Below are 69,310 nucleotides of genomic sequence, written 5' to 3'. Positions count from 1 at the left end.
TTAATGTTAAAGATGGTAGACTGCGAAAGTTACTTATGGTCTGTTTGGTGGGATTGAAAACATTTTCCACATGCTATATCAGGCCAATCAGCAAGATTTGAGGATTATTGTCAATCCATTAGCAAATTGGGTTATGTTCAATTGTATTACCCTCGTGTAGGGTAGGCCTCATGCATGTAATTTTACCATTTAAACTCTGTCTCACTTTTTGAAACATACGTAGCTGACTTTTTCATTCGTTTGTAAATCACAGATCATGGCCTCGTCATGGAAGCCGAAGCTGCAATATGCTCTAAACCTTCCGAGCTATATCAAGGCCCTTGTATATTTAGAAACGCTTGTAGGTATGTCTGCCAGGATGAAGGTTGGCCTGATGGCAGATGCACCAAAATTTTTGGGAAATGCAGATGCTACAAGCCGTGTATGCCTTGAAGTCCGATGAATTTCAGTGATGCTTATATAATTAAATAAAATTGCAGAGCAATGCAAAATTGTGCAAATTAGTTTTCAATTTAATTGAAAGTTCTTATGAGTAATAATTATCAGCTGTAGTTTTGGGTTATATTAACATAAACCATGGTTAATGAGTCTCAAGGTTTTGCTATCGATCTTGAATTGAAACTAGTCGTCTTCTTTGGTTCTCCTTTTATGTCAAAGGTACAAACCTACAAACGGACGATCGTCTCGACTCATTTACTGGACTCCAAGTGTTATTTCATAAAAAGGTCAGATTGAAATGGAAAAGTGACTAAAATGTCAACAGGACAAATGGGTTGCAGCAGTAAGGGCTTAATTTTACTGCAAAACTAGACCTTAACGAGTTACTTGAACGGGAAAATGTGAAATAAAAAGATAATTGAAAAATGTGTTCACAGAAAACGTAAAAATTTCGTGATAATTTGTTTTGTTGTCTAGCATATTTGTCTATATACTCAATTTGAATTTGCTATCTTCTCTATACTATATTGGTCCTACATTAACTAGCCATGTTGGTTGCCTCTAATTCACATTTTAAGTTCCATTAAACCTTTTCAACAGTTAGTTGGGTCTCTAGCAACTTGAGCTCGGATGTTCAAAGTATTCTGGGATTACGCTGCAGAAGATTATAGCAATATGACTAAAGCACGTAACGCACTTGTGAAAATTATGTACAAAGCTCCAAACGAAAAAAGAGCTTGAAAGCTCGACCAAGAGTTGAATTTAGTAACCGCTATTTTGTAGTCAAAGTTTGAACAGGTGATCAGAAAGGGATAGTGACGCATTTAATGCTTGCAGCGTTCCTCCCCCAATCGAGCTATAAATGAAGGCTCACACTTGGGAACCTGGCAAGATTACCCACAGGGAAAAAAAGAATGGCTTGTTAATTTGCGAGAACAAATTTTTGATATAAATTAGAGGTCCGAAGAAAAGGAATACCAGAATCAAAGATGGTTAAAGGGAGATGCATTGGCTCCATTGTCTTGCTCTTTCTTCTTTTAGTTTCCGGTAAGATTTAATCGCTCTCCACCATGAAATGATAATTTGGTTCAATGGCCTATCTTTTAGAAGGTGCAAAAGGGATTACATTTCATTATGATGAAGTCAAAATTTTCAATCAAATGGGATTACATTCCATTCGTCTGTTTAATTTGAATTTACAAGTAAGTAATATTAGAAATTGTATTGAGGAGACGTGAATTTTTCTGCATGAAACTTAGTTTGGCAAGTACCTCCCTTGTTTGTTCTAAATAAAATTCATGGCTATGCAGAATTTTTACAACAGTTGCTGTTCCTGTATAACAGATGTCTTCATCATGGAAGCTGAAGCTCAAAAATTATGCTCCAAACCATCCAAGTGTTTTCGTGGCCCTTGCCTGAGGCACAAAACTTGCAGGCAAAAATGCGCAGAAGAATGCTGGCCTGATGGCAGGTGCACTAAGGTGTTTGGAAAATGCGTTTGCTATAAGCCTTGTACAACTTGAATTAATTCTGCAAAATATCAACCACCAACTCCAAATATCTGAATCATCTATGTGTATGGAATGCAAATTTCTATCGACCAGTACAAAATATCTCGTTTTTCTTCAGTACTTTTCTTGAAGGTTCCTATAATTCTCTAGCTCTTCGATCATGTACATTTCCAGTTCCTTCTTAGTTGAATAGTACAACCTTAATTACTTGATTCTCTTTCTAGCTTAACTAGTGGAGTTTAATTACAAGTTCCTTGAAAATCTAGGATTATGCTGCAAAAGATCATTGTGACTCGTCGAGCTTCAAAAAATTACAAAAGCACCAAATTTAAATGATTACAAACCAAAAAAAAATCCAAATGAACCGAGCTGGAAAATAAGGTCAACAAGAACCAGCATTGAAGTAACGGATGTTTAAATTGTAGTAGTAATAGAATTTTGACACAGATGACCAAATGAAAAGAAGAAAAATGTGCATCTAATGCCGCCTTACTTGGTTCCTCGACAACTGACACGTCATGTAGCACTTGGCAAAATATACAAACAATCTCTATACCTTAGAGAGAGTTTTGTGATTAATCCTGTACTAGTTCTAAACCTGTTACTTGAACAGGAACAGTCAAATTATGTTTGCTCTTTTTTTTTTGGTAATTTGAAATAAAATATAACAAAATACAACCTTATTATTATGCATAGTATCAAAATACTACAACTTTATTTATATAATAATATATTTTGTTTACACAATTTTGCAAATCGTCTATTCTTATTTAAAAAATTAAAGTAACCATTCATATAAACAATAGGTCAATATCCAATCCATTTGAAATTTTTTTAAAAAATATAATAAATAGTTTTTGAGAATATTCTACTGTTCAAGAACTAGGAATGTAATCGAGACGAATTTGAGTATCATCGTACTCAAACTTGAGCGAGTGGTATTACTGAAACTCGAACTCGAGCTCGATGCATTGTTCACAGAACTCGAGTTCGACTCACATGAGACTCGAGTTAATGTCTTATCGAACTTAAGTCAAGAAGATTTGGAGATTTCATTTTTCTGGACAATTTTTGAGCAAAAAAACATTATTGCCCTTCAAAAAAATTCGTATGACTGAAACATTCCGTAAATTCAACCGCCACAAAGGTAATTTCATAATAATAATATATTAAAGAATTAAATTAAAAAATTCAATAAGACTCGATAAGTTTTCGAGTCTTACTATTGGATACTCGAATTCGATTTACTAGACCTATTGATCTACTCGAACTTAACTCGAATTCAGTCAATCCGAATCCGATTTAAGTTTTTGACCGAACTACTCGCCAGCTTATAACCCTATCGAGAACTTTATTTTGTTCTTCTTCTTTCTGAAGCTCCTTGCCCACATTTAACTGCAGATCGGCATGCACTTCTTTCCCATCATCACTACATATTAACAAACTAAGAGAAAAGGAAAGCGAGATAATAAAGAAAAAAATTTTAAAAGTAGGTACTAAAGTACTTAAAAATAGATATATAACTTTAGGAAAAAAAAATAAAAAGCTAAGTTGAAGCACTGTGCAGTTGAAAAGGACCGATGGCCACTTCTTCTATAAAAGAGGAATTATACCCACGATGACTGAGGTACGAGCACATTTCTTGATCAGCTTATATGGTTTTACATACAAGGCCAGGCCACTAAAGCAACCCGAAAAATGGGGACCAACCAAGTGATGATGTTGCTACTACTCTTGCCTGTCTTCTACTACCATGCCATGGCTACAGCATCCTCAGGTCGTCTTCCACAAACCGCCTTGCCTCTCGGTATTATTCCTTCTATTCAATTTATTAGTTTCTTGTTTTTCTGACCAGTCATCTCTGTGTTTCTCTTCTGGCTTAAGAACATGCAGGACATAAATCTTTTAATTAAGTCCCGAGTAATTCTATGACATTATAGAGTTCGACAAAGCTGTCTCAATTTTCTTCTTCTTCTTTTTTAATCTTTCCTTTCTTTCATTAGCATAGGTAGAAGCTATCTCAAGCTACTCAGATGAATTATTACATCTCATGTAGCAGCTTGCTTCTTTTTTTTGGGGGGGGGGGGGGGGGTGGGGTGCGGGGGTTGAGCCTTTTTTCCTTCTAAAAGCTGCTCATCTTACAGGTTATAGCCGAACTTGATGAATTTGCATATTTTATTTTCGATATTTTCAGTTATATTTGCAAAAGTGTTAAGATTATTATTTTTCCTCAAGTGTAAAGTTCCATTGATGTAGGGTACAAACCTTTCAAGTCCTTGCGTAAGTTCCCCAAGTGATCCATAATGCGGTCAGAAAGTTTCTGTAAAAGTGGATGCGAAAGTTTAATCAATTATGTGATGTGCATATAATTAAAGTTCCTGATTTCCAACTTTTGATAAAGTTCTTTGGTGCAAACTAGTTGCATATCTTGATACCATCTTATCCTTTTATCCTGCTGGCACAAATTCTGGTCTTAATGAATTATTGTACCATTTAAAGTTATTGAACTGTTTAAAGTCTTTTCATGCATGCTTTTTTCTTGAAAGATTTATTTGTCGCTACTAGAATTCCATGAGTCGAATCAATCAAAAAGTGCTAGTGGAAATTTCCTGGGAACATAGTTTGGGGGTCATTACACCATCCATACCCGTGAGCCAGCAGTTTTAAATCGTACCGGCCATCTAAATTTAACGTTATTAATTAATTAGCCACTGTATTATGCTTCATTGGCGTGGCGTACGTAACTGCTTGGCGCTTAGCATCTGAAATTCTTGAAAATGTGAATTGCAAAAATATATCTTAAGTACGTGGGATCCGACATCTTGAAAAACGTTTGCGTGGTACAGTTGAGTTGGAGCACAAGACCGTGGAAGCTAAAGGCGAGGTGAAACACCTTAGCAGCAACGAAAATGGTGAAACTGTGATTGCTCATCATGGGCATGGGAGGAAGTTACAATATGCTGCTGGCACTGGCGGCAGAGGAACGGGCGGTGGCCAACTAGCTGGCAATGGCGGCGGGGGATCAAACACCCCTTACACGCCGGGAGGCGCAGGTGCCATACCCGCTTATGGCGCTGGTGGGGGTGCCAATATCCACCGCAACAACAACCATCACAGCGCAGGAAGCTGTATCCATAGTTGCAGAAGATATCCAGCCCTTTCAGCAATTCTCTTGGCTTACCTTCTGATAAATACCTACGTGTTTGTGTATTGAGCTAGCATTGATACAGAGAAATCTAGAACCTTTGCATTGTGAAATTTCTCTAGTTTTAGCTTTCGTTTCTTTCATAGGCTGAATATTAAGCCTGGTTTTTAGTTTCCCGTTCATGTTTGGTGTGTAGAAGTTGCATTTGTCAGAATAAAGTGACCGTTTATAATTTTACCTCTCAGAACTCCAATTTTTATCAACTACGCGTTGTGAATATACGAACCCAAGTGAGGAACTTAGTTGCTTTTCAGATTTACTGGGAAAAGCTGCCAAAATTATTATTATTATTTTTCCACAAGAACAGAGAAGAGTAGTCTGTGGAATGAAAGACTTTCACGTATCACAGAAAATTATATATTTCTAGCTCCAAGCAACGTTTCATCAACATTAACTTTTGGAGCAAAATAACAAACTAAGAAATGCTTACAAATACTGCCAAACAATTTTCACAGTACCTGTCCAATAAAGATAAGCTAAAATCATCCGTAGCCAGACCACAGACTCTTACTGTAATTTAACACACTTCATTCAACATTCTTCGATACTAGGGGCAATTTTTGTTAGACTGACATTTTAAAGACAGAGTAGGATGTGATTCTAAAAAAGTGATGCTTAAATTTAGCCGCCTTAATTCGTTTCTAGGAATATGAAAGAAAACGAATACAAGTTCTATAGCCCATTCGTCCCTCTCGTGTCGATTCCAATTGAGATGGGGACGAAAATCATGGTCACTTTCCAGATAATGCTGTATTGGTAGCATCCCACAACAAATAGTAATTTTGAACACATATACAACCTTGTCCAGCAAAGGTAAAAGGGAATCCTAGTAAATCACAAAGGCAGAATTCATGTGGAGCCACATTCATGTGTTATACTACGAACCTAGTCGTCACTTTATGAGAATCGTTCCTTAGGTGATATGGACAGGTAAAAGTATCCATCATCAGAAAAAGCTATGAATACTTTCCTTTTAAGTTAGTGTTACCATATATGAGCTGTATTGATAGCTAAATGGTATTCTAAGTTTAGATGGTTTTAATGATTTCCTCCAGATACTGTGGATGCAAACATTATCATCCACTTAATACATACATTAGTATCACTTTGTGGTGTTAAGTTAGTGCATGATATCGAATGGGAACAAGATTTCCCAAGATGGCTGATAGATTTAGCACAGAAGGAAATGAGGGTAGTGGCCCCTTTTTGTAATTAATCCATGTACTATCAAGTGTTTATATAAATCTGTTAACGTTTGTTGGAAAAAAAAAAAGTATCACTTTGTGGTAGTCTAGACACACTGCTAAGAATATAGGCTGATAGCTGTTTTGAAATCAAAAAATGTAAACATTAATAAAATGCTTACAGGTGTTGCAGGGTGTCTATGGAGTGAGTAGACATCGCCATAAGTAGACCTTGTTTAACTTTTCTAAATTGAATTAGCGAAGCAGACAACTTGAACCAGGTGGCATGGACACCTCAGAAATTTCATCACTTTATGCAATAATAGTAAGGGTATCAAGATTGTTGTTAGGTGGAAAGTAAATCATGGTTACCAGATTCCATTTAAGTCTACTTTGTGCTGCACAAATTGATTTGGGAGGTGTAACAGTATTGAAAGAGGTTATAAGCGACTTCTATTCTGCTGTCACTGTCATTCAGTGCCTATTTAACTAGTTATGCTGTAACACACACTTTGATGCCTTTGCAACTACAATTTGGCCAGATTAAAAATCTACTTCGTCATTCTATTCAATTTCATAAACTGGAGTTAGTTGTAGCCAATGGAACAAAAACATCGTGAAGGAGCAAGAATAACAAAGCTATCACTAATTAGAGATACACCAACCTCAGCTTCAAAACTCAGAGAGCAGCTCAAGCTTACGAGCCTGGAAAAACTTGCAACGTCCTTTACCACTTGATTCAATTTCTTCACTTTTCCTCTTTGATGCGGTAAAACCAACATTTGTTAGCTTTAGTTGCCGCTTACGAGTCCTTTCAGATAAACCATCTTCATCAGCAGCATCAGATTCCCTAAAATAGGAACAAGAGGATATATTCTAAAGATGAGGAAACACAAAAAAACACTGCCATGTGTACATGCATCTGTTATGAACCTTTGAAATGTAAAAGGGTTACTAAGCCAACACTGACATGGTTCTGGAATCAATAACCAGGTGAAGAGCTGATGTATATAGAGAAATCATCTAAAGAAATTTCAATCAAGTCACGCTTCATAGTGCAATTATTGCATCTTCAATTATCATAAAATTGTTCAATTTTAGTGAGGTCCAAACCATGTAAGAAGAGCACAAATTACTGGATCAATGAAAAGAAAGGATGCAACATTCAAGTAGTACAAACATGGTTCTAACTCTAAGGTCAATAACCAAATGGTTGAACAGCTCCAGCTTGTTCAGAATGAACCTTTCTTGATGCTTTCTCAAAGTATTTTCGTTACATACGCACCCTGTTAATTTATATCCAGGGAACACATGAGACTTTTATTCTTATTCCAATGAGAAGAAAGACAAAAAAAAAAAATGAAATTCTCAAGACCCGGCTAGTTCCTAGAGTTTGTCCATTGCAGTCCTTATTGCTGTTTGGAGCTTCTATAATTTGTGGTACATGGCATTCATCTGAAAGTGCTACCTAATCAATTAGTTAATGCTTGGCAGCATGATGGAAATGAGGCCAGCATTCTTCACTCCTATCAAACTTGAATGACCCTACCCCAAGTTTTTCTTGTAGTTTTATTACACAATCATGGTATATGTTATGAATAGTTCGGCTAAATACTCCTTATCCAAGTTTTGACAACAAAGGACATACGTACACATACACATGTATACACGTGCATGCACACACACAGACATAGACACGTGGACAAGTATTTTAGAGCCCTGACATGCCAAAGAAGCATAAACATGCTCACTGCCATCCACCAAAAACTCAGATCAAGGTCTCACCATAATACTTCAACAAGATGTTTGGAGTATGATGTGCAAGTTCCCCAGCTGAACCGAACTAGCGTGGGGAAACCAAAAACTGAGTGTTTGTGGTCATCCAACCAGGACTTAGTCTCAGGATCTAAAAGGATGAACAAACTCTTAGCTCCCTAACCGGAAAAAGCAAGAACCAAAATATAGCGTCAATATGGATCAGAACAGTTACATTAATACCTCCAGGGTATCCTGACCCAAAGTTTCTATGCATGTTTTCAGCAGTTTCATCAAGCACCCAATCTCGCAATGCTCGATCCCTTGTAACCTGAAAGGTAGAATAATGACACAGAGAAGTATGCAGGGAGACCTCAAACTGAGGCAGAGAGAAGGATTCACCTTTGCAACTATACTTGCTCCACTTACAACAGGGTAGATACTATCAGCCTTCTTGGCAACTACAAATTTAATTGATGGAAATCTTTCAGAAAGCTTGATCCTGTATTTTTCAGCATCTCCCACTGTGTCCACATAGACCTGTGACACTTTCCAGAATTAGGTACTTCCACCTCTTGAGAAATCAAGACAGTTAATTAAGGCCACAAGGCCCAGGAGTAATTTGGCCTCTAAATATGTGGATCACATGGTGAGATTTGAAACAATCAAAGGAAACTCAATTATAGCGTAGTCCACAATCCCTTAAGCTTGAAAGTGAAGTATTCCTCCAATCTGGTATTGTTTTGATTACATAATCAGAGGTAAACACATAGCCATGATTCTACAAGCTTTGAACAGGCTCAAAAAGGAGAGAGTGGGTAGGCCTTAAGAATGGATTTGGCTGTAGCACAAGAGAAGGATTGTGACTCATGGATTATATTCCAGAAAATGAGATGGCTCAAAGGCAGTAAATCACTCCAGAGCACTGAGGTAATAATTTGAATCCAACAGATTCAAAATCATTTAAGCAATTCATTTCATCTTCCATGATAATTGAACAGTTATTGACTAATTTCAGAACATTCCAAAAGTCATTTAATTGTGCACAAATATACTCTAATTGCTGTGATTGTGCTTTTTTAATGCAAAAGCTCAAATTCCAATCTCTATTGCCTTAAATAGTGCGCTTAAAAGCATTAAAAACATACATATTCTGAAATAGAGAACTTTTACCTCAGTAAGAAGAACACCCATGTTGAGCACTCTGCTGACGAGGCCAATGGCAGAATCATGTGATATTTCGTTCAGGTTTATTTTATGTCTGTTAAAGATTAAACAGCATCAGTAGCATCAACCAAACAGCTTCAGTTAGCTAGGGTAAAACAGAAAAAGGTCAACTCTTACTTCTTTAACATTTTAGAGGAGAGCTCCCTTGGATCTATCACATCCACAGCCCAACCAATGGATTCATCAGTTTTCAGATTCTCAAATAACTCCTCCCTCTTTTCTTCTTTCACAGTTTTTGAATCTGCATGAGGAAGGAGCATATGAATGTGATAATGACAATAATATTTGCTCTGAAGCTAATAGCACTTGAAGAAACCTTTGCCAGCAAAAACGAACAGAAAATATCTCTAAGGGCAAAAACTTCTACTTCAGAAGTTATTTTCTGTTCCATTAAGATAGTACCATTTAATTTCTTCAGACACATTGCCGATTTCTAGACCCATGCTTGTGGACTTAACTGATCTCTAGGCATCGCTCCAAATTTTCCTAATTTGAGAACAATGGAGCCCTGTACTTGACAAACACCCCCCACCTCCACGCGCCTCCAACCACATATAAATTAGAAGAGCGGTATTGAGCACTAGTTTAAGATGTTGAAGTAGGAATAACTGTCACTAAGTGGTATTCTCAAACACCTGTTATGTATGTGGAAATAACAGTACCTGCAAATTCGTCTCTCTACTTTTTTCAATAATTTCATCAGCAATTTTTCTCAACTCCCTCGGGAAAGGGTCTCTTCTGGCACCCTTTCCTCCCATGACACCCATCAGTCAATACAGCTTAATTCAACTAAAATATGGTAGTCAAAATAGTAGTAAATAACCAAATGCAGCCTTTGATCAAAGGGTCACGAGCTCAAAAATGCCAACAATCTAAATATTGAGGATTTGAGCAAAATATTGAAAAGGGAATCAATTGGAAAGAAAAGGGTTTGACAGAGTAACCTGCAAAGTTCAATGTGGAAAGGGTCTTCTGATATGAGCAAGCACAGTACAAGCATCCATAAACCATAGGTCCTGTAAAGGTATTTTTGTTTGAGAAAAAGGAGGGGGGGGGGGGGGGGGGGGGGAGAGAAGGTTATTGGAGTTATCTTGTAAGCTGAAAGAGTGGAATTTGAAAGGCAGAAAATAGGGAGGGAGTTGAAAAAAGAAGCACCTAAAACAGGGCCGCGGCCAGCTTCATCGATTCCCATCATGCAAGGCTTCGATGCCCATTTCGGCAGAGCTGCCTCCGATCTCATCTGGGTGGGGGCGGCCGTTCCTTCTCCAGCTCTTCCCACTCGTCGCCGGATATCTGTTGGACTGGCTTTGCGCGCGGACAACAATTTCCGCCAGAACTCCCTATCACTTGTGCGGGAGCAATAATGTTAGTACTGTAAAACCTTCGGCAACATGTGATATGGATATGGTAGTAGTAATAAATTTACAGAACTAATTCAACCGCATTGCATTAGAGGCTTGTACCATGTTCATCCGTCATTTAGTGGTTTGTTGTACATCTTTTCATAAAATCCTTGCACAATTTTTGCACTAATTGAGTTTTAAAGGCTAAGCACATCCAAAGCATTAAAGCTTGATGAGGTGAGAGGTCAAGAGTTTAAACCTTACCTCCTATCAATTGTCACATTAAGTGGCTCTGTTTAAAAAATTCAGATGGATGCGTATAGCCCCGTTTGGTCTGGTGGTGGGCTAGTCCTTTTCAAGTTACTTTTGGATTTCTTTAAGTTCTTCCCTTCTCTTGGGAGTGAATGATTTGGATAGAAAAGAAGAGAAAGACTGATTTTCCTTTGTTTGATAGTTTTAAGTAGGAAAGAAAAGAAAGGAAATGAGAGGATGAATAGTGACAAAATGTTTCCTCCCAAATTGGAAAGAAATGGAGAGAAAGTTTGGAGAAAACTTGTTAATTTTTCTAAAATGCCTATTTTGTCCTTAAAAATGCCTTGAATAAATATTTAATGACTTCCATATCCAAAATCATTCCACTAATTCTCAAAACTCCCAAACAACATAACAATCTCTTCTCTTCTCTTCTCTTCTCTCATAACTTAAGCTTTCCCTTCTTTTCTTTTCTATCCTAAACTCCCAAACTAAGCCTAGTATAGGATAGAATAAGTTATATAACAATTATAGCTATCGTTTCGGGGAAAAAAAAAAGTTTTAAGGGCTAAGCCCGTCAGTCTTTCACTGGCCATTTGCTCTATTCGACGCATTGAACTTGGTTGATGATGTGAACAAATTGGGTTTCCACATTATTGGGCTGCTGGGATGTTTGGATTAGACGAATGCTATCAGTCCATTCGCATTATTATTAGCAGAAGTATTTTTTTTCAGAATAGTTTCTTGTAACGCTTTACAACGGAAAAGGCGAAACACGTACTTGCAAATGGAATGGGAATGGCAAAGAGTTAGGATATCAAACTTTGTCACCCAGGCCTTGGTTACAAAATGACAATGATCATAAAATCCAATACCAAGTAGGGATATGAGATTGCTACGTTGCAGTCTTGCACTTGAAGAATGTGAAAGAGAAAGCAAAAAGACGGGAGGATGAGAAAAAGGCTAAAGATGGACACCCAAGAACATCATGGATACGTGTGCCCTTTGTGAGTTGTGAGTAGAGACTTTCAAGCAATACGCTACTTTTCTGCATTCACTCGTATATTTTCTATTTCAAGACTGGTTATGCTTTCTGCGATACTTTGATAGGCATGGAAGCAAAGTCCATACCCATAGAGCATTTGAATACTGCATCAAATCTTCGCAGAAGCAAGGCAAGCACGAAAAACAGCCATAATATACATTTCCTTGCATTGTGGTCTAAGCTGGTTACAAAACTTACACTTCTGATATCTAATTTTGCCCACTACTAATCATACAAACTTGGAAAGGGCAGGCCACATGTGTAAAGCAGATCAAACTAGATAGGAGGAGAACACTTTGCTCTGGTTAAAAAGCAGAAAGCCAGAGAGGGTAGATGCTGGCTACTTTTCCATAGTATGAGGCTGCCTTCAACCACCCGAGCAATTGGATTGGGCATCATCTTTGGTTCAAACAAAGAACCAACCTTTACTCAACAATCATGTGGAGCATTAACGATACTCGATTGTTATCACTGGACTTGATTATCATGTCCAGGTAATGGATAGCATCCTGTGGTAGAAGTCCTTCCAAGAAAAAGCGAAACTGATGAGTGTGCGTCTCACGCATAGCATCCAGACACTGTTCCAGCAATTTTCCCTGCTGCACTTTTCCTATGTCTGCTGCTTCCATATATGGTAGTAACTCCCTCTCCTCCTCCTCAAAATGTTGCTGGCAGTTATTCTGTCAAACATAAGAAATCCCACATCAATACCGTGAATGCAGAATAAGTGGTGGCAAAGTGAATGTAGAAAGCGATGTCTGGATGATTTTACATCAAAATTAGATACTGCAGAACCTACCTTTAACATCTTGAACCGGTTAGCAAGGTTGAAGAGGGCCTCTTGGTAGACAGGGCTTCCCAAATCCAGAACACCAATAGACTTGATATCTTCTTTCATGCCATTCATTATAGGCAGGTCCCTTGCATGTTCTTCATTCGCAGCTTTGGACAATCCTGCATAATTACATGCCCGAGAAAATCATACTTTTGGCAGAAACCCATATTCACTAACCAGCTTGGACATTGACAGACAAGTCACCTTCATTATCTGTACACGCAGCAATCAATGTTTTAACATGTTTATAACGTTCTGCTGTATAAATCCCAAGTTTCGTTCATTTTGTCTATTTCAAACTTACTAATGGCAGTAGATCTTTTCTTCTTTCTATTACATGCACAATTTCCACAAGTCATACCTTAATATAATCCTTATTTAGTTTTTTCTTCATTTGTTTTAAAAAAAAAAAAAAAACCAGTATTCCAAAGAATTGGTTCTAAGATGTAATTGTAGTTTTGTTCATAATGCAAAAGTGAAATGCAGATCTGATACCAGTGAAGCTACCATAGATATAGAAATGTAATCTTTCTTCCCTTGTTCTCCAAACGGTAGTAAAAGCACTTGCAATTTCAGATACCCTCCATTGCAATTTCCTTCAAAATCTCAATCTCTGAGACTTTTTTCACTAGTACTTGAAAATCATCTAACAATCGACAGACATCAATCCAGTGCTGATAAACTAACTCACCACTTTTGTTAGCGAACAAGAAAGCAATTTGCAACCAGAGAGTACGACCACAGAAGTAATTTAATCTTGCATAAATGCACAACAAATAGTAATGCAGAAAATTGAAACTTAATGAGTACTATTCTGCATGCGTATTTGCCTTCATACTGCATTACTTTGAGCCTTGACCACAAATTTAAAGAGATAAACAAGAATCTGCTAGTCTTAAATTCAGTAAAAAAGCCAACTGATCTTCATTTCATCCATCTAAAATATAAACCTTCAACGACAATTCAGTAAGAATAAGTAGCGCTACAACTATCTCTTCATGAGCTGGACCAGTCGTTGGCCCTTCTCTTTCTCACTTTTCCTTAGTATGGATGGTCAAGCATTATTTCTCAAGCTCCTAAATTAACACCAAAATAGAAAGGTTTGTTCCCACAAATCCTGTTCCATCAGCTCCCAAATTTACTAAATACAGCCCCAGTCCCCTAAAAAAAAATTTTCAACCAAACTTCAAAATTACGCAAAATAATTGAAGATTAACCCATAAATAACTACTAAATCTCTACTAACCACCAATTAGTACCTCGATCAGCTTTATCCAATATGGGAAAGACAACTCTCTCCTCCATCCGAGCATGCTCCAGCATCACCTCCATCAACTGCCCATAATTCCTCCCAAACTTGTTCATCTCCATCCTCGGACTCCCCATCGCCGCGTCCCCTTTGGTCCGGCCACCGCGCGCCGCCAAGTCCTCCGCCCACCTCACCATCCTCTCCAAGTGCCACATCATACTCCTGTGCTGCAGATTCACCACCCACACCACCAACGGCGTCGTCTTATCGAACCACCCGAAAGAATTCACATGCTTCCCATCTCTCCCCACCAACAATGCCGGCTCCGGGAACTTCCCGTCCAAGTACCGAAATATCTCCTCCGCCGACCCCGATACAACGTCGGAGTCGCAGTACAAAACCGGGGACTCGACTATTTCAGAGGGAGTGTACTGCAATGACACGGGCTTGTAGAGAATGGCAAATCTTATGTAAAATGTGGCGGTGCTGTTGGGTGGTCCGTACAGCTTGACGACTGGGGGGGTCTTACTGACCAGCTCAGATGGGAAAGGGATTGGGATACTTTCAAGGGTGGATTTCTTCTGGGTCTGGGCTCCTCCTTTACTAAACAGCTCAGATGGGATGATTTCTGCGGTTGATTTCTTCTGGGTTCCAGAGCAATTTCCCATTTTCCAGTACAGCAGATTTTCTTTACAGGGGAAAAATGATGCCTTTTTTTGTGGTTGAATGGAAGGAAAGGCAATGAGGGTTAGGAAGAATTAGTAGCAACCAACGGAGGGTAGAGGAGATTTTGCTTGGGCCTTGGGGGTGCTCTTTTACTGTACTAGTACGCCATTATTGTTGCTTTAGAGCCAAGGATTATAAGAGAGACAGATGAAACAGTGATTAACAGAAGTGAAAATGACAATTCCAAAGTCTTTGGTGGAAACAAGAGAGAGAGAGAGGGCGGGGTGGTGTAAAATGTAGAAAGTACAAAGCCCAGCGAATAGAGCTTGGAGGATCTATAAGATTTCTGTGCAACAACTAACAAGTAAAAAGAAAAAGAATGATCTGAAACTGAGAGTAGGAGGGAGGAGACCGGAGAGTAGAGAGGTCATGTGACCATATAGCTATAGCCTGTAGCTCATATCGTCATGCAGAGGCGCTCTCTTTCGGTATATTATAACAATGGAGTGCTCATTTTATACTTTACGCGATACATATTGACTCGTTAACAATCATTTATTTCGTTGTTATAAAAAATCGTGTATTTTATTAGAATATACATTTACTAGTAACGGGTATATAAGAAGAACATATAATAAAGATGCTTGATTTTGAAGGGATAGAATTGAGACGAATCATTATTGTTTATTATCAAAAAGTGAGAGGTTGCATTCCTACATAATTGAAAGTTGAAAATTGAGAGGGGATAGATCAAGACTTCAAGGAAAAGAGGAAAAATTTCAGCTGCTGATTGCTAGACGACCTCAACGCTCCTCCACTGGGGCCTCTCAAATGGTTGGTGGTTTCGCCCCACTGGCGATGGTGTTGTGACATGTCTGTAAGCAATTGCCAATTGTTTAAGACATTTTGCCCGTTATATGGCTCATCATCGAGTGGAAGACTTTTTACAAATTCTGTGCTAAATTTAAGGGATTGCAAAGAAGATTTTATTTTATTTTTCTTTCATTAAAATGTGGGACTGGTTTCTAACATGAGATTATGAGAAAAGTCTGTCAGATTTAGATTGAGAATACGAGAGACTTTTATCCAAATCTCTAGCTCCATCATGAGAGATAGACAATGGCGAAGCCACTCTTTCAGGTAACGTGTTGGATTCCAAATGCCATCTTATTTTCTTTTATTGTCCTAAAGTAACATAGGTGTCTAAATAGATTTATGTTGACACAAAAAGAAGATGGTCCTACCCCAATTACATCAAGAAAGTATAACCTATGTAGCTAGAACGAAAATTGATACCCAAAATTTAGTCTTGAATTGAAAGATTGTGCATACGATCAAGCAAGAACTCATATACGATCCAACAAAGAGAATCAATTTCAAGACTATATATATATATATATGTGTGTGTGGTCTAAATTAAGGAGTAAGACGCGAATTTAGTAAATTTGGAGTTATCCCGTCTTAGCATAGTTATTAAACCCGGCCCGGCCCGGCAATTCGATCGGTCAACTCGGTGAACTCGTCATTAAACCGGACCGGTTCTCTAATTAGATCGTTTCTGTAAGTGGACCGTTGACTTTTCAACGGACCGACGGTTCAACCGGATTAAACCGAAAATCCGGCCAGTTTTGTGGGCAAACCGGTTTTGAGGAAAAAAAGCTTTTCCAAGCCTCTGCTTGGATTCGAACCCAAGACCTTTGTGCATCGCTCACCACCAAGCCACTTTATCACTTGTTAAGTAATGGCCATTCTTATGCTATATGAATGTTTTGTTAATTTTATCTTTATTTTTTTGTAATTCTCCAAAACAAATTTATTTGGAATCTTTTAATAAGACTTATGACCCCTATATTCTATAAATTATAAAATAGATTTCAAAAATAACATATTACATAATTTATTTTAAAGACAAATATTGTTTTTAATATTTTTTTGCACTTAAAATTTGTAAATAACCTAGATAATTACAGTAAACATATACACTTGAAGTTTGGTAGATTACTAATTAAATTTATGTTTTGCTGATTCTTATATGAATTAAATATTCTATAGCAAATTAAATTAAATGAATATTTGTTATGACATTATTTATTATAATTTATATCATATATCCTATATCAAAATTTAGAAGATATAATATTTAAATATATTTAGTGACCCACCGGTTTAACCACTCACCCACCGGTTGAACCAGTGACCCGTTGACCCACCTCCTTCGCCGATCTCCTCTCCGAGCCAAGTTTAATATGTATGCATCATAGGATATGACTAGATTCACTATGGTACTATCAAAGATTAATTAATACATAATAATCGACGCACTTCATCAAGAGCCAATGTATAAATGTTTATGGAATATGGAGGGAAGCCTAACAGGTTGACCAGCCATGGACGTGACCTTTGCAGCATGTGCGGTCGGTTCCTAATCTTTGGTAATAGTTGGTCTCTCCTAAGAGGGGTTAGTATCACTTTGCACCAACTGTACCCGAATTCTCATTAGATCTCTAAACTTTAATACAATACAGGACACTTTAATTTTTAAAATATAGATCTGTCTCATTTTGGTCTCAAAGTATAAAATTCATAGCACTTTAATCTCTAAAATAAAAAATTTATTCCATTTTAATCCCTAAAGTATACTCATTTAAGTATAAAATCTATCATACTTTCTTGGCTATCTTACTTAGGCTCTGTTTGATAACTCGATTTAACATTTAAATTTAATATTTTCAAATTTTAACATGTGTTAGACGCGTTTGATAACAAAAAACAAAACATTTGAATTAATTAAATGGCACAGAATTTTTTAGACAATATTTGTTTTTAAAAATAGGTAATAAACTATTCACTTATCACTTAATATGAAATACACTCTAATGTATCAAATTTAGTACAAAATTTATAATTTAGAGCCTAAAATATCCCGTTTTGAAATTTAATGATCAAAGTGAAATTTCGAGATATAGTTAAAAGGTACAAAGTGAAATTAACCCTGACAATAATAGCATCGATAGAAGTTCCTCTTTTTTTTTTTTGCCGATGTTGTATTTACAAAATAATGATGATTTATGAAGCCAAGCATTGATTCGTCTTGCTGTTCCATGCACATTAACCAAATCTACGAGACCTGAAAAACAACCAAACATGACATTGAGAATTTTACCATCTATAAGCCCAATATCCACACGTAAACCTCAAGTGATGAATCATGAAAGGACACCCGCAAACCCTATTTAAAGCAACGTTCTAAAGTGGGGACTACCAAATTTGAATCAAATGATGCTGAATGAAGTGAACGTGGGAATATTTGCTGAGCTTTGATTAAGTCATAAGCGAAGAATTTGAACCATGCATTTAAATTTTTTTTTTTTTTGCTATTCCTACTGGTTAAATCTATTCTATTTCCACGTCATATTGGTTAATGTACATTTTACATAGATGAATTGGATTAAATAAAACATTCTAAGTTGAAATTAAGCACAAAGTCGCTAATCTAAAATTACATTCTCGAGGATAATTTGAAAAAAGCTAGTAGATCTTTTTTTTTTTGGCAATACAAATTTAATACCGTGATCCCTTTTTTTTTTCTTTCCTTTTTTTTTGGTTTAAAGGAGCAAAGGACTTTCGATGTCAGCCCACAACATGTGGCGGTTAGGCCTCTAATAGTAATGGGACGATAGCATCGGGCTTAGGGGACCTCTGGCAGATGTTGAAAAGATTTTCATTTTGGGCTCAAAGTTGTTGTAGTCGAGATATTTGAAATCATTTGTGACGCATCAGTTTTGTCTAACTAGGACTCGCATGCTTCTCTCGCATAAGTACAAAAAATGTTACGTTGCCCATAGAACAGGCCGAAAAGCCCAAGACATAACAGTTGACAATTAGAGCTTTTTCTTTTTTCCTGGTAAGGGTAATCATGGCTCTAAATTTACAATTTGTGCATTTTGAGAGCTTGTATGAAGTTCGGGAAGAGTTGACTTGCAGGATAAGGTCAACGGACTTGTAAGTCAGAGCTTCTAGTTTAAGACTTTCTGCGTAAAAAAAATAAATAAAAGAACTTGTATCAAACTAATAACTTCTCAAGAAATTTATGTTTACAGCTATAATTTTTGTCCAACAAGAAGCAAGTTTGGTACAAACAAATTGGAGGATTCTTTGGCAAAAGAGTCACTTATTATTCATTTCCTCTACACGGTTCATGTAAAACAATGATGAAAGCTTAAAGCCAGGATCTATTCATTATGATATTAAACTTAAAATGTCAATAACAAAGGAAGAAACATTTTTTTGATGCCAAGTAGGTGGAAATCACAAGGAAAACAACAAAAGTGAAAAAACACTTACCATAGTAAAAAGATATTACCTATTTATTTCCTATGATTTTAGCAACAATTTAAGTGTTGCTTATTTCAAGAATTAATACTTCATAACTCCTTACTCCTTAGTCATCATTACTCACAAGCTAATAGGGTAAGTACCATAAATTCAAGTGGACCCTTCAGCAATATGGAAAGCACATTATGACTTGCATATTTGCTGTTTAATGACAGGAGCCTCTAAATCTCGGGCCTGCAATGAAAAATATTTAATACCAAAAAAATAAATCCGTTTGCAATCAATTTGCTGAGGATATATATGGATATAATCTGCTCCTCGGTTTGGAATCTGTTGAGAAGCGCAATAATTATGGTCGTTCAGCTTACTGCTTGCTTATCTTTTGCTGACTACTTTTCATCAATTCCAACCACTCTTGATTTGTATTTATCAGGAAAAATGAATTTGCAAAGATATGGTATTGCTCTAGGAAGTGAAGGAGAAAAAAAATCTATGTTTTCAGACTCGGACCGGGCATTGACTCGGTTGAGCTCAGGGATTAGGGGTCAATGGGTTTGACCGGATTCGATCGGGGTGGAACCTGATGATGTCATAAATAAAAATTATTTAAAAATTAAAATATTATAGGTAAAATACCTAAGAGCATGTTAATATTAATAAAGGTATATTCATATATATTTGATGTTTTAAATATATATTTAACAAGAAAATACAAAGAAATTAGAACAATCAAGTAGCAATTTATACTATTTAATGAACATTAACAAGTTAGGAATTAAAATTATGGACTTAATTGAAAACTAATATCAAATTTTAGGACAACATTTATAAAGTATGAAATGTTTGAGATATATTACTAATTTTTAACAACTTAGGCGTCAAAAGATAATATTGAAAATGTTTGACCTTTTTTTAAAAAAAGCTTTGACTGAACTTGTTCTTCCGGTTTTTTCTCGGTCAAACCCGATTTTTGATTGGCTTTGACCGAGTTTTTAATTGTCCGGTTTTTTAGAATAACTCGGACCGGATGCCTACACAGAAAAAAATATGATGGAAGTTGTAAAGGAGATTAATGCAAAGGGTTAAAAAAGGAAGAACAGAACAGCCAAAAAAAAAAAAGGAAGAAAAGAAAAAAATAGTAAACAAAGATTTGCCAACTACATAAAGGAAAGTTGGGGGTGGGAGAGAGATTGGATTGGGTGCTAAGTTGAAGGGATTGTAAATAGGAGGTTCTAAATTCCCTTAAAGTATAGAAAAATCACCATTAGCACCATGACTAGTAGCAAATGTAAATTTGACCTTTTCTATTGGTGAGATACAACAAAAGTCCATTAGTTTTTAGGATAAAAATGTCTTTGCCTTGCTGTGATGCTATGCCAAAAATGAAAATCATTACAGAGAAATAAATTTGTGGAAATGAAACTTGTTTTGCTTTAAATATATATGGTTTTTATTTTGTCGGTGATATAGATTTCCTTTTTAAACAAGAAAACAACAAACCATTGAAATTTCACTCTACCATTGTTAAAATGGACTAGTAGTTTTGATCATATTTTGTTTAGATTGTAGAATGATGATACACTCTGTTTCATAATCCAATTCAATAATTTAAATTAATAGATTAAGATATTAACATATTTATGTTCAAATGTTTTTGATAACTAAAAATAGAGCATCTTAATTAATAAAATGGCTTTGAATTGTTAAGCTAAACTTATTCTAAAAGATAAATAAGGAGGAGTTCATTTATCACTTAATGTAGAATAAACTCAAATATTAGTATTTCGATATTGAACAATTCAGTAACTTAATAAATTCATATTTCAGATTTCAAATTTTAAATTTTAAATTTCAATTTTATCAAATGCACTCTTGAACTCACTTTATACACTTCTGAAAAACAAAACTAGTAGTATAGCAACTGTACATAAGATATACATTTCGCATTCTTCCATCAACTGGCATGGGAAATTTTATATCCAGGAAGAATTCAATATAATCGAATAAGTACCTGATTCACAAGACAAATCAAGTGCATATTGCTTTCAATATTCTTAGTCTAGTTGAATGTGCTTCTAAGCATGCTAAAGTTTGCTCATCTAGAGCACTTAATTTACTCTCAAAGTTTTTTTTTTTTTGAAAATAATGAATGGTTCAGTTTCAGAGGTTCCATGAGGAAAATGCTCTACACAACTGATTTACCAAGGGTGGTCATAGTTTAAATTTGAATTAGAATCAACTCGATTGTTTGTTGAACTAAAATCAGAACTAGATTTTAGAAATCGGAATTGGAACCATAATCGTAACTAAAGGTTCAAATTCAAGTTCATCAAAATTTTGACCCGGCCATTTAGAACTTTTCAAACTTTCTAAAAAATCATTTGCTACTTAAACTTATTTGATCAGTTTAGAATTCAATATTAATAATCAACACCTAGTACTAGTAGCTCTCTAATTCTAGTTCAACAACCCATTGTCAATATTCCATTAATAAGTCTATACCCTATAACTAATCTAAAACCAAGACCCATCTAATTTAATCTATAATGAGATATTTTTTTTTTTATAAAATTTGCATAATTTTTACTTTTTCCTTGCACTAATAATACAATAAAGTTTTTTTTAAACATTCATTGTCATAATTTCTTAAATTGAATTTTATAACAATAAATGTTTAAGTATAACTAAAAGAACTAGAACTGTAACTGAAAGAATTTAGAACCGTAATTGGTATAAAATTGAAATCAAAGCCGAATCAGAATTAGAGGTACAAAAATTGTAACCATAACTATCCCTACAAGGTTTGGTTTGGGTTCCGCTTTTTAGAAGAACCGAAACCATCAATCGAGACTGTCAGTTTTTAAACCGGAACTGATGATTTTGGAACCGTGGCTATGTCTAGATCCGTCAAAATGAGCCCAAATAGGGGGTGATATCGAGTCGAATTCGAGCTTGTGTTTGAATGAGTATTTCAAGCTAAATTCAAGGTTGACTCATTGAAGTTCTTTATAAGCTTGAGTTCAACTTGTTAGGGCTCAAAAAGTTTTCATACCTTATCGAGCTCGATAAAAAGTTTTGAAATATATGATAGCAAAAAATTGTAACAAATAAACCTAAAATAGTAATTTGAAAAATAATAAAATAATAATTAAATATTTGATGGAAATTCGATAGAGCTTGTCGAGCCTTAAGTCTCCTAGATCTGGACTTGAACTTGACTCGAAGTTTCAATCGAATAACTCGAACTCGACTCAAACTCGGTCAACGACGCGCTCGAAGAAGTTTAGGAAAAATTAAAAAATCTTTTATTGTGCTTTAATAAATTAATATATTGGCAACTGTTTGTTAATATTTATTATTGTCTTTTGATAGTTTCCTTTTTAGCACTGTTTTTTATTATTCAAGATAGAGCTTTAGTTTGTTATAAAAAGTCCATAGCTAGAGACGGTGGTATTTGTCATATTCTGATTTCTAACTCATCGGTTACTTTTCTCTCTTGATGCAAGCCACCGTCCAACAAAACTCTTTTCCAACCCCAGTGAAAGGATACCCATCCACCTCTACATCAGCCTAATACATAAATATACATCTGATCACCTAAAACTTCAGCAATGCTTCAATCTGCTATCAGCGTTTTCTTCCCCATTCTCTGCATAATTCAAAAGTACTACCAAGATTATCAACAAATTGCATGCATGCGTGCAATATCTGTCAAAGAAGCCGCATCAAAAATTATTCATGAAAATCCTTTGAAAAAAGAGAGGTTGGATTACAACGAAAATTTCATGTATACCATGCCATCAGGGAATTATGGAGGCGCAAAATTGTTTCCGCCACCAATTTCTTGCTTGTCCCTGTTTAATGAAGCCAGGCATTTAAATTACTATAAACTTAGCATGAATGATGCCACCTTTTCTGAGGAAGAGGTGATTCTTCTCGGCCGAGATACCATGTCCTGTTTAAGGCATAATAGCCACCAAAAAATGTGGTTTCCCTGTCGACCAAGAGTTGAAGAGCAGCAGCACCAAGGAGGAGATGATGACGACGATGACGACAGTAGCGATGATAGCAGTAGTAGTGAGAGTGACTACTACTACACCACCTCTGATGAAGATTTGGATGATGATGATGGTAGTGACTTAGAGAATCCAGATCATGATGGTGATGAGTCAATTGACAACAATAACAACAACAACGAGCATTATGGGAATGGTGGTGATTACAGTGGCAACCTTGAGGAGGAGGAGGACATAAATGATATTGGTGATGATAGAGAGGGGAACGCAAATAATGAAGGGGGCAACGAGAACAGCAACAACAATAATACTAGTTAAGATGTAAAAGGAGAAAAAAGCAGAGAAGAAATAATGGCCAAAAAAAAAAATAGATGGGCTGAAACATAAAAAACAAAATAATGAACTTATAATAATAATGTATTTCCAGTTTTACTGATGAAAAGTCAAATATTAGTGTGTATGGATTGGTGTATTGGTGTGTTTAACAAATACGTATTTTTATTTTTAAAGTTCACACTAATTCCATAAACAATTCCAAAAACATAATCAAATACACTAATAAATAAATCTTCGCATTCTTTCTTCCTCTACATACCATAATCACTCACCACTACCTACCATCACTGGCAGTCGCCATTCTCCCTTTTTTTTCTCTTTATCTCTCCTTTCTCTTTTCCTTCTTTTTCTTCTCTCTCCTCCCTCCTCCTTCTCCTCTTTTCTTCCTTGCATCCCACCATTCCTTCCTCCTTCGCTCTAATGCGACCAAATCTGATTGCAATTGGCACCACTAGAAAGCATGCACTTTGAGAGGTGGAGGCTCAACCAGAGAGTGGTGTGACCAAAGAGCTCTTTGGTTGTGCTGGTCACGGCCAACATAACTAGAGATAGGGGAGAAAGGGCCAGTAGGATGCGAGGGAAAGAAGGGAGGAAAGAGGGAGGGGGACGAGGAGAGAGGCGAGAAGCGAGAAAGGGGAGGAGAGATGTAGGGGGAGAAGGAGGAGGATGGGAGGGCGGTGATAGGTGGTGGTGGATAGTGCTGAATTTTTTTTTAATTTAAAAAATACGTCACTAAAATTTTAACACCTTGATGCATCCTAAAACTACTTCAAAATACATCCTAAAAAATACTCTCAAAAACACTATAAAAACACCAAATCATTTACGGTAAAAATTTTTTCACATGCAATGTTACAATAAAGTTTTTAAAAAATACTCAAAAAAATACCCTTTTCACCCTTGACTTTTGTGATCATCCTCTTTATTTACGCTTTTTTTTCCCAATTAATGATTCTTTGACCACATCTGACCAAGTTTGATCCCCTTAGTCTTGAGTCTTGATAACTTTCTTCTTTTTAATCAATAGGTGATATCTAAATTCTTCCGATTCTAATCGGCAGTAAGGGAGAACCCCAACTAGACCATGAGGGCTAGAGATAGAATATCTCTATCTCTGGATTAAAAAAGTGTACTACTATATACTCTTTGAGTGTCATTCTACATTATTTCTACTCTAACCGATATTAGAGAAGGAGTCAACTAGGCTATAAGGGGTAAAGATTCAGGATCCCATCTCTTAATCAAAGAAGTATGTTACCGTACACTTCTTGAATTTTAATATAAGTATAAGATTTTGAATCCCTTACCTGCAACGAGACCTGCAACTTATGATTAACCAAATCTGGTAAGGCGAATTGGTTGAGTCTTTGATTAATTGTATACCGAAACTTCCCTTTTGGCGGCGATTTCTTGTAACCGGTCGTCCAACTTCGAGTAATATATAGTAAGTAGTATATGCAACGTTGCTTCTAATCCTGACTTTGCTACCATGTCTAGATCCTAACTTTGAGAAATCAGAGAAGTTAGGGACTGTGATCTAGTTTTTTTTACTTCCCGGCTGGCATTTTGACAGTAAAATTAATCTAACTAATTCCACATAGTTCAAATTTTAAAATTTACATAGTGCGTATGTTGTGTTTCATTTACATGACTGGTTGATTCAAAACAGACGAGGGAAGGAACTCTGAAGTTAATTTCATTATAACGGAGTCAAAATAAGCATTACGCAGTAATTAAAAGACTTGTTTCAGAAAAGCACTTAATAAAAACTAGAAAACTATATGTTTGATAGACTTGCCAAACAGTTGCAAGTGAGACCATCTAGCTAGGTATACTGGTTTAGCTAATCCTTTCAATACTTGAACGAACATATGGATTGAAAGGAATTTTGAAGGAATCCAGCAAATTTATTGTACTGGGGTTTCACCGAACAATTCCTGGAACTTTTTAGTGTGAAAAACGAACTCAAACTAGTCACCCAAAGTGGAACAAATTATGTAGTACGAACCTCTATCAATATACCGTACAATCTCTTCATCTGCATGTTTATCTATTTAAATGTCCTCATGAGAATGGTGAATGGGAATATTGATTGTCCATCTGCACAATTTCTTGGAGCAATACCGGCCTCTTCCTTAAAAACCGCTGTTAATTGTCCCTCAGCACAATTGGTGCATTCATAATTCATATGTGGTTGCTCACCTGTGATATCTAAATAAGGATAACATGCTGCAATCTAACAATTTACTCTAGTGAATACTTACCCAGGCTTAAAGTTTTTTAAACACAAGTCTTAGTTATCATCAAATTACACCCACATTGAATAATGACTAACATTTTAGAATTCTCTACTAGTTTGTGGCTTTAATTTTATACCAAATTAAAGTTTGGCTACGGAAAAATCCAAGACCATTTCAAAAAAAATGAAAAAGAAACAAGTAATCTCTATGTGCACGCCAATGGTAACTATAATCTAAAATCCAAAGACCATTTCAAGACCAATGGTAACTATAATCTACTCAACAAGAACTTAGATAGTTGTGTGGGCTTGAGAAAACAAAGCATTCTCTATGTGTACGCCGTTTTTTTGGCAATAATCTACTCCTTCCTCTACACTAGGCGGAAGGAGAAATTCAAGTAAACTTGTATGGTGGCTAGACTAGATAAGTACATCACTACATCCTTTAAATTTTATAACGAAAAAATGGAAGTATTACGCTCATGCGTAATGCACAAGGTGGGATTTGAACGCTCTCGCTTAATGCACAAGATGGAATTTGAACTTTCAATTTTAGGTACAAGTACTACACTCGCGCTTAATGCACAAGGTGAGATTTGAACGCTCCCGCTTAATGCACAAGATGAGATTTGAACTTCCGATCTTAGGTACAAGTACTACACTCCCGCTTAAAGCACAAGATGGAATTTGAACTTTCAATCTTAGGTACAAGTACTACACTCCCGCTTAATGCACAAGGTGAGATTTGAACGCTCCCGCTTAATGCACAAGATGGGATTTGAACTTCCGATCTTAGGTACAAGTACTACACTCCCGCATAATGCACAAGATGGGATTTGAACGCTCTCGCTTAATGCGCAAGATGGAATTTGAACTTCCGATCTTAGTTACAAGTACTACACTCCCGCGATTTGGACTTTCAATCTTAGGTACAAGTATTACACTCCCACTTAATACACAAGGTGGGATTTGAATGCACCCGCTTAATGCACATGATGGGATTTGAACTTCCGATCTTAGGTACAAGAACTCTAAGATGCTCTCCCTTAATAAGACAAAAACTTGCGTCATTCTAAACGAAAGAAAGCGAAAAAGCCAAAAGCAACGGGAGAGTAGACGGTAATCCGAGCCTGTAAGAGGGCATTACAAAATTTAAAAATTTTTACGGTCATTTGCTGATGGTTGATAATAGTAATTGTTTTTCAAGTTTTACCTAAACATACCTTTTATCTCGTAAACTTATTTTTGTAGTGCGTAACAAATTTTGACTAGGCTCCCCGCATACACACGAAAATAAACTACAAAGTTATCTAAAATAAACCCCTTTTACAGTACCGACTACCAATAGCTAGCATCAGTTTGTCAATTGTAGATTTAGACGAACAATTGTACAGCAGACTCCCACAAAAGTTTTTATATAAGCTAAAGCCAATTTTTTTTGTTCTTTTTCGAAAAAAGATTTTTTGTTGTTAAAGAACACGTGATAAAATTGGGTATGAAAATTACACAAGGAGATAAGTGGAGGTTATACCAAGGAGATTTTCCTTTTCACTGTCAGTGATTAAAAGAGGCGTGGAACGTTATCTATTTGCATCATCATCATCATGGTTATGGCAAGGACAATTGGCATACATTTTCTTAAGCATATGCATGTCGACTGTAGTCTCCTGTTGTCGATAAAATCGCTAATTTGCTCCATGGAGGGTTTGTGTGCAATAAAATCAACTCTATACTGTTCATTGCCACAGCCAAGAAGTTGGGAGGCATATGATATAACTTCTCGAAAGCATAACTTAGTCATAGAATTTTAAGTTTCAAGCGGATTAATCCACTATAACCCTCCCTAATTTAAACCAATACGTAAAGCTTTCACCTCAGAAAATCTAAGGAAACCCAAGCGGGAAAAAAAGAGGAGTTCTGAAAACGGTTCTTCCACCCCCCAGTCAATTCACGCCAAATGTCAAAAATAAATCTTTAAGAAATAAATTTGAATATGTACAGGTTTGAAACGATAAATTACTGACCAAAAAAATTTTTATGGTATGTTCGAAAAAGTAGTACACAAAAGATATCTCATTTCATGCAAGTCCCAATCCCGCATACCGATCATCTCACCTCTATATATACACTCCCCAACTCTCTTCTCTTGTCTCAAACAGCCCATTTCTCATCTTCCATTGCTCCTTACAACTTTGAACTCCAAGAAATGGCGGAACACAAGTACACTAGCCTTAGCGACCTCCTCAAAGACCAACCACCAAAACCGTCCACAGTGGAATCTGATCAAGAATTCCCTCCCGTCTTTGAGATGTTTGGGGAGCTTTATTTTAGAGAAAGCAAGACCCCAACGTCCATTGGTGACCTCAAGTTCTCACCACCTTTGCCTTTGCCAAAAGTTTCATCCAAGGAAAGCGCGAGTGAGGGTTCCAAGGATGATGATGTTAATCGTCAGAACAAATTGAAGAGTCCTGTTAAGACGAAGAATTATTTCAAAAATGATTCGTGCATGTATAACTACTCTGAAAAGCGATTTCCCCCTCCTATCTCTACCCTAAGAATGTCTACATATGGTAAACCTTTTACTTACAAGAGGTTTGATGAGAAAGCTAATGCATCTGCTGGGGAAGAGATAAGGATTGATCCCCGGGGTGTCATGGCTGCTTCAAGGGAGAACGGACGCTTGAGGATGAAGTTTGTCCGAGGTCCAGAAGAAGATGAGAAGGCAACGGAGGCTGCTGGTAATGATGATGAATAAAGCTGATGACCATATATAGCAATCTAGATTTCCAATAATATGTCTTAATTCTCTGTTGCTGAAAGCACTGAGATGAACAGTGTTTGTTGGTCATTAGATTAAAGTGTGCCAGTTCAAGGCACCATGTGGTGTAATTAATTTGTCATCTGCAGAATTTATTTGAATTTTAATTTCGATCATGTGCTTGCTTTGGGTTCATGTATTATACAAGAATGCTTCACCATAGCATCCAAATCTCCCTGTGATGCTTCAGTTGTTAAGAAGAAAAAAAAAAATCATCCAAATCTCAATAGGGATCGAAGGATTTCTCCTATAGATTGTGTTCTTTTTATTAGAATTCCATAATGCAGATGAAACTTTTTCGGTCCAAATATTAAGAAGTCAACTAAGTGGTCGCCCTTAGATTAACCATTCCTATGAGCTCTCAAATTAACCATGCATATTCTCATTTACAGTCATTACCAGAGGTGACGACACATATAGCTAATATATAATTAATTACCTTCCCTAGTTAAGGAGGGCGCAAACTTGAAATGGTACAACAGCAATTTCTTCCCTTTAACAAAAAAAAAAAAAGAGAGTAAATCTTATATATATGACCGTTAGATGCATGACAGAGCAAAATTTGAAATTTCAGTTTAAATTCAAATGAATTATCATGCATCTAGTGATAATGGTGTCTACTCTATCAGTGTATAAAAGATTAATTAAAAAAAAGAGTAGAAGAAGAACTTCTTGATTAAAATTAGAATAAAAAAGTTGGCATTAATATACACATTAACAAAATTCTTAAATGAAAAAGTTTTCAAGACATCTTACATCACTGCTAATCATTTTTATTGTCATTGAGCTAGAATTTGATTTAAGCAATGGTTTTTAGATATTAAGCGGTTAATTTAGTTAATTACCGTTAAGAGAAGTTGAATCGTTAATTTAGTTATCGGTCGTTTAGATACTTAAACGGTTAACTCAATTTATCGCGCTTAATACATGACGAAGTGCTAATGTTTTCCCCGTTGGTTTCGACTTTAGTTCATTAAATCAAAATGAGATACAAAACTTATAAAATATGATTTGATTCACTCCATATTTTAACAGAGATAATTACATGAAATATGAAAATAGCCATCTGAAAGGTCATTTTCCATTGTTTTAAAATAGCCACATCGAAGATTGGCACTGGCTTTAATTCTCCTTATATTGTTATCAAGTTGATATCATTAAGAATGAAATAGGTAATTAGAAAATTTAATGCATCTTAATTAGGAGCTTATATAATATTCTTATTTTCACAGTGTGGCTTTTTCCCCTTTTAGTGTTAAGACAGGTCCCTTCTAGTAAAGGTTTGAAAATTAAAAAAATAGAAAGCAACCAATAAATAGCTCAAAAGGTATGTCCTAATGTTTCATAAATGCTAAGATTAACCAAACAGGAGTATTTAATATGAGTGTATGGGAGTGTGTGTGCATACGCTTTCCACAATGATCGAAGGTTTATTTAAAGCAAATTTGCAAAGAAGTTACGCTCAATGCTGGAAAGAGTATATTACATTAACCAATCATTACACATAATTTTCATCAAAAAATATGGGATCACCACATCTATGCTTTGAATATTGGAAATAAGGGGGAAAAAATAAGGACAAGATCTACAGTAAAATTGTGACAAAACTTCAATTTAGACAAAGACTCCAGAATAAAATCTGACTTTTTCAAACTTCAATTTGGGATTCATTTTCTGCTTTTTCAATAATTGTAGTATTTATGAATGACGTTGACCTGCTTACCTTAAACGTTGTAGACTATATTATTATATGGTACAACAAAAAAAAAATAAAAATTTAATCACATTAATATCTTTATTTAAGCAAAAATCGAATATGGAGGGAAGTTTCTATCACAGCCAATGTGTGTTATTTGTCGACACAAACGGACGGATGGCATCTCCACTATGATGCTCGACTAAAATGAAAGTAACGTACGTAAATCGTTTACCTCGAGGATTTATTAATTTACCCAAGTCAAAATTTTCAAAGTTATCAGAGGGTGTAATATCATAAACTGTTACAAGTAATTTTTTTTTTTCCAGTCATTGGATTGAATTGTCTTCACCTCTATTATTATTATTATAAGGGAAGCGGATGCAGCGAATGGCAGTACTTGCATATTGCAATGGACAAAGTACTTCAACCCCACTTGAGCCGCCCATTGCTCTCGTCTGTTGCAAGCAATTTACTCTTTAAGCCAAAAAAAAAAAATAATAATTAGTAGTAGGATTTGCATATTGTTGACCATTAATGCATCATCCTTCACTGCATATAAAGCGTTAGTCGGTTGAGCATTTAAATCACCAATATCTCACATCTCTGGACTTGATTCCCATCCTTTCAAGCTATAAAAATAGAGCTACCATTAGCTTAGCATGTATATTAGATAAGTAAACAGGAGTATAATATTCCATCAGCGGTTGAATATACAGCAGAGTACCAACACTTTGCACATTACAAAGGACAGAGAACAATGTTTTCAAGCCAAATGTTATACCCTCCACAAAAAGCGATCAACAATCAACATTTAAAACCTCCACATGCTATGAGCCAGAAGATGATGATCAGAACAAGAACAGCACCTCCAACCATCAACTTCATTTGAAGGTTTTGAAGCCACATCTTCCGACGAAGTTGCCTCCCTTGCCTCTGGAAGGTGTCAGCCTGAACAGATTTCAATTAACAGATTAGCCTGAAACTCCAAAGGTTCCGTAGGTAGCATGCCACCTACATCAAAAATATAAGGTGGTTACCTGGAACTGAAGGTTTTCACTTTTATCCACAAGTAACTCGATCTTCTCACCTCGATCCAACACCTGTAACTCGAGAACAAACGGTTTTGGATCAGCACAAGCATTATTTTCCAGAAAATTAGCCTTTTACATCAGATATTCAAAATCTGACCCGATTATATTATATTGTAGGAAAGCAACATTCAAAATTTTCCAACTCATTTTACAATAAATTCTAAGACCACACTAGGATGTTTGGAGTGTTAGGAGGATGATGGGGACTGAGGTGTGTGAGAAAGAAAGTGAACATGATAAATGAAAACACAAAGATTGGTCATAAACGAAAAATCTCTAAAGTGAATCTAGTCTGCTAAAATCTCATAAAAGTTTAGTCTTCAAGTGGAAACTATTTATAAGTTCCTAAAATATTCTATTCCCCAAACTTAGCTTAATTGATTGACAGTCTTGCTGAGAAACTGTAGTGCTGAAGAACCAGTACAACAATTAACGACAAGCGTTTAAAGAGATTGCTTGCTCTAAGACACTCTAAACATGTCAGCATGCTGGAAAAAGTTGCAGTTCAAACTCAATCCAAGGTCATACTAGCTGATAACAAAACCAACAGTTACCATCTCCAGTGCCATTACTGTCCTACAGAGAGAGAAGGAGAAGGAGGGGGGGGGGGGGAGGCAGGGAAGGGAGGGACAACTGTAATTACAAAGCACTTAAGAAATCTCTAATTCAAACACTCAGGCATATAAAAGGCAACAGATGGACACAAATAATCCAGTCATGCAAACAGAGATACTGAAATGTCAGCATCCTATTTACCCAAGTCTCCACTCAAAACAGGAAAGTATCTATATGTTAATTCTTAGACATTATAACACCGAAAGGACTGGTATTTAAGCAATGTCTCTTGGCTCATCCAAAGCAGCCAAAACTTAGAATAGCAGAATTAAGACCTACTTCTCCAAACCGCCCAACCATAATCAGAATCAAGCACTAAAACAAAATTCTGACTAATGATGGATCTGAGATACAAACGCTTCAAGGAAGATAATATGAAGATGTTGGTTTTTCCAGTTTTATCCACAAGAACATAACTCACCAACAAACAAACTTTTCGTTAATAATTTTTTATAACTAGGCCTCAAATGGCAAAAAGAGAGTAGTAAGAGCTTTAGACATCCAAAGAGTAAACAGGAAGTTTTCTACCAACCCAACAAAGCTCAATGAGCTGACTGATATACTGTTTTCCAATCTTAATCACCCAAGTCAAGCACATTGAGGAAGATCAAACTTTCAACGATATCTAATGAATCATTCCTGGCTGCATCCAATGATTTATGCCCTTGCCTCTAACCACAAAGGTCATCTACTACCAACACTTCTTCACCACTGAAGAGGAAAAGAGTAAATATCCACAGCTAGAAGGCAACCTCCGACAAAAATGAATCAAGAATAGTCTATATTTCCACAACCGCACAATAAAAGGCCGCTCCCCTAACCAAAGGGAACAAAAGGAATTTAACTTCCTATTCTCCATAATTCAACTTCCTACCTTCTCGGGTTAAAAGGAGGGGATTGAAGAATGTTCCTACTTCTAGCCCACTACATCTCGTCACCCACAGGCCCTATTAGATACCTCAAATAAAATTGCTCAAGTGGAAACCTCCACAGGTTTCGGAGCATATAAGTAGGTGGGAAGATTATCTTAAAACAAGGACATAACAGTCTACAGAGATAATTTCTTGCATACATAAAACGAAGCTACTAGTTTAACTTTCTCCCCTTCTTACGCCTAAACAATTATGTTGCTCAACTATTTTGGAGAAAGCAACTAGTTTGCTTTACTTCATGATAGCCACACCAATAACATGTGATCATATGTTTAAGTACGAGAGCAAAACCTCGCCAAACATTAAATGTTAAAGCATCTCAATTGAAAATTCGGGAACCACGTCAAAAGTCTGGCATTTCATACTAAATCAATTTAACCCCCAAGCTCTAGATCCTTCAGTCATGTCTCAGATGAGAAAATTTCTTTTCCAATGGTACTCACTCAAATTTCAAGTCAAACCTCCTTGGATCTGAAAATTACCCAGAAGTCCCTAAGTTCTAACAAGTAACAAAAAATCAAATTCAAGATTATAGTTTCTTAACCACAAGGTGCACATTTCCTCATGCAAAACACTTTATTTTGCTTGACTAAGTGCCAAAGGTAACCAAAACCCCAGAACATGATGAGTCTTTCTCCCTGTTATCCACTTTCCCAGTTCAACCCAACACAACTAAGACTATAACTTATTCAAGAACGGAGGAGAAAACTCTTATTCTTTCCTTGCTGCAAAATCCAAAAAGTGATTTGTCAAATTAAAAAAGAAAACTTTCTTTCTGATCTCAATAGCGCACTTCAATCTTCAACTCTTTACCGTGATCTTGTGTACAAGAAACCAGCCTAAATTATACAAAGGGATGATGAAATAAGGTGGAGGAGGGGAGCTAGGGACATAGACACAGAAAAGAATTTATAACTTGTTCAGATATTTTCTTTCTATGCCCCAATGAGAAGCATCTGTAAGTTAGTTTGCCTGTCAGAAAAAGAAGCACTTACCTTCTCAATATTGTCCATCATTATGCCTTTGACTTCTGTAATCTGAGTCTTCAGTTTGGACAGCTTACTCATCTCATCTGGATGGTTCATACAATACTGCATATGCTCTTTAAGCCTTGGTCTACAACAAGGAACACAACACTAAGAAATTTAGGGAACTGTATATAAAGTAATAATTGCCATCAGGACAGAAAAGAGTGCACTAGGTTTGGACAGGTTAATTAGAAATATGCCAGAACATAAGCAACATACCCAAATTCCCGATCAAGATTGTATGCAATGCTAAAACGGTCTTGGAACAAATCATCATCTTCGTCATCATCAGCAAGTGGATGAGACCCATCAGTCTTGATACTGGCACCGTACAGCTTTTTAAAATCGTCCTTCACTCTCTCAAGAAACACAAAAGGTACACTCCTCCCCATTGATTCATCCGCCACAACAAGAAAAACTACAGGTTCAAAAATACATTTGCTCATTATGAGACTTATTTATAACTAATAAAAATAAACAAACTTCTTGTGTCGGTAAGAACGTAAAAGGGCCAATACCAAATCCACTGTCAAGGAGGAAGTTGAAGGTGTGGCCATCACACGAGTATGTATACTTGCTGCTATTTGATGGCAGCTTCTGCAAGCATTGGACAGCTATGGTACTGAAGTTGCCAGAGTAGGGTGTGTGCTCTGCAAGAACAACTGTTCCTTTGGCGACAAAGCTGTAAATCAACCCCCTTTGACTCATTTCTGAACTAAGCTATTCAAAGCACCAAAAATATGTTTCCAGCCAGTGCCAAATACCCTTCAATTCAACAACTAAAACTTAAAAAAAAAAAAAGATATGAAATGAAGACAAATCCATCAGTTTCAATTAGCAAATTATGGTCACAGAAATTTAGACAGATGAACGGAAATCATGCGGAACAAAATCAATTGGACCAGGAAAACGTATGCTGTTACACCGCAACTATCCTGTTACAAAGAAATATCCGGCAAACAGCTTAAAACAGACTTTATCACGGGTACGGGAAATAAAACCCTAGCTTGCTGAATTAGAGCACAAATGAGAAATCAAAAGCAAAACGTGAAGCAGTAAACCAAAATTACCAATTCCAAATTGTTCGAATTTGAGAAAGAGGTCAGCAAAATCCACAGCACAAAAACCTCAGCCACACTCTCAAGTCGAACAAGATAGAAACCGTAACGCTTTAAGAAAAATAAAAAACTGCGTTCTTTCCAAAATTGAAGAAGCAAATTTTGTCGGTAACATCAGAATTCGTTTGGCAATTAGAGCACCCGCAATATTTTCCGATTGAAAGCTCGATCTACCAGTACCTTACGACAGTAAACGCGAAAGCCAAAAGAAATGCTCCAATCTATCGAAATCAATGCGAAATCATTTACATAATAATAATAATAAGTAATGAAGAAGGGGTAAAAAAACAGAGAGAGAGAGAGAGAGAAAAACAATTGGGAGGAAAGCGCTAGTGATCAAGCTGAGAGACAACGATACAATTCAAATTTGGAAGAGTTGAGATTTGTTTTGCTTACTTCGTCAGCACGCACAGTCACGACTCCAGACTCCAGAAAGACCTCGCCCTGTTGGTTTTTCCTTTGCTCCGGAAAACTGATTTGAGATTAATTTGATGTCCAAAGACAGAAATAAATGGCACTGGGGCCACGGAGTCAGGTGTCAGGAGGTTTGCTTAATTAGCTTTTAACTAATTACGACTTGATCACGTTTTCCTCCTTTTTTTCTGATCAAGAAAAGTTGGTGATAAACGGAGGAAGCGGAGGGGTTGACTACTTCGCGCTTTTGCCAGACTACGAGTTTCGCTGCTCTACTTAGCAACTTCTGGATTTTTCTATTCTCCCAAAGCAAGAGATATTTACATTGAAAATACGTAAACAACAAGTTGTGTATACGTCAGCAGCACTTTTAACCGTGCATCTTTCTCTCCCTGCTTCACTTTTTCTCTCCAAGCAAAAGATTATTCTCTCCGGCTGTTATTAACGGTTATCTGGGTACTTTTTGAGTTTTTTTATTCATATTTATATCTAACTCTTTTATAATAAATTTTTTTACAGTGTCCTTCTCTTCTAACAATTTATTTTTTAATAAATTAAATTTATTGGTTCTTCTGGTTCCTCTCTCTTCCAGCAATTCCATCTTTTTGCTAAATTCATATAATTTTTTTAATCCATATGGATTAACTTAGTATAGAAGAAAAACTTTAATTTTTACACAGATAAATTTACCAACGTTACTAAAAACTAATAAACATTTATTAATGAAGAAAATAAATTGTTAGATCTTTTGTACTTAATTAAAAGAATATGTGGTTCTAAGTTTATGGTTATCAAAAGAATTTTAGAATCTGCTTCAAAGGTGTGTTTTTAGATGTTTGTATAAAGTTTATGAGTATCAAAAGAATTTTAGGGTCTACTTGGAAGATATATTTTGTGGATTTTTGTATAAAACTTTACTCTACCTCACAAATTTTTGTATATTTGAGAGCTAGGGAGACAATTTTTCTTTTTTCTTTTTCTTTTCTTTGTTACTTTCTTCTTCCTCCCTCCCTTTCCCCTCCTTCCTCCTTCTCCACTGACACCACCACATTCCCTTAGTCAGCACCAGTAGTCGGAGTCGAAACCTCTCTCCCACCTTTTTTTTCCTTTTCTTTCCTCCCTCCCTCCTCATCCTTCCTTCCTCCTCCTCCTCCTCCTCTCCTCTCCTCTCCTCTCCCTTTCCCCTCCCTTGCCCCTCCCCTTATTAGCTCTGGTCGCGCGATCAAATCCGACCAGATCCAACTAGAGCTAGTCAAGGCTCTGGTCCTGCGACCACCAAGAGAGGGGGAAAGGGAGAGTTCTGAGGAGGGGAAAGGGGGCGGCAAGGAAAGGGGGAAGGTAGAGGGGGAGTGGAGAGGAGGAAGAGGAAGGAAGGGAAGAGGGGGCAATTGGCAGCAATTGACGATGGAGGTGGTGGTAAACTGAGGTGTGGGGAAGAAGAAGAAAGAAGGGAAAAATTTTTTTGTGTTGGGTATTTGAGGTGTGCATTTTAAAAATTTTGGGAGTTTTTTTGCAATTAATATAGTTAAAGTTGTTCAAAATTTTGTACAAGAAAAACTAGGCAAAAAACTGACCATCCAAACAAACCCTTGATTATCTAAAAGAATATCTCAGAAAAGAATATCTACTGATTTTTTAACATGCGTTACAATTTTTTATGAATACTATTATATTATAATAAAATTATATAAAGAAGAAGTTTTTAAAAATAAGTGTGATGCTAAATAATTAAAATGCATCAATTTTCTAAAATTAATATGAATGAACATGTAAGATCATTAATAATAAAAAGTAAATTTACAATAATTTTTAAAAAAATCAGAACGGGCAAAATACTGGTTTAAAAGTAAAAAACTTCAAAGAAAGAAGAGTGAATTAAGCACTGTGGAACCTATTTTACTCCAGTTAAGCAAACCGGCATGAAGGGTGGCTCGTCACTGCCTGTGCACAACACTAATGTACCAGTCTCTGTCGTGAACTGGAACTTCTTGGGCACAATATTCCACCTCGATGGTAGAATTTTGGCACAAGTAATTCAACACCGACACGGAATTTCAGCAAAATTTTCCTTTACAAAAGTCCTCGCAGGTACAAGCGGATTCCAAGAGGAATCTCATGCGGTTCACAATGTCGTGCAATGCAACGCAAATGAAAGCAAGCATAAAACCATGAACACAGCAAAACAGAGATTTGAAATCAGATACCTTTGTTACAGACAGCTGAGTTCATAAACAGGAGCCATTTCACCACAAGCTTTTGGAAATCTTGTGGATTTAGCACGGCCTAATGAAATCCAAATGGAGTTATTGGTGTTCATTCTTCAAAATCAAATGAATTTGAAGAATTATTTGGACAAATTACGACTTGCAACAATGGCTGCAGCAGGTTGGAACGACAACAAATTTGCCCCAACCAAGCACACGATTCTTTTGGGGACAAGGTACCACCCCAGATCGACCAAATGCTATTTGTAGTCTAAATTTTAGGTACAACCACACAATCAGAAATAGCCTGATTTTACCCCATTGATAGCAGGAGCAGAGCCTCGGGTTGTCTTGACATAAGTAACATAATCACTGAAGTGCATAGTGAATAATGTACTCTGATAGCGGGTAAGTCGGATGCGCTTTCGCAGTGATTCAGTTATGGAGCCATTGTATCCCGCTTTTCGAATCAGTGAATCAATTGCTTCTGTCTTTGTCCAACCTGCGAATTAAAACCAACAGTAGCAACTTTAGCTGAACAATCATAACTTCAAATTAGCAAAAAAATATGTGGTCCGTTTGGTTAGCATAATTTACAAATAAATAAATAAAATTCCAAGTATTATTTAGCTTGCATCGTAAACACAATTTCCTACCACCTTATTATCTCACATACATCACACATCACAAAAAGTGTTAATTCCAAACACACCCATTGACTACCGCATGCTTAGATGGAGCTTATGATGCAAAAAGGTCTAGGGGGATCTTGTAATATGCCCATACAGATGTGGAGCATAAACTACATAGCCAAAAAGATCTCCTTCTGAACAGTTCCATGACACAACCACATATACTAGTAATACCGGTCCATTTGTGAAAATCAGAATCCCAGTCTAACTCAAAGCATTTAGGTGTAGCCTTGGCAATAACTGATAAGGCTTGCCTCCAGGATGACGCAATAATTGAATGCACAGCTTCTTCTCTGTACTCAGACTGTGGTAGTCTCAGTGAAAGCTATCAAGTTGAAACTCAAAAAAATTGAAGAAAAGAAGGGAAAATTATCCCACCTGAGAAGTACACAGGTGGGACATCAACAAAATGAACTAAATAAAACACTTTTTTTGACAAAAAAAATAAAACACATTTTTTTGTTTGTTTTTCACTATTGCAGTGGGGCTGGGAAAGAAGAGTTAAAAAGTCAAGAAAACCTAACTGAACACTATTCTTTATTGGTATGGTATCATGTCATTATGTTGTACCTTTGAAAAAGCAAGGAAAATAAGAAATTGAAACCAAAGATGCCCAGAGAAGAATGAAAGGGAAAATGTTCAGCTTTAGAAAATAAAAAATGATATAAGGTTGTCGCTACTCAGGGGTCAAGGCTTATAAAGGACTCAAACTGAGAAACCAAAAGGAATGCAACAAGAATCACCTTCATGAGCAGCCACCTCAGGCAGGTAAGTGGCACTTCGCCTAGTATTGTAGTCAGGATCAGTGAATTCAATGATTATACCATGCTTCCCAACCTTCAAGAACGCGTTAAATTCTTGAGATAGTAATCACATAAGCCTAATTTTACCTAAAAACAAGAAAAGGGAGAAGAACCTAAATGCAGAGAATCCTATATAGGAATCTAGACCAGGATTTCAGATCCAGAATCAAGAACCTTATTCATGGTACAGAATGAGAACCATTGGTACATAAAAGCACTCTAATCAAGCCTAGAGTGACTCAAATCCCTCCTTTAAATGTTGTCGGCCTCAGTTGGATCAAAAATCTGGAACAATTCAATACATATAGAAGCAAATACATACCAAAAATATTGCCCAAGTATAAAATACCAAAGTATAAAATATTGCCCAACAAAAACGAAAATCACATCTCCAAATGGAAAATGGTCCCAAAAATATCAGTTGTCCAGGCAGAAAAGATATCAACTAGTGATATCTCATGATCCAGTAAGAAATTAGAGAATTTATGGGAAAGTAAATGCATACATATATAGCCTCAAATAATAACATAACATGGACAGTACTGGCTTTTTTCTGAAAGTTGCTACTATCATCCCCACTGTGATCTTAACATCATCTCAAGCTAACTAGGTGCTAATGCATGTGTTACCAGAACCTCTGACCATATTCACTAAATAAACATAGATCATTATTGATTGTGAAACATTATGAGAGACAGATTTTCTTGAATACTGCATAAACTAATCTAAATCTACTTCTCCACTGCTTTTGCATCAAAAATATTATCTGCCACAAAGTATTGGCATATGCCTGAACATAGGTCAAGACATCAACGCGCAGAGCACCACATTTCCCATGTAAAATCTTTCTTAACAGATTAAAGAACTGACCTCCCAGTCAAGGTAATGTTGTGCGGTTTCATAATTAGTCAGTATTGAAACTGTACATTCCAAATAAGGCAATTCTTTGGCCTGTATTGGGGGAAAACGTTTGTCCCTGAGAGCACTGCAGATAACACAGAAATCAAAGGCTATAAAAGGCAATAACTTCTTAAGTTCTCTTTCCATATTGAAAATATTTATGGTTTGGTTTATCTTTAAGCACGCAAACACAAAGCAACACAAGAATCGAATGAAAGGTTTCATGTCTCATGTCAAAGGTCCAAAAGAAAGTCACAGCACATGTAGGCATTCCTGTGAGCGATCAGCCATTCCAAATTACCTTGTTAGAGCATAGTCCTTGAAACCATTAATTAAGCAGCGAGCTTCCAAGGTACCAATGCAACCACGTAAACGAGGCTCACCACCATTGATCACTTTCTTCCAAGTCACAAACAATGGGCTGATACAAGAAAGTTGAGAGTTGAGCATGCGATACCAGTGAGGGAGAGCAGGCCATAGTTATAAATTAAAAAATAATAATAATCCTACAAGAAAAATAGCGCGCATAATTTTATATGATCTGGTATAAACCACAATTCATATTCGCCACATAGCTTCAAATATATTGGTAAACCTAAGAGTAAAAGCTCAGCACTCATGTCTTGAGGAAATTTCAGAAAATTCCTACATAATATGCAATCAGAAGCAACAGAAAGTTTAGGAGTCCAACTGAATTCGGTAGTGAGAAATTAAAAGAAAACATAATTCAAAAACAGGGCAGGCCCAACATTGTTTCAAGTTGGGCAACATAAGTGAGGTATAAAAAATGACACCCAAAACAAGCAAAGGTCTACGATTCTAAGAGGAAAGATTATCATGTATATATCCCTACTCATATAAGTAAGCCGAATAACCAAGAATATAACTCAAAATGAAGATCACAATTTCGTGAGCAGGAGAGGCGTACTGTTGGCCCTCGTCGAAAGCAGGAGGAGGAGCTTCTTCGCTGTTGTAGTGAGCCACAAGAGTATCAAAGCAGAAGACCACCATCTCCCTATTAGCCGACACCATTTTTTCCCACCTCAAAAGCTAAACAGAATTTAACAAAAATTATAATTATAAAATCAAATAATTCGACCGGTCTGATTCTGTGGTTGAATACCCAATCGACAACCGATCCAATAAATAGACAAGTCAGAATTAAAATCCAAATCAAATTAGGGTTTTCTTTTACAATTCAAACAAACGCCTTTGGGTAAGCAAAATAGTACCAATATTTGTGGCAGTAACCAAATAATCTAAGAATAATCTAGAAAGAAGGGGAAGGCATCCGTAGAAGCAATTGAGAAAGTGAGAAAGCTAGGGAGGCCGCTTTGTCTTTAACGGTGGACTGCTTTTTTGGGTTCCGAGAATTATTGGGAGAGAGGGAAAGGAGAGAGACGAATGTTTTAGGCTACCTAGCTTCTAACCAAGCAACCTTTCCTTTTCTTCGCCTCCTAGTCCCATTTAAATACTCCTGTGCACCCACCTTTTTTACAGTCATTAGTCACACTTGGAAAAAAAAAAAAAGGTTATATTTACACCCTTCCACTTTAAAAACAAAGAGAAAAGAAAAGCCAAAAAATTTTTAATCTGTTATTAGCGAACAATCTTCCTTGTGACCTAATTATTCTCCTTGATCCTTGATACATTCTGCCCAAAAAAATTTCTACTCCATCTCAAATGTGTTCTGGATAAACATAAGATAAGAGTTGTTATAATTATATGTCAGTGTATATAAAATTAATCTTTAAAAAAAAATAAATAATTTTTTTATTGTATGTTTTGAAAGCGCATAATAAGAGGTGAGATTACTAATTTTTCTATCCAGAATTATGCATGGCACGAGGGTATTACTAACCTCTATTTGGTGTATTTATCATGTGCCCTAATCGAAAAATTATAACATAAAAAGATGTAAAAAATAAAAATTAATCTGCTCTAGACCCTAAATAAAAAGAAGTTTTCTGTACAAGCGGCCAGATTTTATTTATTTATATATAAAATTCATATGATGGCATATAAAAGATCAATCCATAAGTAAAAGGTAAACCCTTCTTCGTTCTATTGTAACCAAATTGTCCTACTTGAATATTTCAAAGCATAATAAAATTTTTAATAAAAAAAATCACACGTAGAATAAAAGATACATTGCAGGTTATTTCATAGTGTATATTTTTCTGAAAAGCATATTTGGAATATTTTTAGTGATAAACTCACTGCTTATTTGGTATATCTAACATGTAACATAAGAGGACAGATTGTGAAAACCCAAACCAAAATTTTACCAACACTTGACTGTGCACCCAAATCATTGGAGAGACATCTTGAAGAAAGATCTGATTGGATCCACTGATTGGAACATGAGTGGTAAACAGATTGGCAAATGTGATGAAGTTGATTGATAATTGACTTTTCCACTGACCACTCACATGCCTGGACAGCCAGGAATGAACGTCAATTCAGAGGCAACAAGAAGAAAATTGAAATCGCAGTTAGACAATCTCTACCAGCTCAGAACTCACTGAAGAAGGATGACAAAAGCTAATTTTGTGGAGGAGTTGAAAATGATACGTTCGGGACTGGGCGGGTCCAGCTTAGTGCAGACAATGCGTTAGCCAGAAATCCTGGGTGTGCAGGAGCTGGGGGCTAATACGGCATGAAATGGGCTGCCGGTTAGGAAGTTTCTCAGCGTACACTGGGATAGCGGGCAATACAGCGGCATATCTTTGGGCGTTGTGCTATGCTATGAAAATGGCCAGGCAAGGAGGACACAGAAAAGTCATCGAGTCAAATTCCTTGGCAGCATTGTGCAGAATCCCTCTAAAAGTCCTTTCACCAGCATGGAGAACTTAAAGGAGCAGAAATGGAAGGGCAAACCCAACCACAAATAGAGAGGAGGAAACTGCTGCGCAGATCCATCTGGAAAAAAAGAGCTTAGATTATAAGTTGAAATCACAGGTTTGAAAAGCCGCCACCACCACAGCCTTTGCAGTCCATGCTTGCGGCTGATGTAAGGGGAGTCTCCACTCCAGGGCTAGTTTCAATATAGTGGGTTGTAAAGCTTCCATAACACCACCCAGGAAAGGGGGAAAAAAAAGTCCAAAAGCTCCAAACATAAGATCTAAAGCTTTTAGTATTCCACAAAATTCAAAAGATGCATTCAGAATGTAAATTCCACTTCCCGAATGAATAGACAATCAGTGCTAACGCATTTAAAATCATGATACATCTACACAAATGCTGTCCATTTTAGTCAGAATCATGTCTTCTCTTTTCCTTGTCCTTTTTCCGTTTCTTCTTCTCATCAGAATTGCGAGAATGAGAATGTTGTTTTCCTCGCCTGTCATGCTTCTCACGTTTATTTTCTTCGTGCCTCCTTTTCTTCCTGCGATTTTCATCCCCTGAGTCATCTTCATCACTCCTGGCAGGGGCGCTAGGCATGGACACGTCCACATTCTCAAGCGGTATGGCTTGCAAACCATTTGGCAGACTTGACTCTTCCCAAGCACGAGGTTCTCTGCAGTTACACAAGTTAAAACACTAGGTTAAGCTGAGAGAGAGGTTCAAATACCATGGTTCAATTGTCTTATCCCATGTTACTTCTTACAGGTTCCTTCGACATCACTTATCTCGTGACTAAAAATAAAAATTTAAAGAAAAAGGATATTTTAGCTGTCAAAAAAAGTGGCTACTTAGATTGACTGCAAACCGAGAAGAGACGTATCAGCATAAAAGTACATCACAATCGCTCACCCTTTTTTCCTTTTCTTTTCCCATTTAAGTTAACAGAATACTGTTTAAGTTTCCCATACACACCTTGAAAACCCAAGACCATGGACCCTAGCTGCTTCAGCATGCCCCGCTCCCAAATCTTCAGCAGTAGAGCCTCGTTTAACAAGTTCAGAAAATTCATGCTTATCTAAGCGATTGCCTTGAACTCGTGTAGCGCGCTTGGGAGCCAAGCCTAACGCCTCCCTCATGGCCTGCTCCTCTTCCTCCTTAATTCTTCGTATTTCTTCTTTCATGGCTTCCTTATCTGCAGCCTCGGAATTTTTATCACGGGTGTACCAGTGAAGATCTTTCCCTGCAAAAGGAAGCAATATTACATAAGATAACCTCTTCCAACTTAGTAAAAAACTTTTGAAGCCGGCAAAGGGCTTGCACTGACTATGTGAAAACTTCAATTGACCGCTGCAAAAAGACCTGCTTCATTGGTAGTTAGTTATAAGGTCCACTAGGACTTAGTGGACAAAAAGAGGCTAAACCATGATCAACCATGTTAGCATTTAATCTGTATGATATTGACTATCAGCTATTAAGATTATACCGGCGAACTGAATCTGCATGTTACTTTAAAAATTTAGCACGTAGAACGCAATTAATAGACCATTAGTTGACATGAGTGACAATTGATGTCAGTGAACACAGAATCCACCATCCAGCAACAAATTTTAGTAGTCATGCAGAGCGACAATTAGCATTGGAAGAAGCAAAACTGTATATACTAATTAGATGAACTTTAAAACCTGCTTTCTAACAACATGAAATAGATGGTCGCAGTTTTATTTCTGAAAAAAGAGAACTGCTTAAGTAGAAAGCATAGAAACTTTGTTAACCACCAACATAGTAGACCAACAAGGACAAAGTATCTTGACCAATGATAACTGGCATGTATAAGAGCTATCTGTAGACAATGGAATTATAATTAATTATAAATTACCAGCATTTCTTGGTGCCGAACAGCCAAATCAACTATCAACTTTTACTTTTACACAGCAAAGAATTGCAAGTAACAAAAGCAATTACTTCTTTTTTATTTTTTATTTTTTTTTTTGGGGATAAGTGGGACAATTTGGTCTGGGCAGTTGACATGTTAACCACTTATCCTCAGGATATATACATGACATATAATGATAAACCATGTCTAGCAAAAGGCTGATGGAATCCTAATAATAGAATTCCATTCCTTACAATCTTACAGTGGAAAAAGAAAATAAGAAGAATATATTCCCCTTAAACGGAAGGGGCACTTGCAGCTAAGAAGACTACCGTTTCAGGGTTTTTGATAGAAAAGTTGAAGCTCAAATCCTTTCAGAGTCAAGGAAAAAAGGACAAACTCTTAAGAGTCTAGATCACATTGCACAGCGTATCCCCTGATTAATAAAAAGATTATAATCATGTGTATTTACGGAATTCAAGCAAACTGCCAATGAGACATTTGTTCTCAGGGATTTCCACTCCAATACAGTGAACACTACAAGAGGAATGGTAAATACTTTTGGATGCAATATGTGCATGCTTCATTAATTTCTCTGAAATCCAAAATTGTAAAGCAAGATACAGCAAATAAATGAAAAGTGAACATTAACATTTCAGTATATTGATCAATGGTTCTTCACAATGGTATTGCACGCCAAACTATTTGATCAATGACGAATTCCCAGCTTGATATAACAATCAAGATATTCCATTCACTTTAACTTTGAATTTCAACAAAAAGACAGCCCTACTAATTTAAAACCCTCATGTTTAAATTTTAAAGTTGCAGAATTATTTAATCTCAAAAGCTTTCCAACCTCAAAACTTGATAGTTGCCTCTTGGTATGTAATTCACGTGAACATTAAATCACACACAACGTTTGCCTATGAATAAGACAACGTTAACTTTAAAAAGTACAAATATATCACGCAGAATTAAGTTTAAAAAAAAAAAGAAGCAGGGAAGTATACCTTTCTGCCATCTTCCTACAGGGGCCTTGATACTGTGACCTAGATAATTCTCGCGATGTTTATCAACTTTCACTTCATCCCAGCTGAACTCTGCAACCAACAAGTCCCTTATTAATATATTTATGCAAAAATCATCTTTACAAGTAAATCAAGAACAAGTTCTATTAATACGGAAGTAAACCAATTTCTGCAATATATAGCTACTAATTTTTTCACTCAAAATAGATCAAAAGACTTGTTCAATTACGGAACTAGGGTTACGAACTAAGAAAATAGTAATCTCCAAATACTATAAGATATCATTCAGCGACAAGTTAAAGGGAAACTAACAGGTAGCAAATAGAAAAACCCTAGAAATGATTATAGAAGACAAAAAGGGAAAAAGGAAATGGAGGGCTTACGATCTCGGCCACCCCGAACACCACCTCTGGACGGATGATACATGTTCTTCTTCTTCTTCTTCTTCTTCTAATATGTGCTTTCTATTCTTCAGATGCTTATCAATTTGAGAAGCAGGCAAGGGATTAACGGGAAATAAAGTCGGTAAAATAAATAGTCTAAAACTAATCAGATTTGTTAATTTTCATGATAGCCCCTAGATTTTTGGTATTTATAGTTTTCCAACCTTATTCGTACGAAGGGTGTATTTTGAAATTAAATATTCTCGGGTGCTTACGTGTAAAGAATACCGGGAGCGGACCCTGAAACTTCATCTGGTTTTATCCAACACCGGTATCCGATTATAGAAATACACTGGCTTATCCAGAGCCCGAACCCGGTACAAACTGGACCCCACCTAACTGGATCCTATAAATATAGCCGCATAGGGTTTGATTGCTGAATCGGTCAACTCTCCACACTTGGATCATCCACTCAAGTAGTGTGATACATCAGCAAAAGCAGGAGCAAGCTAGAAAGATATCCATTATCCATGGCGATGCGATCTGTCGTTTTACGTAGTGGGCTGGGTCGTTTAATGGAGGGGACTCCCCGATCGTCTTCAATCTCCGCCTTTCGCTACTTTGCCGATGATAAAGGTCGTGTCCTCAGCGAAGAAGAGCGTGCTAAGGAGAACGTCTACATTCAGGTTTTCTGGCCCTGGCCGATTTGTTCTACTTAGTTAAATTTTCTGGTATTTTCTCTTATTTTCTCTGGACGATTGAAATTTTATTGATGAATTTTGTTTGTGGCTATCTGGATGAAGAAATGGGAGAGGGAGAGGTTGGAGAAGCAGAAGCTGAAGGCGGAGAAGGAGAAGGAGAAAGCTGAACGTGAGAAGTCTGAAAAGGTTTTGCCTTTCCCATTTTTCGTTTTTGATTTTGAGCTCATCTTCTGTGAATTTAGCTGGGGAACTTTTTTTCACGATTCGTGTTCTGTGTGGTGCTGTAGTTGTTCTGCTGCTGTTTATGCTTTCTTGCCATATAAAGGATCCTGCACATCAAAATACTAAAGAAGACAAAACCTTGTGAATAGTCTTAATACTAGGGAAACTATCGCCTTAGGGGAACTAATTTACCGTATGTGTATTTTAATTACTGAAAACATGTTGCCTAACTTTGAGATACAGAAGAATGGCAGAAGTGTCAGCACAGGTGATCAGTAATAAACCGGATAGACCAGAAGTTGATGGGGCTTGCCAGTTATATGGATAGTTATACATATGGAGGATGAGTATTAGTGGTGAGGTGTTTGGAACGTGGTTCTTTAAATTTCTGACTATGGGGAGAAAGGCACTGGTCAGGGGAGTTTCCACAACGGCATAAACAAATTCTCAAGTCTAAACATGAATCCCATCTTGCATTTTGAATGATGGAGTGGTGTCTTTGATATCAGCGCTGGATATTGATGTGCAGCTCTAGTTTTGGAACCATAGTTTATTTGACTGTTTATTACATTTTTAATTTCTCGTTGCTGATGGATTTTCCTTTGGATCTTTGTTCTTTCTCAGAAAGCTGAAGAACAGGCCCACAAGAGTTGAAGTGACTGTTTCTGGACTCTGTTGATTGTGCAACTTTGAGCTCAAAGCTTTTCATCTCCACAAATAAAATGTGTTGTAAATAACTTTGTCATAACTCTTGACTAGTGTTTCTTCCTTAAGTAGAGTGTGGTTACTCTTGTTCATATATTCACTACCGGTGTTACGATTTTGTTTTTCCTTCCGATTATAAAAATTTCACTGTTTTCTTCTGTTATTTTTTCTGAGTACAATTTTCATCTGTGCTTGTGTGATTGTTCACGAGGCGTTCGTGTGGTTCAGATTGACATTTGATGACTAATTCTTTGGTTAGCTGTGTTGTAAAATACATAGTGGGATGACTTGAATGTATAGAAGCAAATAATTGTGGAAGTTAAGACACTAATGGGAATCCAACCGGCTGCTGTCATGGATGATGAGCGATTGTAGGCGCCAGTTAACTAAGCTTTACAGGTCTAACAACTCAATTGTCTAAGCAACTATCCCTGTTCGTTGTTTGTGGATGTTTAAAATATTTGAAATTTTAGACAGTTAATATTTGCATCAGAGAAACTAATAAAGACAGCAAGCACTTGTGAATGAACTTCTAATTCAGAGGATTGAAACCTGTAGTTCACCTTATGGCAGAAGTTAACTAACGTTAATTGGAATCCTTGATGAGGTTTATTGCCTGATTGTATGATGTCGCCTCCCAATCTGCCCATAGACAGAGACATTAAATCCGGACTTGTTTCACAGGTCTTGCAAATGACTAATAACTTGACGTGAATGGTGCACGCTAGACTTGCAAAGGATAAAATTTATTAGAAGGAGGACTTTCATTTTTAAACTGTTTATGAAAAAGAAGGGGTATTGTATATGATCTGAAGGCGACTTGATAACAGTTCAACAACTAAAGCAATAATGAGTGAGAAGGAAACTTGCTTTTGTTTCAGTGCTCAACAAAAGCCTGCTTTGATCTTGGCAACCATTGCAGCATCACTTTTAAATGCCTACGTAAGTATGCTATATTCTAATCCAGTAGCAAAAACGGTTTCGGGCACTGAAACAATTCCTGCACTTGCATGCCCAAATGCAGAAATGGCTCTGGCTGGTTCACACAATAGGTTGTCCTGATAATGGACAAGCCCCTTGGGAAACAAAAAATATCTCCGGCCACCGGGGAATTGGAGCACAGCAAGTGAGACACTTGGCCCATCTGAGCCGGGAACTCTGTTACACACTATCTTTTGTGACAGTAAAATTTGTGGGAAGATGGTACAGAACTCCACGGACTCCAGAGTAGGTGAAGAAGTTGCCATTGACGGGTGGAAATCACTGGAACAATAAAATCTTAGAGGATACCAGGATCGCTTGCTATGACTGTGAAGGCAGCAGTGGCAGCAAAGACTAGCAGCAGTGAAGGAGAGGGCCTAACCAAATTCAATGTTCTGCATAGATGATTGCACATAGCAAGTGTTTTTAGTTAGAAGTTGAGAATGTTTGCATTTCAAACAAGCTTGTTGCATGGATTATCTTCCATCCGTACACTTATATCTTGGCCAATCTTCTTCATCCTTGAGTCTGTGTCGGAATTCACTACGTTTTTGCTCTCTCTTTCCTTGGACAAACAGAAGCCGCCAAGAAGAAAGATGCTGGCATCACATTGTCGATCTTTCCGAAGTTCCAATGATCATAAATGCTCACGTTATCACCCCCTGACCCGAGTTTCCATGCAAATGCAGAAGAAAAATGTTTGCGGGCGCAAATATACTTCAGATAAGAAATCATAATTAAGGATGGTGATTATTATAAAATCCATCCATAGAAATAACCGATATTCAACGTTAGGTTACCTGAGTAGAAGGCTGTTTTCAAGATTTCGTAGAGAACTAAGAAATTCAAATACCTGAGCGCTGCCAAGTTGCCAGTTATGTGCTTTTCCATTCCCTTTCTCCACCTTAACAATGACATTTGATGTTTATTGTGAAGTTGATAGCATTTTGCTCAAATACATCAGCTTTATAAAATTTCAATACTGCTCCCTCCACCTTTTTATTTAGTGCTTTTCACTTCAATATTTTGTACAGCTGAAAGAGTAGATTTTGCAGATTTAATAAAATCTAACTGTAAGCAATATCTAGAGAAGCCTGAAGGTGAAAACTGAAGGTGAAACTGCAAAGAGATGCAATACTTCGTCCCGAAGCAAGTAAGGGGTTCTATTGTACGTAACAAGAGAATTAAAGAGGCATATTCTGAAGTGCATTAATTCAAAGATAATGATCACAAAGTGACAGTAAAATAGATTTTAGCATTTATCATCGAAAACAAGGACATAGTAGTATTTCCTGCTCCGCAGATTTTCATTGTCCTGACCAAGAATCCGAGCATAATTCCTTTACCGTAGACCTATAAATCGAGCTCAGGTTATTCGTAGCAAACTCAAGTAGTCTCATCATAACGTATTAACTTCATTTACAATTATTATTCACATCCATTTTGCGTCCCGTGATGGCAATCAAGCATGAGTTGTTCTTCTTGCTCGCAGTTGCATCTGCAACCATTTTGAATAGAGCCATGGCAGGGGATCCAGATATTACGTCAGATTTCTTGCTTCCACCAAACGTCACTGCTGTGAACGGCACCTTTTTCACCTATACTGGAATGCGAAATATTTTCCAGACCGCAATTCCACCTGCTTTTCAGGCTACAAAAGCAAGCCTGAAGGAATTCCCCGCTCTTGATGGACAAAGTGTTTCTTACGCTGTCTTGCAATTCCCTGCTGGCTCTGTCAACCCTCCTCACACTCATCCACGCTCGGCTGAGCTTTTGTTCCTCGTTCTTGGCTCGTTAGACGTTGGATTTGTGGACACTAAGAACAGCCTCTATACTCAAACACTTCAAACTGGTGACTTGTTTGTGTTTCCTAAGGGACTTGTTCATTTCCAGTACAACTCTGATTTGAACAAATCTGCCGTAGCATTTTCTGCATTTGGCAGTGCAAATGCTGGTACTGTTTCAATCCCTGGCACTGTTTTCAACACCAGCATCAGTGATGACATTCTGGCTAAGTCTTTCAAAACCGATGTTGCCACAATTCAAAAGATCAAGTATGGGCTTGCAGCATAAGCCTCGATGCAAGTATGGGCTTATCAGCAGTGAAAGAATGTGCCAGCATTTTATTTGCTTCATCCTTTTTTTTTTTTTTTAAATCAGCTTGGTCTCGTTAAGATGAATAAAGGGGTATGTGCAATAATTGAAATTTTCATCTTTTATGCTGGAAGACTTTGGATTTTTATGGTGATTTGCTCCACCATGTAAGGTGCACCCCGGTTAATTTCTGTTATTTTGGTATAAAATCGTACGGTAATTGCATAATCGTAAATTTTATACCAACAGTTATATGAATTGACAAATTTCACGGATATACCAAAGTTATGCAAATTCATACCAAAATTATACGAATTTACATCAACTGAATAGAACTGGACAGAAATGACTTGGCAAGGCTCCGAATTTGAAGGATATATCAATACTATCAAATTATCACACATTTTTCTCTAAATTATCACTTTCTCAAAGGACATATATGCTATTTCCGAGCAATATGTGCCATCTAAGATAATGGATTAGGGTTAGTTTGAGTGTTTTTGGACTGATGGTAAACCATTGTGAAAGCTCGAAAGTATCAAGGAACGAATTGGTTCAAATAGACAATAAGAGGAGCAAAATTAGAATCACGTATATTTTGTAGGGTGCATTCTGTAATTACACGAGTTATAGCATTTTCTCTAAATACTAGCCACAGAGCGGACCATTTACTCACGAAACTTTCAAGTACCCAATAAAAAAAAAAAAAAACCATATAATTGGATATATTAATATGAGGCACATGTGATTTGATCACGTCTCTGTCCAACAATATCTCTCATTCTATTAGTAGACAAACTAGAGATGAATCACAAGATAATTGTAAAACGAATGCGAATATATGTGATTTTTTTTTTTTTTGTCAACACATAAGTATCTTATGTTCGTTGACTGGTTGCCCTATGATTCAACTATTCCTCTGCGGGTCGGAAGAGGCTGCCCAACATCACCAACCGTTGCACCGAGGATGCGAATATATGTGATTTAAAGGAAAAACATCGTGAGATGACTATTTAAGTTTCTCCCTCATGCAAGCTGGCACAGCACGTCTTCACATATTTTTCTATATGTAACGTCATAGTTTTGGTAGGTTTACATAAAATTTGTCCCACGGAAAAATAAGCAGAAGCTAACGCATTAACGAATCTATCGAGATAGTCCAAGCATAAATTTCACATATTCTTTTCCTTTTTTTTCCAAATTCTCTCATTTGTATTGTTATTTTTTCGATTTTTTAAATATTTTTTTTAAATATTTTTTAACTTTACATAGATGACATCCTAAAAAGTGATATAATATTTTTTTATTTAAAAAATTTTTAAAATGTGCAATCCAATCAACCTAAAAGTAGCGTTTTAATGCTGAACTCTTTAGAATGTTTAATTTGAAGCTAGTGAAAGGGAAACGGGGTGCCCCCATGGTATCCCCAGTACAAGGTCTAAGAATTTAATTGCCTTTGTAAAGGCCCCACATGTGAGAATGATACTACTGATTTTGGCAATAAAAATGGTCCCTCAACCTCAAGAGTCAAGTCAACATGCCCATGCCACATACTTAAACCTTGTTTGGATTGCGATTTTCGTCGGAAAATTACGTCGTTTTCCGTGATCACATTTCCCTGTTACCTTTTTCCCTCGCATACATCAAATCGCTACAGTAATTTTTCTATGAAAAATCATAGAAAATGCAATCCAAACACAACCTTAAATTCTCGTCTTAGTCATATCCGTTTTCATCATTGTCTTTAAAGCATAATGAATTTACGAGGTATAGCTTGAAATTAAACTTGCTTTGTTTCCTATGAAAATCAGAGAAACTGGGATAGCTTTTTTTTTTTTTCTTTTTTGGTCTTCATGTTTTTGATATTATAGAAGATTTCTCATTTCTTGTTCCCGTTGGCACTCAGCCTAAACCTAAATAGAGGATGAAGGAATCCAACCATAATCCTCAAAGAATAGCACTACCCTTGTTACTTGTCCCACTCAATTGTCTTCCAAGACAGCCGCCAAGTGACAAAAGCCTCCTACTATTACTCCATCCAATTAAATTATACCATTCACAAATGGATACGCATTTCTAAAATCTAAAGAAACCACAGCAAAGTCGAGGTAAATGGACAATAACAAGAAAGTTAGACACGCCAAGTAAAACACAAGCTGGCTCAATTTCTTCCTGATTGATTGCAATATCCGAATCAAATTGATCATCATTGATTCCAGCATGAGTCAATGTACTCAAGATTTTCGTTAGAGAGTAAGGGCCGAACAAATAAAAAGGTTCGTCTAACTTAAAAGGGTGAAAGGAACGAAACGTATTATTTCTCCTGTATTGCCAGGTCAAGTCGCCAATTTAAAGGCATAGGTAAGTTCTAGGATCAAACTACCATTAGCTATCAACTACCATTGGTTTCATGCCAAAACGTCCATATCTAACCCCAACTATGAACACTCCATATACAACCATCAGTTTCCAGGAGGATGAAAAAGAAAAAACCTACGCCAAAATATACCCTGATCTATCCCTCTATCAAAGAATTAAACTTTACAGGTCAGGACTGTCAAATTTCTAGGCAACCATGCACTATATGTACAGAGAACGATTGTATATGGAGTTCCTCCTGCTCATCTTTGCTCGGGAAAGCTGAAGTTTTGGTACCCTGCTTGATTAGGAAAATTGCTTGGAGGGGCAACTGTTTTACTCTCCAAAGGGGTGGTTATGTCATGGATACTGGATCTCTTCCTCTCCTTCTTGCCAGAAGTCTGGCGAAGGTAGTATTTCTGGGCATGACTGGCTACTTGCGTGGGCGTTCTCGTCACCACCACATTTCTTGATATGCTTCTCCAATCACCTCTACCATACCTATCAAGGCCGATCAGAAACAACCTGCAAAAGAAACAAATCAAAACCCACTAGAATTTGAAATTCGTAGATAACCAAAGCAATTTGCATGTTCTATGTATTACGTTCGATTACTGACAGGTGTAATTTTGAAAAAAAAGCCCCAAATAAAGATACAAAAAGATAGACACTACATCAAAAGACCAGGCAAAAGGGCCAAAAGTCTAAGCGTTTGACTTTAGTAAGTGAAAATTTCTAAACAACAATCACACGGATTCTCCTTAATAAACTTAGCAGTTATTTGACTGTGTCAGGATTAGGATATGCAACAGCCGGATGCCAATTTCAAGTCCGTACAAGAAGTATTCTTTCCAAATGAACATCATCATATCACCAAAGACGGTAGAACGCCGTGCACAATATCGGCGCATTTCCACATCAATGCAACATTATCTATACACCAAGAAAGGGTTGAAATTGCCGGAAGGCATAAAGTTTACCATTTCAAATCAGAATTGGCAATGCAAAGGTGGATAGAGACAGGAACTTGGACATTAGTACCAAGAATATGCAATTTGCCAAAACAAACAGTAATAACCAAAAGTAACAACAGGACAGATTAAACCTGTAGGCATTAGCATAATGTCTTTCCTGATATGAGCAAATTCTTTGACAAATTATCTTCAACAGTAATCTGCAGTTTTCAAAAGCAATCCCTCTGATAGTTCATGAAATTGAAAACCGTTGCTAAAATTATTTATAGACATGACCTTAAATTTCTCCCCCATATTCTCAGGCCCAAATGCTTTTCAAACATGCGGTGTAAGATTAATGTCCCCCAAATAAATGAATTCTTTTTCATTAACCAAAGACAATTCTTAACCAAAAACTGATAAACCTCCATTCAAAACAAATTTACAATTCAATCGACCAACAAAATTAAACTTTAAGGAAAAACCACAGAAAACTGTTCCTTCAAGATTTTTCTGTTCCTTCAAGATTTAACCTTTCTCCCTAACAAACTATTGAAAGAGACGACATAAATACCAATAAGTATTTGCCTACTTTTCACAAAAGCAGTGATATTATTATTTTTTAAAAAAAAAAAACCTATTGGCAAAATTAAAAATTAAAATGAAAAGTTAATCCCCTTCCAGTATGGAATTTATCCAAACAACTCCAACTATATATAAAATTGGCTGTTTGATGTTTGAAAAAAAAAACATTTTTTTGCAATTTGCAATCATAAACCAATAATAGGTAATCAGAGGTGACCGATCACCGACATATTTCCACCTTATGAATGTGTGTGTATAAGCAAAAGAAATGAATGAAGCAATTGAATACCTGTGTTCTTCCTCAGTCCAGGGGGTGCCTTTCTTACGCTCGCCATCACCATGCTTGGCTTTACCAGACGCCCCAAAAGAGATCTGATTAGGGGTTCTCGACTCAGGCGGCGGCTGCAGGGGCTCCCCCCACCCGAAAAACTCGTCTTCATCAGCATAATTGGGCAGCTCAACTCGTCCGGCCTCAATCTCCCCTACATCATGAACCAGAGCCTCATAGTGGACCCTCACATCTTCGGCCGTTTTACCGGGAACCCTGTCGGCGATCTTCTGCCACCGGTTGGGAAGGTCCTCCGGGAACCCAACCAGCGCCTGCTCGAATAACTTGTCCTCGTACTTAGTCCACGTCACCACAGGAGGGTGCGGCGGAGCAGAATTGTACATCATCCACGACTGATTAGTATTGTTGTTGCTATCGTTAGGAGAATTATACATCTTCTGAATTGTTATTTGGCTGCAGCTTTGGATATTTGTTTTGCCTTTGCGGGCTTTCTTGCGGGCCTTTTTCCAATCGTTGTTCGGTTGAAGGGATTTATATATATATTTGGGGAGAGATTTAAGGGGTTTTGACGCGTGACAATGGCGTAAATATAATATATATGGTGGGGTCTGAGAGGCAGTATAATTGGCGGAGGAAGGAGTTTTGTTAGATTACGTAGTTGGCTTTTGGAGTCCAACCTCCTCCTGTTTTTTTTTTTTTTTAACTTGACCTTTCCTTTGAGTTCTCCTTGACTTTTCCTTTTAATCTTTTCTTTTTACTATTTCACCATTTCAATCTTCTCCCCTTTTTGCCAAAAATTTTTATTTCCATATTATGTATTGATTTATTTAGAAAAAAAAAATCAATCCCCCCTTGGCCGTGTTTCATCTTCCTCACTGGTGGCGTACCGTTCCCTTTTTCAAGGGATGGTAAGGACGAAAATTGCATGTTTAAAGGTCAAATTATACTCAACTTTGACTCATTAGATTCCTTAATTGAATAGTGAATCTTCCGTGCGGTTCCTTAATAGACTTGATCCTACATCACTTCGATGCATAATGCTACCAATAACAACAAAATGCGCAGCATCATATTTTTGTGTTCACATTATTAATTGGAATTGGAATGGAAGGTCATATATTCTTGGAAAAAATAAAGATTAGCTTCGTATATTTCTTTTTTTTTTATTATTTAGCTAGAGTGAGAAATGAAGACACTCATCATTATCTTTCACATTAAATTTATAAGATAGTATACCCTCTAGATTGTGCACTTTCTGCATCATAATCAACCTTAATTATGCGACGCAGGTAAGTCTAATCACTCGAAATTTGTGATAAATAACTCTTCAATCATGAGCATAACTATCAAGGTAAGCATTTTAACTCGTAGATTTTGTTAGTATTAATCATTTATAATATGCAATCTGATTTTTTCAACTGATTGCATCGCTATGAGTTATTAACTTATTAACAATATCAATACCAAACAACTATTAGGTATTGGGGCATATTGACAATTAAGCCTATTTAGATTGTTATTTTTCAGAGTTCTTGCAGAATAATGTATTGCAATAATTTGATGTATGTAAGATAAAAAGATGATTGAAAAATGTGTTCACGAAAAATATAGATTTTTTTAAGGGATAATAACAGATACCTCCCTTGAGGTTTCTCCTAATATCACCTGATGCCCCTAAAGTTTCAAAAATATCACTTACATCCCCTAGTAATTGCAAAAAGACTATTATATTAACCTTCACGTAAAACATAATTCACATTTCAAATAAATGGAACTTAAGATTTAAAAAAAACGAAACAAAAGTCACTTTCTTTTCTTTTCCTTTTCTCCAATATTCTCTCTTACTCATTTTTTGGATGACTATGCAATTTTCTATTTGTAAAATATAATAAAATGAATTTTGTTACCTTTTACTTTTTATAATTGTGATAAAGTGGGGTATAATTTATTTGCTTATTTTGAGTTGTTTTTTATAATGATCAATATAATTTAAAATTTTGGGCACGAGTTGAGAAGAAGTTGGAAAAAAGATAAAGTTCATAGGAAATCGGTTTCAAGCATATAGAATTAAATTAGTCAACTGTATTTCTTTGCAAATATCTTTTTTATTTTTTAAATATATATTTTTATGGACTATAACATTGCAAATATATATTTTTTAAATATATATTTTATAGTACTACTATAAATTATTTTTAAATGATGGCTTTTTTTTTAAATAAACAAAGTGATCTAGAAGCACTTTTATTTAGGAAGTAGAAGGGTAATTTAGGGTTTTTAAAAATTTTGTTACACAAATAACAAATGTAAGGGAGGTAAGTGATTATTTTTAAAACCTTAGGGGTGCCAAGTGATATTAAGAGAAACCTCGGGGGAGGAATCTGATATTATCCCTTTTTTAAATGACAATCCAGACAAGACTAAATTTTAGAAGTTTCATTTATTTGTTTGCTTCGTAGTTAAAATTCTAAATTGTTCGAGACCTCTATAAAAGCCAACTGTATCTCCTTTCCAACTCCCTCCCACGCACAGATAGAAATAGAGATAAACGTTAGAAGCAGACATGCATATCTTCATTTTCACACTAGCAAAATCCAAAAGCCATATGGCACTATGACAGGGTTATATTCTAAGGAATATACTAATTCTTGGTATCAGAAGCCTACATAAAGACTCATAATACCCCTTCTTACTACCCTAATACCCCCCTTTTCATTCCCCTCTCCTGCAGCATAATGTACTGGTATCTTTTGAGTTAATTATTCTCCCTTATCGAGACATAAAAATGAAAAGATTTTACAGGTGATGGTATTAGGGACTAAAAATTAAACCACTTTGTGCAATGAAACTAAAAGGCGCCCAATGCACATTCAAGAGCTAGAGATAGAGGAGTTCTTAAAACTTCAAGAGCCGTCAGCTGGCTGCTCGCATGTTTCCCAACTAATACGAAAGAAAGAGAGTTGATAGCAACAAAAGAAAGATATGGACCAATTATGCTACAAATGCATGCATTTGAATGGCAATTAAAAGAACGGCAAGACTTACAATCTAACAATCCTCCAAACAGTGCAAAGTTATTATTATTATTATTTACCCACCCACTTTTCTTTACACACCCCAACTATCAGATTCAAAATTTCTCCGGTGTCAGATTCAAATTTACCGAGAGAACTCTGAAAACTTTTCCCTAATCACTGAACCAGCAATCTTCAAACGTATTATCTATTTTTCAATTCAACATCATAAAATCTTCGTCATCTATCATATGTATTTGACTTTTTACCAATTGTAATTAGAGAAAATTGGTCGATAAAATTCTTTTCACCATGCTATCATGTTGTAATGTCAACAAGGACCGTAAGCCTCTAGTCAACCCTCTTAAATTTTCAACTTAGACCATCAAACAATGCATAGTTACCACTACAATATAACTACATTGTAAAGTTCCTTATTGGCGTCCATCACTTCCAGCCTTCATGCCACATCTGAACTCTTAAATAGATCATATATCTCCTGCCAAACCCCCTATCCACCCTTTCATGTTAATGTGAAGCCATCCTTCGAGACGCTGACTATCCAATTAGTTCAGCTGGTAGGCAAAAATCAAATTTAAAATAGATTACACTGAAAATAAAAACAAGAATGTCGCGTAAGAATGTCACATTGAAAATAATACTGTTATAGATACATGTTGATTCAGTTGGTAAAAATAGTATGAGACAATCGAAATACACTTGTAAAACAACCAATGCTGCTGAGGTATGCTCTATTCCGTGGAGATAATCGAAACCGAAACCGTTTCAAACCCTTCCTTACCCCCAAAAAAAAAGGGGGGGGGAGGCAATTGAATAAATTGCTGTAAATGGGACTACTATGGTAGTGCTAGCATACAATTCCTACTACTACTGGGGGCATATTTTAATTCTTTGGTACTGACATGTTACATGTTTCTGTTTATTGATGCAATAATGAAGTCATAATTTGTCGACATTGGAGTTCGGGTGAAGCAACGTTGACGAGATGCCGAGAAGCGTGCGCTGTCGGCAACCGCATGGATTGGGGGGTGGAATGGAGCCAGGGAGGGACTAGGGAGGAGGTGGCTTTGTCGTCTTGTACAGATTGGTGAGTAACAGATGTCCCTCGTCAGCCGTCCTCCAGAATAAACTCCTCCTTATTATTGGAAAAAGCGTGTTCGTCGAATCTTCTTTCTGTGTGGAAAGCGCTTGTCCGGGCAGAGCGGACTAGGACGTTTCCGACTTTAGTTTTTGGCATGATTGAAGCCACCTCCTTTAGGGTTTGAAAAATTATAGAAACCTCCCCTAAAAAAATATGTCTTGAAAACAAATGGTGATGTAAGCACAAAAGGCCGGTTGAATATGCTATACTGTCCCAATTTGATTTGCAAACAAATTAAATGAAAAAGGAAATCAAATATCAACATTATTTGCTAAGTAAAAAATTTTAAGGTAGTTCTTGCAACAAAATTTAACCCATGTTTCAGGGCATCATTTTCTAATGTTTGGACTTCCTTTAATTTCCTTTGCTAAGTAAGTTGTGAAGAACATGTTTTTAACAAATGCATCCCTACTAGTAGGTCATTTATAAAACTAAGCAAGAAATCCATTTCAATGACTTCGGAATTGAATATAATATATTAGGCCAAATAAGTTTAAAACTATTAGAAAAAGAAATATTTGCAAATTGCGAATTTCTTTTACACCCACTTTTCATTTAAGATTTAGAGAATTGTTAAGATTGTTTTTTTTATAGTCCTTTCGTAACATAAAAAAGATAAGTGTAATTTTTTCAAGTCGGCTATGTGGCAAGCGACTATACCCGCCACGTTTTCTCCGCTAGGACTTGACAGTTCAGATTATGTAGTTCTGGATAAGAATATTTTTGCCACATCAGAAAACTATTTTACAGATTACTCGCGCGGTGCGGCGTTTGAAATTTGGAGTCTATCGGTGTGTTCAATTTCACACTTGCACCTTTGCCCTTCGCTTCACTGCGACGGTGGCGTCATCATGAAAATGATACAGTACCATAGTGTTAATCCACCGAGCACTTTCCACCTGCAATAGAACAAGGGTGACAAAGATGCATCATTGTCAATAATATTTTGGGGGTGGTCGGTGATATTTGGAAACGGGCAGGAGCTGCCATCAGAATCACGGCTCCTGAGCTGTTAATGGCCATGTTTTGACCTCAACAAATTGTGCGGTCTAAATTACAAGTTGTACATCGATTTTCATATTATGTGTGAGATCCATAAAATTTTGTATTAAAGTTATACGTTGTGCAAACAAAATTACGCCGTGTGCAACTAAAGTTACGCGCTGTTGAAAATGGTCAAAACCGTTGGGGACGGTTGCAGGTGCCCCTTGTCCGTGATATTTATTAACATCAGGAATTAGTCCCTTGACTTAAAAGCTATACACATCCACATTAACATAACTTTTTGTCGTGTTTAGGTCATGGTGCTGTGACCTTAACACGGCATAACTATTAACACATATTTCTTGTGTCTATAAGTCTTGCAACTCAATTGAATTCCTCTGCTTCTATCAAACTGGACGATTGATTTTGAGCAAGTCTCGTGAATAAAATTTCTTCTTTTTTTTAATATTAAAAATAGGGTCATGGCACTCTGATGTTTATTCAATTACAACCTTTCTGCCCCTGCATAATGGTTTCTCTTTTGTAAACAACAACACAGCATCCGGGGCGATCAAAAGTTATTCTTCACTCCCTAAAAACATTTTTTTCCGAGTGAAAACTGCCATTCAGATTGAGCGAGAAAAGGACCTTGTGGGGAACTATATATATAATCTGACTTCCTCTTTTGCTGCTTCTCAAATTTCCGGCACCATGCACATTTTGCGAACTCCAACGACTTTTATAGTTGATTGCAAAAGAAACAGAAAAATAACAGGAGAACAAATGTACTCAAGTCTATATAGTCTCAGTCAGGCCTGCAATGTGCACAATCCATCATCAAACTGCAAGAAATCAGCTCCAATTGTAGCTTTTTATTGGTTGCTAAACATACGATTGACATACCTAACAAAACATGAATGTTTAGTTATTTCTAGGGAAGCAAAACAAACAAACAAATGAAACTAAATTTATAAAGGTTGTCAAAAGGGATACTGGTTCATCAGAGACGTCTTGCCAAGTACCATGCAAATCCAAGTCACTCATGCTTCCATAACCTTTAAAAAGATTACTCCACGTCAACAAATTCCCGCTCTCCTTTTTTTTTACCGTTTCCACCTTAAAAATCATCACTTTTCTTAAACTCTCCTGAATGCCAAGTATTTTAATGAGGTCCGACAAAAGATTGAGTACCTTTATCTGCATGAAGTTATGGAGCTTATAAAAGCTTTAGAAGATTTGATAACATTCGGGAATTAATCAATTTACTCTAGAACTAGTTCACTGTATTTGTCCTTTTTTAATGGAGGGAAGAAATGAATGGCGTGCGTTCTCATTTTGGAGAATTGTATGCGTCTCAACTGTTTGTTTGGATTGCATTTTTCTGGATTTTTGTAGAAAAATTTCTATAGCAATTTGATATATGTGAGATAAAAAAGTGATTGGAAAATGTGTTCACGGAAAACGTAAGCAATTTTCTTTGGAAAATTGCTTTCCAAACAAAGTAATTATGGGTACTTTTTTTGTTCAAGTGTAAGTTCCAAACCTCATAAGGGAGAAAGGAAAATGTTTAAGAGTTAAATCAGACACTTCACGATCACCTAATAGTGTTACTATTAACTGATTATAGCTTCTAAGAGTATATGTTTATTTTTTAAGATATCATTTACTTGCATCGTTATACTTTTTTAATTACAATTTTATTTCATATAGATCACATTATAAAAAATAGTGCAGTATTATTCTAAATATTTTTCTAAAGAAGTTCCTATCCGAATATGACTTCTATAGGAGTCATATTTGGAGTTATGACTTCCCTCCGGTTTGGGCCATAGTTGTGAACGAATCATCTGGGCTGAAAATTCCATGATAGGTCTCCCTTCACCCGCCTCCCAATACATGTCGGCTTTCATATAATTCAGCAATCAACGAAAAAAGAAATGAAACTCTAAGAGAGACATTTCACGGATTCCAATTTTCCACATTGGAAGCACAACAATTCCATGGAAAGTTTCATTCACGTTTTTTTCTTCTTCTTGGAGGTATTCGGAATCATCATAGATTCGTGAAATATGAGAATCCAATGATTTCTTATCTTGGTATCCTGCCAACAAAGTCAACGTACGTGCATACTAGAAAGAAATTAATAATGTGCACGTTTCTTCTTCTTCTTCGCCTTGCTTTGAGTTTTCGGCTGACGAGGGAAACGGGAGAGTGGAAAGGCTGGGAATACTGGGCGATGATGACTGGGTTAAGCTAGAAAGGGACACGCCATTAGTTGGGCCCAAAATATGGACATATAAGATAGGAGTTAGGAATTGGAAGGGAGATCCCATTAGAGTGGGCCAGTGTCGTGCATGTGTTGTTAGAGAAGCCCTTGTTTGGAACTGTGGTGCATTTAAAAATAATAATAATAAATTTTTTATACGCTGACAGTGTATACACTAGCGGGTCTAGATACATATCAGATACATAAAATTTGATATTTAAATTCAAATTCAGATGATGTGGCATTCATCTAATCTTATCAGTGTAGAAAAAATTAATTCTTTAAAAAAATATTTTTAAACACTAAAAGTACTTTTAAAGTGTTTGATAACTAATCCTCTGTAACCTAAGTAGTCCAACTTTTGAAAGCTTAAAAGCACTTGTGTAAGAATTTTATTTTTATAAGCCAATGCAACCCTAAATGGGGCCTTAGTTTTGTTGGGAACTGTAGCATAAAAAAGCTCTTTTATAATAATCGTTGGCTATTTGGTTTTTTGGGTTAAGTTTCATTGAGCATTCTCTTGGGGTGCATTTGGTTCACGGGCTGGATAAAAGGAGATTACTTATTTTCGGATTATTCATCTTGAGTTGAATCATTCTCGGATGAGTAGCTTTATGTTAGATGGAATGTCTTAGAAAATGGTCTCATCCTGTGTTTAGTTGGAGATACAACAAGGTGGAATTACTTATTTATAGATCAAAATGCCCTTTTTAGCAGACTAACAATTAGGGGTGTTAATTAGGTTTTGGTAAGTCCTAACTCAACTTATAATATATATATATATATATATATATATGGAACGAATTGAGCATGAGCTTGATATTAGTAAATAACACATATGTGAGCTTTGTGCGGTCTGGACCCAAACCAATATATAAGTTTTTTGTATTGGACCGAGTTTGCGAGTTTGACCTTATTAAGTGGATTTACAAGTCTCAATTTACATGTCTAATCTTTTATGAATTAAAATTGACCAAGAAAATATGGTTATACAGTTAATTAGTAGGGCCAAATTAGTATAAAATTTACTTTTGCTTTTCGTAGGGGTAAATAAGTTTAAAATTTTAGTAGGTCTAAATTAGTTAAAATTCTAATATATTAATAATAAGGGTAAATTAGTCCAAAATTTAGTTATTTCATTAAAATGATCAGATTTGTTTAAAACATAAATTTTTTATTAGTAGAAGTAAATATGTCCAACAGTTTAGTTATTTCATTAATATGGGCAAATGAGTAAAAAGTTTAGTTTTGTTAATAGTAGGGGCAAATCAGTCCAAAATTACAGTATATCATTAATATAGGCAAATTAGTCAAAAGTTTAATTTTTGTTGTTAATAGGGACAAATTCATCCAAAATTTTATTATATGATTAATATGCGCAAATCAGTTCAAAAATTAGATAATATTATATCAAAAGTGTTGGCTTATACACTTAGTATTGAAATAAAACATACTCATCCCGAAATAACTTATTCTAGTAGCAGGGATAAATAAGTCTCAATTGTTATCATCCCAACTTTTACTCATTCCGAACTAACTAATACCACATTTCCCCATTGGATAGGATGTATTATCCCATATACAAAACATAACTAAACATGGAAAGACGTATGATTTGTAATGCAAATCCCTTATCATCCGTCAGGAATCAAACGAATCATCAAGGATTGAAATTTAACTTGGGATATCGGGTTTAGCAGCGTTTAAATGGATTCCGATTTCAAATGGGGCTGCACTTGGTTCAACATGCAGGAGCTTATCCAACTTATTTTCATCTGACTTGGAAGATTGGTAAGTTCTTGAGTAGGTACTAGAGATTGGGTTTGTTATTTCAATCATTTTTTGCACGAAGAGAACTCCTACGGCGAATCGTGCAGCCATGTATAGCTTGAGTTTGGAATTAGATGTTATTTCATCACCAGATTTGCCCAATATTTTTCGGTACTATAGTTTCGGATCTTGTGGGTGCTTCTCGCCATAAGCTGGCGTCTCTAAGTATAGCGTCATTCTGAACAACCCCCCGCCCCCTCCCAAAAAAGTGACAAGTTAATTATACATTTTTTTTCGGAAACGATAATTGATTATATTAGCTTGTGTAAGAAATATATACCTACTGAGTAAAAGCTCAAGTTGAATTATACAAGTGTCTGTGACAATGGGGATTTATACCAAAAAGGGATAATTTCACGAACCACTCTGATGACAATAACAATCATATCTTTTGAGGTTTAAAAAATGACATTTACCTCTCTTAATGTTATAAACAAACTATAATAGTTTTGATAACTCTACGAATTCTAAGTAAAAAGTGCGTATTCAAAAAAAAACCACAACTTGCAAATAGTTTTTTATCCAAAAGTTCTAATCCCATCTCATCTAATACATTCTATGCAATTTGTAGGCCATTTAAATGGATTTCTTGCTTAGTTTTATAAATAACTGACTCGTAGGGATGCATTTTCCAAAAATAGTTTCTTCACAACTTACTTAACAAAAGAAAAAAAAAAGTCCAATCATTAAAAAATGATGTCTTGGAAGCGTGGCCTAAATTTTACTACAAAGAACTACTTTAAAATTTTTTACTTAACAAGTAATACTACTGATATTTAATTTCTTTTGTCATTTAATTTGTATCATACATCAAACAGGGACACTGTAAGATATTCACCAAACTTTTTCTACTTACATCACCTTTTCTTACGAAAATATACTTTCAAAGGAGGTTTCTGAAACTATTCCTACGGAAAAAAACTACAAATGATAAGAAACAATAGACATAATTTACACTCTGTTTCAAAAATAATCAAATGATTAAACATATTTTGCTCCCAAACTAGCTTTTTTTTTTCACAATTTTTGTGCTCTTGAACACAATTGATCAATAAAAAGCCACTTGATCAATTGGGAAGCATCTTAGCACCTTTCACTTTACAAGTAAACGAAGAGATTTGCTCATGCAAAGAGCCAAATCCGACTAACGCATTATACGGTACTAGTATTTCCACCACTGTAACCATTGTATCTTCTCAGGAGGCCAGAATCCTATTCTATTTGTAATATTCTTGGGTGAGATTTATATGCAGCCCAACGTCTTGGCCCTTAGTTGTCAATTTCGTCATTCCATCTAAAAAGTCAGTCAAAGAGTTAGCGGTTTCTGGTTAACCCTCTGCTGATGTAGATAAAGTATTCTCCTCCTATTGGCCCGCCCACCGGATTTCTTCCAAGGATTACTGTCGACTTGTTTAGACTCCTTCCCGTAAGGATTGATCCGGACACCCACTCCGTCAGAAAAAAAAAAAAAAACATTTTTCTTGTTTTGGTCTTCGTACGCTAGAGAATGATCCTACCATAAATGGGTTAATATTAAAAATCTCTCACATACCAGGGGGACCATAAAAACCTCATGTCCATATTAGCAAGAAGCTGAAGTAACATCTCAAAGAAAAATGAGCAAGTCAAAAGCTAATAAACTTTGCGGAGAAAAGAGAATCTGAAAAAGCAAAGGACGTAGGTCTGTTTTGTGTTTTCACATATTTAATAATCACAAGTCACACTACCCCATTTTCTATTGTAGTTAGATCGGGTGACATAGGTCTGCGTCAAAACATAATTAAGCTGGTCTTCAGACTAAATTATCACTTAACCCGTAAGCAGGCCGTTTTTAAGAATTGTCAATTGACTTGTGAATGAATGCTCCGAAATGCAAAGATTGTATTCTTATCTTTTGGCAAAGTTTGCACGAGGCAATTAGGTACGGAATTCTAATTAATTAGGAGGACGACATTTTACAATTGATCCAGTTAAGAGCGAGTTTAGGTAAGAAGATTGGTACTAATGTCGAGAAAAAAGCTGTTCAATAACGAAAGTTTTGGTTTTAGCACCCTAATTGGCTGACACGTGAATCTAAGCACAAGATCTTAAAAGTTTGATCATGTTTCAACCCACTAACGATCTATGGCACTGTATGTGTAGGTGCAATTGATTAAGTAAACCTTTAAACATCTTCACACATGGCGTGCTAATGGTCAAAAGTCAAAACCCACAGGCAGCGGTAGCTTCATGCTATATGAATCATACTTCCCTCCAATATTTTATGGGGAGGCAGGCAGCTGCTACTACAATGCATTTGTTCACACATCCAACAAACAAATGGAGTTTGATCATTTTTTCATCGTGTGAGAAGAAATCAAGAATTATCATGACGCATTAATTCAGTTGATGATGAAACTTGACTAAGAGTAGTTTTTGACTCGGTCTTGTTATACCCAATGTTGTTAAACTCGGACCGGATAGCGATTCGGCTAACATTTTATATTGAGTCAGGGGTCGACATATCGGATCGGTCGAACCATTCTAAAAAATTCGCTGACATCAGCATGGTGTTATAATTATTTTATAATTTTATAAATTTCAGAAATATTGAATTTAAGTTCTTAGTTATATTTGGCCAATCACGAAAAATGTTCCAAAAATATTAGACTTGCAATCAAATATACACCTAATAATTATATATAAAAATGTAAATTCATGATTTAAATATATCCATTCTTCAAAACTACTTGAAAAACTAAATTAAAACAAATTAATGCAAGTTGGAATCACTGATACTAAATTAATGAGATCATAAGGATGAAATCATCTTGATTTAGAGATCATTTAGGAAAATGAGTGATTTTGATATTTACACTAAATGGGTAACATTTTCTTATTTCTATTAATAAATGAAAGTGTTTACAATTTAGGTAACTCAATTCATATTTGGGAAAAAAAAAGAAAGAAAAGTTTGAGAATCGGGTTAATCAATTGAATCGAATCACTTGTTTAGTCATTTTTTTTATTGTTTTAACTGATTTTTTACTAAAATAGTTTTATACTACAAATTAGTTCTAAAAGAAGGCTGATTCAACCGGTTTACGATTGGACCGATCGATCCAATTTGGATCTAACAACACTCGTTATACATCAAATATTGGACAGATGCAAACGTATTGTGGATTATGATCCCTCTGTAACTTCTTTTTTTTTTTTTTTGAAACGGTAGAAGTTTTTATTTCTATTAAAAGAGAAATTACACTATTCGAGCAAAGGCTCGGGTTGTGTTTGGATTGCATTTTCCATCATTTTTCATGGAAAAATTACTGTAGCGATTTGATCTATGTGAGGGAAAAAGGTAATAGGGAAATGTGATCACGGAAAACGACAATATTTTCCGACAGAAACAAGCAATCCAATATTTTCAAGAAGTTTTTCTTTACAAAAGTGTACTGAAACACTGAGGATCCCTCTGTAACTTCTTGAAGTAGTATTTTGGACATTTATGGCTCGATTTGAATTAAGATATCTGCATAAGTTCAACCGGCATTTTAATGAAGCAATTCAGAGAGAAGGCGTGTTGACATTAGTCTAGGGCAAATCCCTACCTCGAGCACTATATAAGTAATGGCGGTGACGGGGCATGCGGCTTTTATTGGCATCTAAAAAGCTGCAGATCTAGGATCATCTAGCTAGAGCAGCATTTTTGGGTTCGACAACGTCTAGTCAAATTTGCACGGTATTTTTGACAACCCTTGGACCAGCCGTATGGACACGAAAATGGCAACATGGTAATATTAAGAGCTGATGAATCGGTCCCATAGAAAGAAGGGTATAATATAGAGTAATTCATTCGAATTTTCCAGCAAAAGAGGAAGGAGATCAGATCAGCATGACCAGTCTCTTCCACCTCTGAGCCAGCATCGGGGCCCTCAAAATGGGGTCCCATAATTCTGATTTAGTAGGGGGCCACGCCCTTAATCAGAAGGAAAATTTAATAATTGGTTGCACCAGTTGTGATTGGTTATGGAACTGATAAGATTTCGCCCATGCTATAGCCCTCACACGCCTTCTTGATTTCATTTACTAGTAGCTGGGTAGGCTGTGGCTGCTGACTGGCGGTGTCGCTGCACAACCACAACTGGTGTCCCTCACTCACTCACCAGTGGCAGCAGCAGTAGACCTCTGACCATTTCCTGTGTCAGATTGCTTTGTGGCAGACATGCCCATCCATCCATCCATCCATCCCCAAAAGGGAAGGGGAAAGGGCAGGAAGAAACAAGGGAGGGAAGGAGAAGTGGCTGCTACGCGATGAAATTAATGACGGGTGGATAAGGGTGGCTTTTCGGGTGGATAAGGGTGGGTAAAGTTACTTCCAAGCCCTCATATTCTGTCCACTGCTTCAAGACTTTGACTAGAAAATAGTAGTCGTGTCAACGACCACTCAGAGTATTTCCCACAGGAAAAAATTTGCAAAATCAAAAGTGGCAACTATTATGGGAAGGTTAGACTTTTAGAGGGGGTGATTTTTTTATTTGAACAATTGAAGTATAGAACGCTAACAATTTTCTTGCATCACTTTATAAACTAGTTTGCCAGTAGCAATGACAGCGGGACGGTTTTGGAGGGAGGGAAGCTTCCCTCCATCCAGTCCCACGTCGAAAGATCGTGGGGTATTAGTCTCTGAATTTAAGGTTCACAAGTTATCGATTCTGTTATCAATTGATTGAATTCGATTATTTTGTGAGTTTTGCTTAGATTGTCCGTTTGACCTGTTCTGGATTTAAGGTTCACAAGTTGTCGATTCTGTTATCAATTGATTGTATTCGATTATTTTGTGAGTTTTGCTTAGATTGTCCGTTTGACCTGTTCTTTGATGACTTTTCGTGTGTTAATCTATCTATGTGCGTGTGTTCCAAATGAGAAAAAAAAGCTTCCCTCCACCCCGCCCCCACATTGTTCTGCAAAAGTTCTTCTCACCTCTACTTCTCCAATCTAGCAAACCGTCTCCACTCCGTCCCATTTCCCCCTTCAGGTGCACCCATTTTGCCTCTCTATCATTATTACTATTTTTATTTTATTTATATTTTTTTAAATTTA

At 36.4% G+C, this 69,310-nt stretch overlaps 10 protein-coding genes across 13 annotated transcripts; 4 read left to right on the top strand and 6 right to left on the bottom strand.

The window, feature by feature from the left end:
* The first annotated feature begins 3,585 nt into the window (after positions 1-3,585).
* On the top strand, positions 3,586-5,335 carry LOC113761620 (glycine-rich cell wall structural protein-like). Its single transcript, XM_027304689.1, has 2 exons — positions 3,586-3,756; positions 4,796-5,335. Exons 1-2 carry the CDS (start codon positions 3,648-3,650, stop codon positions 5,161-5,163), a joined length of 477 nt encoding a protein of 158 aa, XP_027160490.1. The 5' UTR covers positions 3,586-3,647; the 3' UTR covers positions 5,164-5,335.
* Positions 5,336-6,749: 1,414 nt separating this feature from the next.
* LOC113762354 (ribonuclease H2 subunit A) lies at positions 6,750-10,689 on the bottom strand. Its single transcript, XM_027305764.1, has 8 exons — positions 10,476-10,689; positions 10,265-10,336; positions 9,438-9,561; positions 9,267-9,354; positions 8,496-8,633; positions 8,337-8,424; positions 8,124-8,244; positions 6,750-7,188 (listed from the first exon to the last, which is right to left on the bottom strand). Exons 1-8 carry the CDS (start codon positions 10,558-10,560, stop codon positions 7,011-7,013), a joined length of 894 nt encoding a protein of 297 aa, XP_027161565.1. The 5' UTR covers positions 10,561-10,689; the 3' UTR covers positions 6,750-7,010.
* Positions 10,690-12,090: 1,401 nt separating this feature from the next.
* On the bottom strand, positions 12,091-14,982 carry LOC113761920. The gene is made up of 3 exons (XM_027305106.1): positions 14,055-14,982; positions 12,760-12,914; positions 12,091-12,640 (listed from the first exon to the last, which is right to left on the bottom strand). The coding sequence occupies exons 1-3, from the start codon at positions 14,710-14,712 to the stop codon at positions 12,386-12,388; spliced, it is 1,068 nt and encodes a 355-aa protein (XP_027160907.1). The 5' UTR covers positions 14,713-14,982; the 3' UTR covers positions 12,091-12,385.
* A 12,860-nt stretch (positions 14,983-27,842) lies between these two features.
* On the top strand, positions 27,843-28,391 carry LOC113755859. The gene has a single exon (XM_027299727.1). It carries the CDS (start codon positions 27,843-27,845, stop codon positions 28,389-28,391), a length of 549 nt encoding a protein of 182 aa, XP_027155528.1.
* A 2,384-nt stretch (positions 28,392-30,775) lies between these two features.
* On the bottom strand, positions 30,776-35,609 carry LOC113761486 (vesicle-associated membrane protein 727). 4 transcript variants are annotated; one of them, XM_027304496.1, is made up of 6 exons: positions 35,334-35,604; positions 34,338-34,604; positions 34,039-34,237; positions 33,787-33,907; positions 31,191-31,253; positions 30,776-31,101 (listed from the first exon to the last, which is right to left on the bottom strand). In XM_027304496.1, the coding sequence occupies exons 2-6, from the start codon at positions 34,525-34,527 to the stop codon at positions 30,958-30,960; spliced, it is 717 nt and encodes a 238-aa protein (XP_027160297.1). In that variant the 5' UTR covers positions 34,528-34,604; positions 35,334-35,604; the 3' UTR covers positions 30,776-30,957. The 4 variants fall into 4 exon arrangements, with proteins under 4 accessions (XP_027160297.1, XP_027160296.1, XP_027160295.1 ...); XM_027304495.1 differs by having other exon boundaries at positions 30,958-31,101; positions 34,338-34,598; positions 35,334-35,609; XM_027304494.1 differs by having other exon boundaries at positions 30,958-31,101; positions 34,338-34,584; positions 35,334-35,609.
* A 1,911-nt stretch (positions 35,610-37,520) lies between these two features.
* LOC113760802 (uncharacterized protein At2g38710) lies at positions 37,521-41,389 on the bottom strand. The gene is made up of 6 exons (XM_027303533.1): positions 41,183-41,389; positions 40,879-41,000; positions 40,252-40,371; positions 39,921-40,035; positions 38,991-39,084; positions 37,521-38,057 (listed from the first exon to the last, which is right to left on the bottom strand). The coding sequence occupies exons 2-6, from the start codon at positions 40,980-40,982 to the stop codon at positions 37,852-37,854; spliced, it is 639 nt and encodes a 212-aa protein (XP_027159334.1). The 5' UTR covers positions 40,983-41,000; positions 41,183-41,389; the 3' UTR covers positions 37,521-37,851.
* A 1,599-nt stretch (positions 41,390-42,988) lies between these two features.
* Positions 42,989-46,197, bottom strand: LOC113762112 (multiple myeloma tumor-associated protein 2 homolog). Its single transcript, XM_027305392.1, has 4 exons — positions 46,085-46,197; positions 45,684-45,773; positions 43,770-44,037; positions 42,989-43,470 (listed from the first exon to the last, which is right to left on the bottom strand). Exons 1-4 carry the CDS (start codon positions 46,125-46,127, stop codon positions 43,203-43,205), a joined length of 669 nt encoding a protein of 222 aa, XP_027161193.1. The 5' UTR covers positions 46,128-46,197; the 3' UTR covers positions 42,989-43,202.
* A 336-nt stretch (positions 46,198-46,533) lies between these two features.
* On the top strand, positions 46,534-47,875 carry LOC113762143 (TBC1 domain family member 10B). Its single transcript, XM_027305444.1, has 3 exons — positions 46,534-46,770; positions 46,888-46,971; positions 47,632-47,875. The coding sequence occupies exons 1-3, from the start codon at positions 46,615-46,617 to the stop codon at positions 47,659-47,661; spliced, it is 270 nt and encodes an 89-aa protein (XP_027161245.1). The 5' UTR covers positions 46,534-46,614; the 3' UTR covers positions 47,662-47,875.
* A 2,215-nt stretch (positions 47,876-50,090) lies between these two features.
* Positions 50,091-50,766, top strand: LOC113754575 (germin-like protein 9-3). The gene has a single exon (XM_027299002.1). It carries the CDS (start codon positions 50,149-50,151, stop codon positions 50,764-50,766), a length of 618 nt encoding a protein of 205 aa, XP_027154803.1. The 5' UTR covers positions 50,091-50,148.
* Positions 50,767-53,077: 2,311 nt separating this feature from the next.
* On the bottom strand, positions 53,078-55,493 carry LOC113762457 (transcription factor DIVARICATA). The gene is made up of 2 exons (XM_027305912.1): positions 54,973-55,493; positions 53,078-53,670 (listed from the first exon to the last, which is right to left on the bottom strand). Exons 1-2 carry the CDS (start codon positions 55,404-55,406, stop codon positions 53,409-53,411), a joined length of 696 nt encoding a protein of 231 aa, XP_027161713.1. The 5' UTR covers positions 55,407-55,493; the 3' UTR covers positions 53,078-53,408.
* Between the last annotated feature and the right edge of the window lie 13,817 nt (positions 55,494-69,310).

The sequence above is a fragment of the Coffea eugenioides genome, chromosome 2 (genome assembly GCF_003713205.1).
Source record: "Coffea eugenioides isolate CCC68of chromosome 2, Ceug_1.0, whole genome shotgun sequence".
Lineage (NCBI taxonomy): Eukaryota > Viridiplantae > Streptophyta > Magnoliopsida > Gentianales > Rubiaceae > Coffea > Coffea eugenioides.
This window is presented reverse-complemented; position numbering and strand designations above follow the sequence as displayed.

Bases quoted from the DNA above. Each gene is read 5' to 3' on its own strand.
- LOC113761620 (XM_027304689.1), top strand. From the start codon at position 3,648: ATGGGGACCAACCAAGTGATGATGTTGCTACTACTCTTGCCTGTCTTC. The intron at 3,757-4,795 runs GTATTATTCCTT...TGCGTGGTACAG, and splicing joins ACAAACCGCCTTGCCTCTCG to TTGAGTTGGAGCACAAGACC.
- LOC113762354 (XM_027305764.1), bottom strand. From the start codon at position 10,560: ATGAGATCGGAGGCAGCTCTGCCGAAATGGGCATCGAAGCCTTGCATG. The intron at 9,562-10,264 runs GTTACTCTGTCA...TTCCTCATGCAG, and splicing joins TTCCACATTGAACTTTGCAG to ATTCAAAAACTGTGAAAGAA. The intron at 7,189-8,123 runs GTGAGACCTTGA...TTCCTATTTTAG, and splicing joins CATCTTGTTGAAGTATTATG to GGAATCTGATGCTGCTGATG.
- LOC113761920 (XM_027305106.1), bottom strand. From the start codon at position 14,712: ATGGGAAATTGCTCTGGAACCCAGAAGAAATCAACCGCAGAAATCATC. The intron at 12,915-14,054 runs GTACTAATTGGT...GTAATTATGCAG, and splicing joins ATTGGATAAAGCTGATCGAG to GATTGTCCAAAGCTGCGAAT. The intron at 12,641-12,759 runs GTAGGTTCTGCA...TATGTTTGACAG, and splicing joins ACCGGTTCAAGATGTTAAAG to AATAACTGCCAGCAACATTT.
- LOC113755859 (XM_027299727.1), top strand. From the start codon at position 27,843: ATGGCGGAACACAAGTACACTAGCCTTAGCGACCTCCTCAAAGACCAA.
- LOC113761486 (XM_027304495.1), bottom strand. From the start codon at position 34,527: ATGAGTCAAAGGGGGTTGATTTACAGCTTTGTCGCCAAAGGAACAGTT. The intron at 33,908-34,038 runs GTATGTTGCTTA...TCCTTGTTGTAG, and splicing joins AATCTTGATCGGGAATTTGG to ACCAAGGCTTAAAGAGCATA. The intron at 31,254-33,786 runs GTAAGTGCTTCT...CTCGAGTTACAG, and splicing joins TGATGGACAATATTGAGAAG to GTGTTGGATCGAGGTGAGAA.
- LOC113760802 (XM_027303533.1), bottom strand. From the start codon at position 40,982: ATGGTGTCGGCTAATAGGGAGATGGTGGTCTTCTGCTTTGATACTCTT. The intron at 40,372-40,878 runs GTACGCCTCTCC...TTCTTGTATCAG, and splicing joins GCTTTCGACGAGGGCCAACA to CCCATTGTTTGTGACTTGGA. The intron at 39,085-39,920 runs GTCAGTTCTTTA...GCGTTCTTGAAG, and splicing joins AACATTACCTTGACTGGGAG to GTTGGGAAGCATGGTATAAT.
- LOC113762112 (XM_027305392.1), bottom strand. From the start codon at position 46,127: ATGTATCATCCGTCCAGAGGTGGTGTTCGGGGTGGCCGAGATC. The intron at 45,774-46,084 runs GTAAGCCCTCCA...TGTTGGTTGCAG, and splicing joins TGTTCGGGGTGGCCGAGATC to AGTTCAGCTGGGATGAAGTG. The intron at 43,471-43,769 runs GTGTGTATGGGA...GTGTAACTGCAG, and splicing joins CATGGTCTTGGGTTTTCAAG to AGAACCTCGTGCTTGGGAAG.
- LOC113762143 (XM_027305444.1), top strand. From the start codon at position 46,615: ATGGCGATGCGATCTGTCGTTTTACGTAGTGGGCTGGGTCGTTTAATG. The intron at 46,771-46,887 runs GTTTTCTGGCCC...ATCTGGATGAAG, and splicing joins AGGAGAACGTCTACATTCAG to AAATGGGAGAGGGAGAGGTT. The intron at 46,972-47,631 runs GTTTTGCCTTTC...GTTCTTTCTCAG, and splicing joins AACGTGAGAAGTCTGAAAAG to AAAGCTGAAGAACAGGCCCA.
- LOC113754575 (XM_027299002.1), top strand. From the start codon at position 50,149: ATGGCAATCAAGCATGAGTTGTTCTTCTTGCTCGCAGTTGCATCTGCA.
- LOC113762457 (XM_027305912.1), bottom strand. From the start codon at position 55,406: ATGTATAATTCTCCTAACGATAGCAACAACAATACTAATCAGTCGTGG. The intron at 53,671-54,972 runs GTATTCAATTGC...TTTCTTTTGCAG, and splicing joins TGGACTGAGGAAGAACACAG to GTTGTTTCTGATCGGCCTTG.